Source organism: Cuculus canorus, chromosome 14 (assembly GCF_017976375.1).
Source record: "Cuculus canorus isolate bCucCan1 chromosome 14, bCucCan1.pri, whole genome shotgun sequence".
Lineage (NCBI taxonomy): Eukaryota > Metazoa > Chordata > Aves > Cuculiformes > Cuculidae > Cuculus > Cuculus canorus.
The window spans coordinates 16,162,291-16,222,591 of NC_071414.1; the positions used below are offsets into that span (position 1 = coordinate 16,162,291).

Here is a 60,301-nt window from a genome sequence, read left to right on the forward strand (position 1 = left end):
CAAATCAACATCTTATTGAGAGCCAAAAGTCGGGGAAGTCACAGCAAATCCTTAGTTAAAGGAGTAAAGAGGGAAAACGTGGTAGAGTTAACACGTCCTGTTATATAGGGTCAAGTGTGCAAGGAGAAAAAATATTGATGGTGTCTCACTGACATCTTTTAGTGTTAGGAAGCATCAGCATCTGGTTTATGGTATCATTTATTTATTTATAGCTATCAGAAGAGAAGTAATGGAGGGAGCCAGCAGGGGAGGAGAGCAGTGGCAGACTGAGCAGGGTAAGAATCCCCCCGTACCAGGCTGCAGCTGATGCCTGATATCCACAGCTGCTTTTAACGGATCAAGGAAGAGTCACAGCCCATGTTGGATATTTAAGATTTTATTTGCCTCTAATTTATTCTCATAAAACCACTCTAGTCTATTTGGGTTTATTATTCAGACAGTACAGACTTCTGGTATTATCAAGAGTGATATTAGAGAAGCAGTACAAACCAATCTACTTTCGCACGTAACCAAGCACAGGAGGAACTAACACCGCCCACACCTGTAAAAACTAATTGCCTTGCTTTCTTAGGCTTTAGAGTTAAAACGCAATACTCAGTAACTGGTTATATTCACCAACCCATATAAATAAAATCTAACATGGTAAAATGGGAACAGCTGAATGTGCAAGAGTCAAAGTAAAAATACGTAGATAGGTATTCTGCTAATTAGAGCAAGCGCCAGTTAACTGCATCTATGTTGTGATTGTCTCTTATAGGTGAGTTGTCTTCTTCATTTCCAGTTAAAGTTCATCACTCTCATACAGTCCAGACTGCTCAGCCAAACGCTGAAACTCTCCTTCTGGTGAGAAAGCTTGTTTCACATCCAGTCCTCTTCCATTAAGTGCCAAATACTTGCTAAATGTTGGTCGAACCCGTAACTGCTTTGGGGCTGGAATTGGCTTGTTTGCATGTGCTGGAAGAGAAAAAAAAAAAAGCCTCTTTCAGTGTGTTCCCAGACTGTGGAAAGACCCACGATAGGGCAACCCAATTGCTTTTCATTTGCAGCATAAACCAGCAAACTCTTAGAAAAAACTGAACAGACAAGCCCGTATCTCAGACACCAGAGACTTACATTCACCTTCCTTCTGGGTATCAATCAAATTGTAGTCTTGAAGTAGATGCAGACAATGTGCAAAGGACACATCACAGTGTCAGTGGTACTAAACAGATAGTTACTTTTTGCCTAGTTTGGTATCTTCAGGAAGAAATCAATCTTCCCAGCGGTCTAAGCTTCATTAGGTTAATTAGGTGTGTTCCGAATACAAGTGCCGGTGGCAGTTTGGTCGGTGGTTGTGGCACTGTGATGCGGTACTTACTTGCAACCTCCAGCCTGGCATGGCATGTGGCCACACCTGCTCCGTTGACCGCAGACACGGTGTACCAACCAGCATCTTTCTTGTTTGCATTGTGAATCAGGAGGCAAATCCTTCCAGTATTGTCATGTAACAAGCTGAAAAAATGAACGCGGTTATGTATAAGTTCTCAGAGAGGGAGGGAGAGAAGACATTGAAATCAGAGTCGGTTTACATGCTGAGGAATCCCTTGGACAGTTCTTGCAGGACACTGCAAATCGCTTAGACATAAACGCTGCATTTGTGTTATAAGCCAACAGTCATTCACACTGTGATACCATTCAGGTGCCATCAAGGCCCTTCAGGAGCCCCACGGCCTCACGGCATGATGCGTGTTTCAGTCCTAAAGTCACGCTTCTCCGTGAGCTTTGTAACGGCTGCCACATCCCAGAGTGGCATCTGGTTGTACATTTTTCTCTCTGTGCCCTCAAAACAAGACTGTGAGCATCTTGCCTGTCCAGCACATGGGCCTGGTCACCACGTGTCATAAACAGGGGGTAGATGTGGTTTTCCATCTTGCCAATTTAAAAACCAGCCAATTGAAGTTTGACTTAACTGGTCATTAAGTCAAATGGTTAAATGACAAACTGTTCATAAAATCCTGGTTATTGTTTTTTAACACAACAATGGCCAACTCATTAATAGAATACCTTATTCGGTCTGTATTATATTGTACCATTTCATTGTTTCTTTTCCAGTAAATCCGGGGTGTTGGGATAGCAGAGATCTGGCATTCAAGTCTGGCTGTATCTCCTTCAAAAACCTTTTTGCTTTGTGGCTTGAAGATGAAAGTTGGAGGTGTGTGATGTTCTTTTGCTAAAGAGGAGAGATAAGGAGTTACTGTAAGTATTGACTGCAACTCCTTAACCCTCAGGCAATTCCCATGAGTATAAGGGAGTAGTACAAACAATTCACGTCGGGTGGAGAGTCAACATGTATTATCAATTCTGGGAGATTAACGACTGCCAAATTCTGGGTATCCCACTGCATCTAAACATTGTGCTAGAAGTGCTTTGAAGAAATATGGCATCCCAGATTGCATGTATTAAAATAGTCTGGGAAAAGGTAAGGTGTTTATTATAGTTTGAGCCTCAATATTTGGAGATCTACCTCTGCTTGTTAACTGGTTTATGTTCCAGACACAAAGAGGAAGGCATTAGATTACTGAGGTTTTTCCACATGTGGCCAGGTAATTAGCATTGCTCTCAGTCTTACCAATTACTTCCACTTTTACTGCAAAGGAAGCTTCTCCTGCACGATTGACAGCTACACACTCATATGTTCCTGCATCAGTTGATTTGACCGCTTCGAAAATAAATGAGTGGAATCCCTTTTCTGACACTATCATTTTATGGAACTGATCTTGATGAACCATCCTTCCGTTCTGATACCACATCACGTCTGGAGTTGGCAGCCCACTAACCTGTGAAGGAGAGGAAAACAGTGATGAGTTAAACAGCTTTAAGATAATGAAGAGCCTTTCACTGCTACAGGCAGTCTGATGCCTATAGATGACCAAATCATGATCCTACTGCAAAATTTTAGTCCTGCCTAGTTTTGAATATTAATGTAGTGCTGCACAGGGAAGAAAGCTTGTGAAGTGCCATGGAGAGATGAGTTTTCGCTACAAGATAGTGGATGCTGTCTCTGCAAACCCTTGTTCCCATCTTGTGAGGCAGTTGCATAAGGCCACAGACACTCAGTTTGGGTTTATGGTGGGGGACGCTTCTCCCTTTAAATCCCTCAGGTAGTGCTGTAGTACTAGCTAGTAGTGTAGTACTGTAGTACTAGTAGTGCTGGCATCTGCACTGCTTTGACAGTGTATGTAAATAAACCGTCCTTGCAGACGAGTTCCAGGTTGTCCGTGACATCCAAAAGCTAAGCAATTTGCAGCAAAATGGCTAAAGGCCGTGCTAAGGTTATTGGCAGTGGTTAGGGGAAAAAACAAGCCAAAGCACAATTGGCAAATAGCCTTTGCAGCACCGCTGCACGCGCGGCAGACCTGGGTTCTTCCTTACCCTGGGACTGGAACCATCGCCATGCAGCTTCAGAAGGCTATTCTGGTGTTTTGTTTGTTTGTAATTATGGCATTTCCTTGCCAGGCTATCTGCTCCAGCAAAGGCACAGCTACCTCAGACAGGACTGATTAAAGGTAAGGAAACAGGCTTTGCTGAATGTGTGTCCAGGATGGAATCGGTGGGGTCCCAGTGCAAAGCACAAGGTCATCTTCCAAAAATGCTTTCTTTCATCAGAGCCCTAATATTCATTCTTCCCAATGAGGTCTAGAAGGTGTTCTGTTGTGGTCCATCTTTATCACTGTTTAGTTTCAACCATATTATTATGCACTTAATTCTATTTACATTTTCCTAGGGAAAAATACTGAAACATTTAGCAATCTCCTATTTTTTTTGCTTTACATTGCCTGGAGAGACCCCATCCCATCTGCCATTAGTGCTCTGGCTTATTAAAGTGCAAAATCACTGTGGTTCAGAGATCTGTCTTCATGCCACACACCCCACAGAGCTAATGGAACAGAAAGGGAAAGGCTGGTATTACTTTGAAGTCAAGCCTGCAGAATCGCCCCTCCTCGATAATTACGTCTTCAGGCACTTGTGTAAAACGTGGCTGAAAAAATTTTTCCTGGATTGAGTCATGTCCACGTTCGTCTCCTCTTGAGGATGGTCTGCTCCTAAAAAGTGGACAGAAATAATGAAATGTGTAAAAGTTACCATAGCACAAATGACATTGAAGCACCAATTGCAGCTGGAGTCCCTCAACACACTCAAGAATCCAACACCAACACTCTGGTTTGTTTTCAGGTGTACGGCATGGGTTTTGGTCAACCACTTATCTTGCTCAAGTTGTTCAGTTCAAAACAGAAGTATAATCTTTGGCTGAATATCCAAGAGAATTTATGAGAGCAATGTAGCCTGTGTTTCATTACACTATGTTTCATCATTTACACTGTTGGCTCTTGCTTTGGCTAGGGATTAATATTCTGGGATACGAAGCATATTTTCCCTAGGTACATGGAACCTTTAAACTTCTTATATTATGCTTAGAATTGACTGGGTTAAGATTAAAAGCATGATCAACCATCCACAAATGGTTTCAGTTGAAAGGAAGTGAATGAATTTTGTAATTACTACTTTAGAAAACGTGATAAGTAGCAAAGCAAAACTAACATTGTCTGGAAACACTTCAAATACGGTGTTGAAGAGTAGCACAGCACCTGTTTATACGTTACCTTACATGTGTTGTAGGAACCTGCAGCCTGATGTTTTCTGCGTTCTGGTGCTTGGAAAGAGAAAGAGGAGATGAGAGTTAATTTAGAGAGAAAGGTTTATCTATAAACTGAACGAGAAACCATTTTATGTTTGTGTCCTGGCTGCTGCCTAAAAGCAAACTGAATACTTCAGGAGAGATTGGGAAAAGAGGTGAAGGAATCTGCATCAGGAGTTAATACACTCTCTTTTCTTCCTCAGCTTTGCCACGACAGTAACAACTACTATTAATAGAATGGCACAACTTCTCATCACGCTGCACAGGTGATAGGTGCAACAGTTTTGTTTGGCACACAAGGCTTTTGGCCAACCAATAACCTTTGTTAGAAGGGAGTAATACCGCTGGCAGTATCTAAAATGAGAGCTAAGTACAGAGTGTCCTTCTCTATAGCAGGAATAGAAGTGGAATTGCTGGCAAGAACACTGTATTGTGCCCACTTAAATATGGTACCAACAGCAATGGACACATGCTGAGCTGGAAAATATTTTTCTTTCTAGATCACAGCACCAACTAAGCTCACTGACAACTCCACAATCACATGAGTAAATCTGCTACAGTTCCCAGGATTGATTCCTGCTATAAACTTCAGTGTCTGGAAAATGCAATCAGAGTTTATTACCAGGGTCTCATTTTAGCAGTGGAGTCAGAGGAAACACTGCGTGGAAGTTTCTGGGGTGTCTGAATTATGACGTTTGGCTCTGTGCTTTGTAGCTAAGTCTTGTGGAACATTTACCTCTAGGTTTAAACTTCAAGCACAGAACCAGTCTTCAGTTCAGGAGAATCATTACATGAATGATGGTTTCGCTATACTGAGCTCAATGCTGAGTTCAAAGGTGATAGCTTCTATCTGCTCGTTTACAGAACTTCTGCACAATTATTTACTTGTCTTGTGAAATGATGCTGTAGAGATGAAGTTGCTGGCAATTCTAATGCTCTATTATATGGACTGAATCCGTAGTTAGTTCCTGAGGAATCAAGAGGCTAAATGAATCGGTGACTACGATATTTAAAAATAAGACTGAACAATGGAAGAAATTTGTTACTGCGAGGGTGGGGAGGCCCTGGCACAGCTTGTCCAGAGAAAGCGTGGATGTTCCATCCCTGGAGGTGTTCAAGGCCAGGCTGGGTTGGGCGTTGAGTAACATGGTCCAGCGGGAGGTGTCCCTGCCCATGGCTGTGGGGATGGAACTGGATGGTCTTTAAGGTCCCTTCCAACCCAAACCATTCTATGATTCTATAGGGGGAATAATTCCTCCCAACCCTAAGTCAGTCTATCCTTCCAGTACTCCTTTTTATGCAGTATTTCGCACACCCTGAAATGTTGTCAGTCATCTTGTTTTGACTGAATGTTTTCCCGTTCTCTGCAAAAGATGAGGCTTCCCTCGCTCTCTGACATCCACGGTATTCGTTTCTTGCCTGCTGTTGTCAGGTGATTGTGGAGAAACAGCTCAAACTGTGTATTCCCCCCTTGCTGTGATCTTAAGTGGCTCTTGCATCGAAGAGTTTTGCTAACTGCACTTGGGAAGCCTGCTGGGTCTCTGTGTGCAGGCAGTAAAAAGGATGTTTTCTTTGGCTGCACAGGTACCCAGTGCCACGCCACAGACATTTTCACTAACTTTGATCACAGAAGTGCCAAAGAGAGCTTTTAACTGGCCTGAACAACCAACGAATGATGCAACTCTCCACCTAAAATGCTTTTGAAAATGCCGCTACCAATAGATTCTTGTCTATCAGCTTGTGGGCTGCTAAAATAGGTGTTCTGCATTCTCTAGATGACTGCAAGTCGCTGGAAGGGCTAAAACGCAGCCGATCCCACCTCAAGTTCCTGACCTCCTGTAGTCAATGTCATTTATTCCAAACAGCGACAGGTGTAACTCCTGCTGCCTGGCCGAGTCTGTTAGAGAGCGGGTACCTGCATCCCTCTCCGTGCTGTGTCCTGCCTGTCACAGGCAGGGTGTAATATGCTGTGCAGCAGCTGTTGTAATTCCTCCCTGGAGAGGTCATTCCTACAGATCAGGCCCAGCAAGGGGATGGTGCTTAAATTCCACCTCCTCTGCCACCACCACCACCCCAAAAAAGCCTTTAAATCCCTACTCTGCAGAGCTCTGCCAGTGAGGGCTGACCCTTCCCTCCCTTGTGCTGGTAAAAAACAAACCCCATCTCTCTGCCCTGTTCAGGTACGCGCGAGTCACAGCACGATCAGCAGGAACCACTGCTCTAGGATGGGTCCCCAGTTACCTGTGCGTTCTGCATGCTGTCTTCACTTTGCGTTTCCAACACAGACGCGGCGTTTACTGGTCCGAGCAGCCTGCGAGCCATTCTTTCTTCATAAGTTAATCGCTTAAAGTGGAGCAGAGAGGAACTCTGGTCAGAAGTCCATTTACCGTTTCAGATCAGCTTGTCAGAGCACACTGATTTGCTACCAATTCAGGGTATTGTCAATGAAAGTAGCGGCTGAATAGAAACACCGCGTCTGTTCCAGAGGGTTTGCAGTGATGCCTACTGAAGTCAGCCTCAATATATACAGCACTCAAATGCATAAAAGATTAAACTGCCTGTTCATCAAAGCCTCTCTAATGCCATCTGTGGCCTTCCACTCCTCCTCTTTCCCCACTGGGATTATTTATAGGTAACTGATGGCATTATCTCAGAAGCCAGAGTAAGTCCCAGGGTACCTTTCTGTTAGCACTGGGAAAACTTTCCAAGTCATTCAGCTGTGGATTTACTTCAGAAGCTAAAGGCACCATGGATGCTGCTCCCAAAAAAAGCAAGAGCCACACCAGAAACAGACACAGCCGGAGAGGAGCACCACTGCCCCTGAAAGCACAAGGGAAGTCTATGCCAGCACAACAGCCGCCTTATGGAATGCTGTGTGCTGTCTTGAGAGGAGGCAAGAAAGCACTTGAGTCACGTAACTGTAAGTTCCTACAGCATGGATGTAGCACACAGGGATAAATACGAGCACAGTTAAATTCAAGTTCTGTCAGCTGGGTTACTTTAGAAGAGTATCTTAGTCCCCTGAGCACCAGAACACCTGAAACTTTGCTTCCCATAGATTTTACCTTGGGTTTGGATTTTGTGATGTGAGGACAGGCTCTGTCTGAATTTCTACTGTGCACAGGATTTGTCTGCCCCTACTCTGGGTTAGGGGTTTTGGAAGGCTTGTGAGACTTCTTTAAAAGAGAGCAAGACTTTTTGCAGATCCTGCGAGAGCTTAATACCCCGTAGGTCGTTATGGCTGTAGCAAATGTGGCTGAGATTCGTCAGTTGTTTCAGATGTTGTTGGAGGACAAGGGGAGGACGACAGAGTGTGATTGCATAACCCTTATTTTTAGCCTGGCTTCCTATGGGAAGAGAAGCTGGCTTGTAATGGCAAGCTTTCTTACAGCAGATAGGACACTCCTGTTATGGACACATTAAGTCAGATTTGACCTGATGTATATTTTTCTTCCAATATTTAAAATTATGACACTAACCTGTTCCCACCGACAGCGATGGAAAAGCTCCTTTGTACTTCAGGGGAAAGAAGATGGGAACTACAAATCCTGGTCTTTTACCAGTCCGCCTCAAGCCAGCAGGAAGGTTCCCACACTAGAGACCTGCTCGCTCAGGCTTGCTGTAATGCGCTTCCCTACTGGTAAGCAAATTTTTCTCCCAGATTTGGGTTCCTTCTTAAAGGAGATTGTATTTTGTCCCTTTACAGAATAAATAAGTAGGTTTTGAGACTAAGACACCTTCTTATAGGAGACAGACTTTATGATAAAAGCCCAAGTAATTTCTTTGATTTGTTGTTGTTCGTATAAAAAGAAATCAAAGATATTAACTTCATGTGTTAAGGGTTTCTAGTAGAAGCTTTCAAGTTTTGGTGCTTCTTCAAGTTTCTAATGATTTGGGGCGGTTTATTAACCTCAGCATTGAAAGCCAGGGTGAACTCGTTTCTGGAGAACTGAGGGATTCTCCCTGAGTTTCTAGTCATCTGTGGAGGCGATGTTCGGCAGGATGCCCAGCAGAGAGTTCAAGCTTGTGCAACAGCTCTAAACATGGACCTTTCTTCTGATCCTACCTTTATTCATTTGATTGCACAAATTCAAAGACAGCTCGAATAGCGTGTGCTGGCCAAGAAGGTTAGGATAACGGATAGCAAGGTAGGATAACAAGCCATTGTGCTGCATCAAATGGCTTTCAGTAGTCAATGCGTCTGTCACTGAAGTCACAGGAGGTGCAGGCATTCAGTTGACACAGTAGATGCTCACAGACAGACTTACAGCAGCCATCTCTCTTGCCAAACATTCAGGCCAGCTTTCATCATGCGCGAACCATGTGCTACTCCTCTGCAGGGAAGGACTTGCTCAGGGCTGAGCAGGATCTGGCCCACCAGTACTGCTATTTGCATTCTAATACCAAAAATAACTGTGAAGAGGGTGTTGGGAAATGAAGATGTAAATCTTCCAGAACCGCACCTTTTACACCAGCCCTGAGCCATGTTTAAAAATGGAGTCGCTGTTGGAAGAGGGTTTTTTTTTAACATTTCTAATGGAAAAATTCAGCCACTTCACACTGAAAGAATATTTGGGTTATAAATGGCTCAAAGAACCCTTGCTGGGATCGTGGAGTTTCTGAGTAGAGGTATTAGGGCAGTGTCACTCCTACATTTTCTCCTGCTTTCAGCTCACTTTGGAAGCTCCAACCTGGAGAGGTCTCTGCATCCCTGCTTGCACTACCAAAAGTCAGAGCAAACTGGTTCTTTAATCAGCAGGTTTCCCTTACCTGGTTGCCATTCTGGAGAAGGTTGTCTTTGCATCGGAGTTTCTTTTCCAAGTCCTGAATGAGGGCCTCTTTTGTTCCTCGCATTTCTTGGTCTGTTGCCTTCTGCATAGAGTTGACGCTAGCTTGTTTGTTATACATTGGTTGTGAGTAACTGATTGTGCAGGAAGAGAAAACAAAGTTATTCCTGTAGGCTCTTTGCTACAGCTTCATAGAACACACACAAAAACTTGAACCTGCTACCTAGAAACTGTGGTTCAAATGAACTGGCAGAAAGATAGCCTAGGTGGCATAATTGAGCTTCAAAATCTTAAGGGGAAGCATCATGGTTCAGCCAAGTGATTGGGTGTCCTTCCACAACACTGGCAGCATTCTGCTGTGGGTCACTGTTCAGCATCCCTCCTGCGGCCCCTGCCCTGTCTCAGATCAGGGCAGGAAGGCTAGCAGGGTTTTGAGGGAGCCAACAACCCCACTGAGCAGAGTGAGTCTGTCCAGCAGCGAGTTCTCCCTCAAAAACTGCATTCCTATCCAATTCTGTTTGTTAAAATGTCCCTGGGTGGTGCACATCCACAGCAAGGTTACAAACTAGTCGATTAGGTATGAACCAATAGCTGATTAGTTATCCTTTTCTTCTTGGCCCCAGAAAGTTACTGCATATAGCATTTCTGCCCAGATGTCCGATAGCCAAGTTTACCCCAACCCAGGCTGGGTCTACAGGAGCCTTTGTGCGACACCCCCTCCAGCCTGAGCCTGTAATCCGTAATCAAGAGACACAATCAACTCTCCAAGTTAAGTAGTCAACTTGGTTCCGAAAGGTGCTAGGAAAAGAGTAGCATCCCTCAAAACGGGTTGTGAAGCTCTACTAGAGGTCACAGCACTCTGTGCTGGCAGGATCTAACCCAGTTCGTTACATGCAGTGAGGCCTCAGATGCTGCAGGTGGGCTCGGCAATTATTTCTGTTCAAAAATCCTCTTCCTCCAGTCACTTGGGAATTCGTTCTGCTGATTAGAATAGTGCAGAAGGGTAATAATTCTGGTACATTTCCCTAGCACCGCTTGGATTTATCTTGCCCGAGTGATAATTGAAAACCTTTAATATTTTGCCCAACAGAGTAATAATGTCTCATCTCTCAGTTTGCCCGTTTGTAGGACGATAAAGAGAACAATTCCTCTGCTCACAGGGTGTTGCATTTAAGAGCAGCTTATATGAAAATCATAGTGAGGCACCCCAGCCCTTTGCTAGGAGACAAACCAGCCCACCCGACATGCACAGAACGCAGCAGTCACTCCAGGTCCTTCCCTAGCCCCCACACTTCTGCCGTACTTTAACACCCCTGAGTGTCCCAGCTTCCCTCCTGTCTTACCTTTCTGCTTCCCACAGTGCCGTAATTCAAAGGAAACCCCGAAACATCCAGATTTCCTCAATGCAAACTGACGCTTAAACCTGAATTTATATCCAAGGCAGCAGGACCCCCCTGCCCCTGTCACCTTTCCAATGTCCTCGGCTGAGGGTTTGTTGCATATTCTACACTGACTTTCCCCAGGACCTCCAGCTGATATTGGCAGGAACACAAGTTGGTGAGAAGACAAGACCCAGCCCACTTAGAGATCTCACTGACCTTGGGAGATATTTGGATTGCAGCCCAAAGGCAAAATGATATAATACATATTCAGGAAAGAATTTAGTCTTTGGTCTGAAGGGGTAACATTTTCTTGGGGCTGCCTTTCGGTTAGCACCTATGATTATTTAAAAGTCACATTGTAGGTGAGCACAGAGTCCTGTCGTGAGGTGGAACATGGAAATACTGCTGAGAATTCTTAGGAATCTTGAAGCTGTTTATATATGGGAAAGAGTAGTGGCTTCCCCTCGCCTCCCCCTTCATAAGGCACATTTGTTGAGAGAAATTAATTTGAGATGGGTCTCTACCTTCTGTTCTGAATGACGTTAAATAAGAGATTTCTATCAAATCAAACTGTTCAAATGGGCTCCGGAAAACCTGCACGGCACCCCTTGATGTGACTGCTGTGCAGTTTAATTCCTGGTGGATACCCATCTCTCCCACACAAACAGACACCAAGGGCAAACCTCCTAACCCAGTTCACGCAGACTCCTGCCTCAAACGTCAGAAGGCAATGGGATCTGCACCATTGGCTTCAGCAGAGCCGCGTTTCACCAGATGGTTGGGTTTGGGATGGTCAGTGCACGGGAGAGGCCAGGCCAGAGGAAAGCAAGGGCAGGTTAGAAGCCTGTATAATACTTACTGAGGTTCCATAGGAGAAGGAGTTTGGGAGTTATAGTCGGGCTGCGAGGGTAAGACTGAGCACAAGAATGCTGCGGGGGGTTGGTTAGGCATGGATATAAGCCGTTGGCCAGATGATGAGCTAGCAGGAGACTGCACAGATGCAGGTGTGACGGGATATGTGGATTCCTTAGGGGCACTACAGGAAGGCGAGGAGAGCGTGATTGAAGAGCTCAGCGATGACGAGGAGGAGAATTTCTGCCCACTTGGGTTACAAGGCTGTATTAGGATGGAGGACTGTTTGAGTTGTCTGCTTGACTCTGTAGAGGCTGCGGGTCCCGGAGGCTGCTGTTGCCCTTGGCACACATTCTTAGACTGGATAAAGTGTTTTGGACGTTCGTAGTTAAACATGGTTGGTTGGCACATAGAGGAAACGGATGGGAAACTAGGGACACTCATAGGAGAGGTTTCGCGGCTGTCCTGGGTTTTTGTTGGTGATAACTGGCTTTGCCTAGGTGGCTGGTAAAAACTAGGTGGTAGGCCACAAAAGCTTTCTTGGCTGGGCTCCTGGATAGAATGGAACCCTTGCCTTGCAGAATAGAGGCTTTCTTGGTGTGGATTTTCCCTTAGGGAAGACAACACAGATAAAATAAATTGTAAATCACCATCTGAATCACAAAAATACCACGTTGTGAGCAGTCATAAGCAATACAAAGAGCGTGACGTTCAGGAAACAGACAATTAAAGGTTGAGCTTAAAATAACGAGATTTAGGATTGATTAGAATTATTCCAGAAGGGTATAAACATTTTGGATTACAATAACATGTCACACACTGTGTCGGCTCAGGTGCAGTGCTCACCCTGGCTATCTTATCTGCAAGAGCCCAGTAAATCCTAAAAAGAATAGCAACTGGTTTATTTAGACGACCCACCAACTCCATAGCTCTACAGATAACCACAGATACTGCTGCTAAGCAAGGTAATTTGCCACATATCATCTTAATTTAAGATCTCCGGATCCTGCAGTTTTGTGCCCTGTCAAAATACTAAGTGGACTATTACTCAGAGAATTGGCTACTTGTGCCGAGAAATTGCTTACAATGGAAGCATGAAACGGGTTCCAATCCTTTTAAGCCTAAAACTAAATCTTTGAAACCAAGTGTCTTGATTTCTTCTCTAGTGGCTTTTGAATTTAGAGCTTTTTATATCCAATTGAGATTTGGGATCGAATTGAAATGACATCCCAGATTTGCTGTTAGGGCTGACAGTCGCCAGAAGGACAGAGCTGCTCAGAGGTCCTGCGTTTATTTTGCACGTCCTTGATATCTAAACCTGGCTTTCCACCCACTCAGAAACCAGGAAAGTTTCATTTGAGTGAATCGAGCAAAGTTTGTTAAAACCGACAAACAACTTCAGCTCTCGGATAAATAAATAACCTCCTAAAATAAATGTAAAGCTACTCATAAACAATGAGAATATAAATCCACAGTTACATGTGCTGGAAAAAATGGTAATCTTGCCTCACTGCGATCAGCTGTTTCGCTGCTATATATACACCGTATATTGTATTCCTCTCATCGGAGAGCCCAGAGAAGGGCTCCACGAGGTCACAAATTCCCATGGGGGGAGATAAGCTGAAGACAGCGCTCTCATTTTAAAGAGTCAAACCTTTAATTTCCTAAAGGTAATTATCCATATTAGTTGTGAATTCACTGTGAGTAAACAGAGGTTTTATAGCAAAAATTCCCTGGTTTTCCCCTTGCTGCGCTCTTGGAAGACGGTTCAAATTTTTGAAGCACGTTCACATAATGTTCTCATTCATTGGTGCAGAAAACTTGTTGAATGTTGGATTTTATACCATTTTTATATCACTGTCTGACTACAGATGAATTCGTTTTACCTACAGGCTACGCAGAACACAGCATTTCCTTTGCTTTATAGAATACAGCACTTAAACAAGATGCGATGCAGACTCACAGCAATGGATAAATTACATTTTCCTCAGATCACGACCGAGAAAAAAACATTAAAGAGACTTTTGACCTTGCGAGATGAAAACAATAAGCAATAATAGAGACACTAAAAAAAGATAATTCCCTCCCCTTTGGTGCCTCCCACGTTACCTTTGACACCGCTGTACCTTAAAAAGGTACATTTTCATCACACATTTAAGCTTCCAAAGGGGAAGGTGATGCGGAACCGCCCCGGAGCATCTTACCTAGAGTTGGGGGGTTGTCCCCCGGGCTGTGGCCGCCCTTGGGGAGGGCGCTGGGCTCTCCTCGCAGCCCCCTGCGGGGCGGTGTGAAGCGGGAGCGGCGGCAGCGCTGAGCCGCGGGTGCGCAGGAGCTGCGCCTCCGACTCCCAACGCCAGCGGAGGCTCCGAGCTGCCGCTCCCCTCCCCTCCTCCCAACGGCAGAAGGGCAAGAACTGCCCAAAGCCGACAGCGATTGAACAGAAAAGCGTTTTGTTTCTTTTTTTTTCCTTTTTGCCCACAGCAGCCTGGAGCAGGATTGCTGCAAGATGCTTAAACATCCCTAAAACCCACCGAAAACACCGGCAAATAAAAGAATTTTCAGAAACTACGATGACTGAGATGAAACTTAACTCTACTTTAGCTTAAATTAAAAAAAAAAAATCCACTTTTTATAATAGCAACTACTTCTTGTAGCACCACTTCGTGGGATTTCATTTATCAATGAAATTCCTTTGTTTTATTTCATTTATCAATGATATTCCTTTTTTTTTATTTCATTTATCAATGATATTCCTTTTTTTTTCCTACTTCATCCACCAGTTGTCGGCAGCTGATTGCCTCTGTAGTGATAACGCCCTGTTACTGCTTTTAAGGCTGTGCGTTTAAAGGTCTTATATGATGATTAGATGACTTATATGATATTTAGGTGACCCAGCAGCATCCCTTTTTTGTTCTTCATTCACCAATTGTCAGCAGCTGTTTGCCTCTGTAGTGATAACGCCCTCTTACTGCTTTTAAGGCTGTTCGTTTAAAGGTCTAATATGATGATTAGATGACTTATTTAGGTGACCCAGCAGCATCCCGTGGTACCCAGGGATGCTGCCTTCCCTCTCATTCCAAGCTTCATCGACGCGGATGTGTCTGGAGTCATAGACTGAACAACACAACATAGATCTGATGGGAAAACAGCCTTTGATGATGTTTTGCTGTTTGCGTGAATCGCTACAGATATTTACTTGGATTAAAAGCCGTTTGCACCAGAACAGCAACAGATCCTGCTGGCAGATTAATTTGTATTCATCTAATTAAAGGCTTCAATGCTTAATTACGTCTTAATTTAACATGATGGTGTTTTAAGTCTCTTAACTATTCTCTGGGTCCTCTTGCCTAGCATACATGCTGTTATTAAAAAAAAAGCATCCCCACGAGCGCTGCAACTCGGCTGCCTGTGGGCTCCTCTGCCTCTTCTCTCCCTTCACTGCACCTCAGTCTGTCAGCACAGAGACCTTCAGAAGTTAATCCACGTTTAGTGTTTGTATTTAAACATCTGCCCCTAAATCTAAGTAGCAGGTGTTAATGGAATGCTAATTTATTTAAATGCCTCGTGATGAAAGTGGGTAAAGGAGAAAGTGTGATGATTAAGGGATGAAAGTGTGTTCCTGGTTGTTGGAGAGCTTATTTGCCTTAATATTAATAATATTAATAACAATTATAATAACAATAACAACAACAACAGCAACAATACTACTACTACTGCTACTACTACTACTACTAATAGTAATAATCTGTAGTTTGCGTAGAAAGAGTTGAGTACTCAGAAAAGGTAACTTCAGCCTGATATTTGCCTGGTAGGAAGCTGTGAGCATGTTAGAAGTCAGAGCCTGTGCTCACACAGGCTTCCTATCTTCCCATCCTGGCTTACTCCCGTGAGTGAGCACTCCACTTGTTTCAGAACTGAAGCTGGCTGCAAGGATGGTTTCATGCACTTACAGGGCTGGACACAACCGGAACGACTTGTATGAAAGAGAAGGAACAGGAGAAGATGAGATCAGAAGGTAGGAAAGAATCTGAAAGAACTGGAAGCTGATAAAGGCAGAGGGATAAATCTCACAGCTTGTGCTTGAGTAACTTAATAGTACCCTGCCCGGCACTGCGAGGTGTTAGAGAGCAGCTTTTCTGTACTGATTCAGTTTACTTTCTATGAATGATGACCTGTTGGTATCTGATCTGGTTCTCTCAGTTGCTTGAGTCATAGAGTAAAAAATATCTAGGAAAGAAGTTGACAATCCTTTACGTATTTATTAAGGACTCTTAAAAGCTACCTGGCAGTATACTTAGTGCCTGAAGCCTCTTCTTTTTCTTGGATTAAGTTCATTTAATAAAGTTAATAGTCAGTATAGATTTTGTTCTGCTTCTTTAAGGCTGTTGAGAAGGACACTTTTAGCTGCAGATATAAAGGGCTCAGAAAGGAGTCGCTGGTAGTGACATTCTTCTAGAATTACATTTTCTAGCTTTTGTAGAGTGATTGTTGCTAAGCAATAATTGGGAGAATTATGAGTACAGGGACTTCATTCATTTTATAGCTATTCCCTGTAATAGCTTTGTTCTGCCATCACCGTCTTTGTCAGTGTTTCTTTTTGTCTTTGGTAATGCGATTGCAACCACGTATGCTACATGGGAGAGTTAGGTGGTTAAGTCTAACGACAGTTATTGTACGCTAGTTATTGTGCAACACTAGTCATTAGAGATGATTGCTTAGTTTGAGATAACAGCAACATTTACGACGTTGAGTCCCCTTCACGGTGATGCTTCAAAGCACTTGGCAATAAGGCTGTGGGCTTTACAGATCTTTAAATGCTCATAGATGGGTACATCTAGAAACTTTAATAGTTTTCTGTCTGTGTCTCAAGACGTGTAAATGCTTTCCAAAATCTATTTCAGCAGCGCTGTCAATCAAAAGCACTTTGCAGCTCTATATGCCTGTTAATGTTTTGTATAAACCCAACATTTAAAATCAGCTATTACATAGCTGATTTTGGTGGTATGTCATACCCCTTCATGCAGGACATCAGGTACTATGTTTCAAACTAATCAGGACTTTAAAAATGAAACACAGCCATAGCTAACCTGTTTTTACTCAGTAATTTAGTAAAAAAAACCTTGAGCATGAAGAAATCTATATTGAAATATGATCTCTCCTGCAGCGAGTTTGGAGGGGGGTGTTTGGAATCGTTAAAATAACTAGTTTAGTTAAAGTGGCTGAGTACATCCAAAAATAATCTGTAACAGAGAGCGTGTTTTCCATCCCGGGCATCGTTACACACGTAACAGTCCCACCATAATGCAGCGCTGGCGTTTGGCTGAGAGAAGGGGCACACGTCTACCTCCTAGTTCTCCCCTTCACAAACAAGACTGAGGAAACTCGTCTGCAGTGCTGGGCTTGGACCTCTCAACTGCCACCATGTGAGATCTTCATTATACCTCTAAAGATCCGAGAAACACTAAAAAACCCTGAGACGGAGTTGTTAAGATGCACATTCTAATGTGTTTTGTTCCTGTGGAACAATTAAAGAGGATAACTAAGAATGTGATAAGTCTCAGTCATTTGAGAGCTGTGTTTAGGACAAAAACTGGATTGAGTCTTGTTATAAGTGGGAACACTTTATTCTTGGGGCAAATCTCTGTCTCCTGAGCTGCAGCCTGCCATGGTGCAGGGCAGATTGCTTTCTACCCAGTGGGTTACTGGTTTGGTACCTTTCCTCCACAGAGAGCTTTGCAGGTTCTACCTGCATGATGCTTACAGGATCTCGGGTTTTATCGCTGTCTTTCAGAATCGGAAACAGAAAGATGAGGTGATGCCACTTGGCCAAGGCTGCAAAGGAAGGCGGCGTCAGCACAATTGTACCTCGAAATTTCCTGGGTGTGATCTTTGCCTCACGCTCTGCTGTGGAGCCAAAGGTCTTCTAAAGGCTAATTATTTGGGAAGATGCTTTGAAAGTTATTTAGGCACTTCTGGAAATGCCATTAGGAACTTACCTGAGCCGTTAGGTGTTTACATACTTTGCCACATCAAGCCTGGGGTTACACATTCCCATTGTCATTTAGACAAACAGCTCAGGTTACTGCACGTGCACATTTTCCTGTTAGGGTATGGGAGCTTTGCAGTTGTATTTTTCGGGGTTATGAGAAAGTTCATCCCTTAAATATTGCATAAAACTAACCCAGGGATGTGATTTTTCTCTTTGTCTTACCGCAGAGGTGAAGCTGGAGGCAAATTCTCATAAGCTCCATGAAAATCCCCATCTTCGCTCGTGGAGTTCATCTGGCTTAAGGTTGTGGCTTCTGCTCGACAGCCCATCCCCGGGGTCTCGGTGCTGTAGGATGGCAAACCAGCTGTGTCCCGGTCCTTGGCTCCGGTTTGGCTGTTCCTAGGGAAGGTGGGTTTCTTCATGGGGACTTGCACAGCAGGTCTGTGGGCAGCACCTGCAAAGCTTTCTGGCTCTTTTGCTCCTGGAAGTAGAATTGCCCGCAAGTCAGGTAGAAAACAGTGGTGGTTCACCAGTACAGCATGCTGTGGTAACAGGAAGGGAAACCGGTACGGCTGTGCGGGTGGATGGGAGTTCAGCTTGTCTGGGGTCTGCATAGATCAAAACCTGCACGGCTGCATTGGCCAAACTTGATTCCTCACCAGGGCTGGTGAGCATCAGTTTACCTGCAGGGTGCTGTTGTTTGGAGGGGGCGCTCGGCACGAGCCAGCCAAGCCACGTGTTGTGATAAATGAAATATAGATACAACCAGTGTGCTGAGCTAATATAGGATCCCTCAAGGAGTGAAGCTCAGGGATAAGACTCTTCGGTGAGAGAAAACATCATCTCCAGCTTGTCATCCTTGACCCAGGAGGAAGAGAGGGCCAAAAGCAGAAAAGCAGAACAACTTGCATCCAGCTTTGAGAAGCATTTTGGAGGCATTTCTCTTTTCCTGAGCTTACAAAAGTGTTTGGGTCTGGCAAATACCTGTGATGCTGCCTGAGGCTGAGCAGCAGCAAATTCTCTTGTGCTTAGTTGCTCAGCTCAGAGATCCATGTGCTTACCTGGGGAAACAGAGAGACGTGCACTGGATGCTGCAGATCCAAATTCATTTTCAGCAACACATTTAAATAACCCAGAGTCTTCTGGAAAAGCTTCTGTAATAACCAGGGTGCAGACTTCCTCTGAAATGACAAATTCAGGCATGCTGTTGTACTATAAAACCCAAATGTTGACTTGCAGGAGTTGGTCTGTGCAGAAGGACAGTGATGGGGATTGGCAATGGGAAAGTGCACAAAGGGCATAGGAAGTCAATGGGTTCAGAAGAAGCAAAGGTGAAGGAAGGCTCTTACTTCCTGTGACCTTAAAGAATTAAGGCATATTTTTTTTTTCATTGGGTTGTGAAATAAATTGGTGCCTTTCAGCTGCTTGTGTCAAACCCAAGAACTTTTAAGCTTTTAGAGTGATTCTGAATGCTATGTTCTGGCTCCCTTTTGAAAGTTATAGTTTTATATTGGATGAAGTGGGGAAAAAACTAAGCTTGGTGTAGTTAACTGATGTCTAACAAAAACATGTGAAATGTACTCACCAGGAACAGCTGATGAACAAGCTTCTGCTTAAAATTAGAAAGAAAACAATTAAATGGTTATGATGCTGGAATAGAAGAAAGATCTTCAGCCCTCACCGCTTCTCCCACCTCAAATGAGAACCCCGTTACAAAAAAGAATGTATTTCTTTCTGTCCATGAAGAGAAATACCATCTGCATAGGGGAAGCGCAGGTTTGGCTGGAGCCTGATGGTACAAACACCTCTCCACTGAGCTGACATAGAAAGAGCTCCACTGGTTTGGAGTTAACTGCTGTGCGTTTGACCCATTGGGGGTCCTACCTCATGCCTGGGAGTGTGATATATTGTTTAAAATGTGCTTTTATTGCAAAGGCTTTTCCTGAGTCATGATATACAGTGACAATGCCTCCGTGGCTCTGTAGCATTAATAACTATCAGCACGGCGATCTCCTCCCTGTTGTGCGCTGCCAGAGGCAGCACGGGCTCTGTACGGCCGTCTCTCACTGCAGGTCATTTGCTGCTTTTAAAATTTATCTCTGTGAGCAGGTATCATCTCCTAATTTTTACAGCAATTCTTGCTCCTGACTTTCCGCTGTCCCAATAAAATTGCTGTACATCAGGGCAGATGCAGTAATACCTACTTTTTCGTAGTATTCGGAAATCGGCAGAATCTATTATCTGATCATATTCTCTGTACCAGTGAACCTGTAAGGTGGGTGTAGCGTGAATGCGACATTCAAATACCACCAACTGACCCTTTGTAGCTCTTATGTTTTGTAGACCCTGGAGGAGAAAAAAACAGTGTTAAATGTCTGACGTGTTTCCCTATTGAAGCAGTTATTATGGAATGATACACCCTTCAGTGAAGATAACCTCATGCCCATGTTTTTATTTTACTGACAATAGTTGATTTCATTCTAAATGTTTTTGCAGTGGGTTCTGAGGGGATTTTTTTTTCACCTGGGGACTAGTTCTCATTAAAATGTTTTATCCTGCTTACGCATTTAAATAAAGACACAAATGCAGGAAAATCATCTGTTCCAGTGGATACAACATAATAAGGGAAGTTACTATGAGAGGTTCCCGTTCAGTCTCCTCTGTAGGAAATAATTGAGATGAATTCATTTAAGTGGTTCTGTCTGTCTGGATCATTTACCAATTAAGATGTTAGTTTGATAGCATCACTAATGAAGCATGTTGGCTTTTTTGAATTGTAAATGAACCAGTGTTCCAGCCTCAAAATACCATCTGATGGAGCAAGAAAACTCAAAATCTGATGCTAGTAGTTGCAGAACAAGTTATGTTGTTCAGACAACTTGTGCTTCTTACCTTTGTAAACACGGGTGTGCTTCTGTAGGCAGATGCAGTTAAGTTGGCTGAGGGACTCTGCATCTATATAGCAAAGGAAAAAGTGATTTTTATTATTTCTCATATGCGCAAACCCGGTTGTGTCACTGTTACTTTGAAACAGAAGAAGATGCCAGAGTGTTTTACCTGTTGTTCACGTGCCAGCCTAAAAGGTACCCCATGGAGAGTCTCCATTCAAGTGCTCCAAGAGAAAATGCCTCCCTGCACTGTGAACACCAAGTTAGTGGAAAGAAGAGCTGATAACCAGTAAGTACTTCTGATTTTATGATCAGTGTTTGTTGCCAGTAGTTGTCCCCTTCTACAGAGATCCCAGCTCGGTTTGTTGTTCCCAAGTCTAGCTCTTCTTGGCCTTTGTGGTGTGTGTGGTAACTACAACGAGCCTGAATGCAGAAAAGTGAGAAGGAACTTTGGTACTCTGACATTCTCCTTAAAGCTCAGCTGGTGTGGAAGTTACGATAAGGTCTCTGATTAAGGAAGAAAGGCAATTTTAAGGTGACTGAATACTTGAAGTGCAAGAGATGGTGGACTGTTGATGTGCACTGATCCATCTCGTTCAGCTTTTGAACGTGTGTCTTGCATATCAATGTGCAATGGAAGTGCTTGGGTTTGTTTTGCTCTGGCATTGGTCTTTTCTATAATCTGTCTTCTCTCTGAAATAACCCAAGTTATCCGCTCTTTCCCTCCCAGCCTGAGTTAAAGTGCGAGTCTGTCTTGAGACACTCAAAGTTCCCCAGCTCTTGACCAAATATGTGCTCTAAACCAACTATCTGTTCTGAAGTGCATCTTCGAAGCTGACAAATGGCTAAGCTGCGTGGCAGCTCCCTGAGCATTTCCAGCCCTGTAACTTCCTCCATCAATTCTCTTAGTAATTCCCTTTTACAGAGTTTAGGGTCCAGATATTGATATTCATGATGGCCCTTGCCTCTTAGTCACTTGCTGAAGATGTGCTTGAATCAGTCCTTGCAAAATATTCCTATAATACTATAAATAATAAGCTAAAGAAAAAAAAGTGTAACCTGCTCTTTGAGGGTCAATAGATAACAGCTGAATTAAAGTGTTGTAACTCTGGTAGACTGCTAGAGACTTGATTGGCTGAGGAACCAAAGGTCAGCAAAACACTGGTGGCTTTCCACTTTTTCCTAGTGTGTGTATAAAAATAAAGAGAACGGGATGGAAGCAGAGACTTTAAAATGCTGAGCATACTTGACCCAACAATGTCTTTACTTACTGTGACATTCCTCTGGCCCTGCCAGGATGCTGAGACTCCAAGGAGATTTAGCCTTCAGATTTATTCTATGAACCTGGGGAGACAAACATTGAGAAGTGTGTTAAGAAGTAACTCCTTTTCCTTGAAACACAGTGATGGCTCTGTTTTGTGAACTGAGCATATCCCGGCTGGAGAGCAAGTACTATGTGCCAGAGAAAATAGCAGCATCCTTAGTATTTGAGAATAAGTTCGGAACACGTCTAGAGCACACGCTTCGGAACTCTTCAGAGGCTTTGCAGAGCTGTTTGTTCCAAATGATTTATGAGATCTGTTACGTCTCCTGCTTTCTGTTGCTCTCCAAAGCAGTCATAACTGCTTACAGTGAAGGATATTTTGCAATCTAGTTGGATTTGACCGATGTCGTCCTGTGACAACTGCAGGCAGCCACGGGGGACAATGGGCTGCAGCAAGGCACTCCGACATCTCTGACTGAACTGTCAGTGTGTGTCTCATCCAAACCTGCACTATGTTATCATTGGCTCTGATCCAGCAAAGCGGTTACACGTGTACTTGGACCACCCATGGCCTTCATATTTCTATCTGTTGCTCTTGGGTTATAAGTATCTCTCAAGCAGTTGAAGGATGGCTCCTGTCCAAGGTTACGCCGTGTGGCCATCAACAGGGCTGGGCTGTGATGCAAGGACTGCTGAATAATCCCAAACCCTTGGATGTGGGAGGAGGGCCTGGGAAGCCAATGTTATTGAGTCACCCGGGTGCTGTTTCTGTTGCCTCCTTGCAGTCTATCAGGTAATGGTAAGTATGTCTGGTTTTCAGGACCTGTGAAACGGGCTGATCCCCCTCCTCCTTCCCCAGCCCCCGGGTTTTGTACCAGAGAAATAGAGTGGTGGAAAATCGGACACTTGCTGATTGTGACAGGAGTTCCTGGGCTGGCATAGCTGCTTTAAAGATCACCTTGCACAACTGAAATAGCATCAACAAAACTGCAGCGCAGGAGCTATGTCCACCTTTTCTTCTGTACAATAGAACACTTAATTCTCCTGTAGATATGCCGTCATTCTTGGTTGTTCCACTCTGTCTCCCAGTCCGTGATCAGTCTGGACGAGGCTTTCACAGGAAGAGAAGGCACAGATGTGCCCCTTAGTGAGAGTAAGCGAAGTCAGAGATGAGACTGTTGAGGGCTGTGGTTTAACATTGAAGCACAGCGAGGCACTCCAGGAAGGTTACTCAGAAAGGCTGGACACGCTTCATCTAGAGTGAGACACAAGATCTTGGAGAGAGTTTGGTCTACTGAACTGAATAAGAGCAACTTCTGACAAGTTTCCAGCCATAACAGAACAAGACTCAAACTTTAACACTAAACAGGAGTAGCTTACAAATTTGTGCTCAAGACACTCGCCCGTTTGCATAGCATTGGTTCCTCAATGTGAAGATTACTGCTAAGAGGTTCTGACATGGCAGAGACCATGGCCAAAGATCATGGCTGTCAAAGTTGCAATTGAAATTGAGCTGGTGCCACGTAACATGCCAAGCAGATAGTAAATAGAGGAAGCTGTATATGTGATGCTGCAGCTGCCAGTGCTTGAGAGGAAGGCGAGGCTAATCTCTTGCCAAAGCAGATCTCACTAGTTCATTGCAGAGGAGATCCCATCATTGGGAAGCCCGTTTGTGCTTGGCTGCTGTAAGTGCCTGCTGTTAAAGCAGAAGCCATCCTTAAATCCGCAATGCTTGCAGCACCCTGGTTTGTAGACAAGTTTGTCCTTCACATACACGCCTTATTTTAGATGCTCTGTTCTCATCTCCTGTTCTGTTGTCTTTACGTTTCACAGTTTGCTTCTTGTGAGTGTGTTGGATGCTTTCACTGTTAATAGTGGATCTGGAAAAGGAGAGTTCGTGGGAATAGATAAAAGGCCTATAATATTCATCACCAGAGCAGTCATTGTTTAAGCTGAACTTCCTGGTTTTGATTGAGACCTCATGACACTGAGGATCAGGAGGTTTAGTAAACCAGGAGACTTTCAATTGTGCTGAATGTGGTGGCCGGTGTTGCTTTAAAGGGCAGAGAGAATCTGGGAGAGTGAGTGTTGAGAGCATTTGGACTCTGGCTGCAGTGCGGACTCGCGCTGCTACTACTGATTGGTTTCACATGGCTGAAATAATGGGCATTTGTGTGAGGGCAAAGCTGTCTCACGCATGAGGCTGTCCAACGCAGGAGTAAAAATGAAAGGACGTCATTCAGGTTCCAAGAAAACACCGGAAGGTCACTCTGAGAGAGCTTCTCTCTGACATGTCTCCTTTTCTGTAAGTCATGAGTGATGCTCCAGGCGTCTTTAACTGCCTGTTTTCAGTCTCTTAGGATCCTGATCCCCAAGTCCTGCTGAGCTCCACTCATGATGTGTCCCTCTGTCTGTGTTTGCCTTGCTAAGCACAGGGGCTTTCTCCAGCAGGTCAGCGGAAATGTAGGCACTATATAACTTACAACCTTGACAGAATATATAGCCAAGGTTTTACCTTGGTGAGTCATTCTAGCAGTCCTGGTGTCTCATGTAAATGTCAGCCTTTACTTAGCGTAACTCTAGATCTTTGTGAAGAGGATGGAATTAGACTCGGCCAACTGAAGAATCCAGGGACCTTTGCAATCCAACACCAGAATGATTACAAGGTACATGCAGATCACGCTGTTGACACAAGCCATAATGACGACATTCTGGCATTACCTGAATAGTTGACATGGCTGCAGAATTATGCTATATGCAACACGAGGACAATTTTAACACAGGGTTAGGAAAGTATTAAAGCTCCATGGAGCCCTTTTGCCAGGTGTTTAGATCATGGAAAACCCATTAAATCTGTTTTAGGAACAAAATGGGCATCTGCTGGATCTGAAATATCCTGCATTGTAAAGTCCGTGTGTGTGGGGAAGGGGCGCGTTTTAAAATGTACGCTTAGAAGTGAGGCAGACCTAGGCTGCATCCTCCCGTTAATGTACCAGCATGTCTTTTATTTAAAAACCGGGCTAAAATAGATATACAGGATAACAACCTTCAATCAATTTGAAAGTGATGCACTTTGCAAGCCATCATTTTGTAACCTGGTGGTGTTACTCATTTTTATAGAGATATTCAGGCTCTGGGAGTGTATGCTAGACACTCGAGCATCTTGTGGTGCTACCCTGTACAGCTTAACAGTGGCATCAACACAGGACCGCAAAGAATGAGGCTTTCCCAAAGGCAGTGGGCTGGAGAAAGCTCTGCCTGGAGCTGTGTTTCTTCATTGCCATATAGTTAAAACGGAGGAATTGTCGCCACTGCAGCACTGAGCTTTCTAGTTTTGAGTTACTTTCGTGACATGAATATGCGATTTGAAAGTGGCTTCTCTGTTGCTCCTGGGGTGTGAATAACGAGACTTCCGCAGGAGCGAGAAAAAAAATTGATTTTCTTTGTTTCTCTTCCCATGCACCAAGGATCCCGCAGATTGCAGAGACATTTGTGATAGTTTCAAATTGTGGAATGATTTCTTAAAGTGACTGCTCTTCAGGTGGGGAGAAGGGCCGTTTTGCATCAGCTAAGATATTCTGAAAATAAGCAAATAGCTGAAAGAAGTTATTGTAGCCATTGATAAAGTATTTGACAGAATCCTGATTGGATTTGAAGCTTGCTGAGAGTCTTTCTGAATTGTAGAAATGCAGCCGACCATTAAGTACATTTCAAAGACATATTTTTTCCTAGCATATTTTCAGAATATGTAGCGCTGAAGTGCATTATTTCAAAGGCTCGTTTTCAGTGCATTAGGGTTTTAGTGCCTCCCACCGAGCAAGATATTAGATTTGCATCTCAAAAACTGTGTACGGTGCTCCTGTGGGCACTTCCATACACTGCTCAAGAAGGGCGGAGAGGTGTGCTGGCTTTCAAGGACAGGCTCCCTCTGGGATTAGCAAAGACTTTCAAGCATGGAGAGCAGCACGGCTGCTGAAATGCCTGTGTTGTGCTCCATGCTTGAAAGTCTTTGCTAAGACAAATTTGTCCATTGTACAGAGCAGAATGTCACAAGGAAAAGAGCCTGGTGTTTGGGCAACAGGAGCCTTAGAGTAGGAAAAAGCACAGTAGAGAGCTTTGATATTGGAATTAGTTAAGGCGTGTCCCTGATGAGATGGTGAGCATTTGTAAACACACCCTGTGTATGGCTCACGTGCCCAAGAAGTCCTTGGGCTGTTGGTGTCCACAGGCAGCGTGCAGGGCTGCACGTCTTCAGGGTGCCATTGCTCATGGTACACATCCCTTTCCAAGTGCGGTTTGAAGGCATGGGCCCTCAGCACTTCTCCCTGCAAATTGCCTTTTGATTGCCTTGAGGATCCCCTCATCCAGCCCTTAGGTGACAGCATAGGTCCCTCCTGGCACGGCTCTGGGGCCGCCTAGCGGGATGTGCTCCATGCAGCCTGCTGGGACAGTTGGGTTTTTCATCCAGGGGCTCAGAACGGCTCACAGACTAGGGCTGCAAGAGAATTTATTTTATCCCTTCTGTTACATGCCTCTTCCGGGTACAGCTGTTTCTCAGGGCTGGAAAATCCTGGCTTTCCCTCCCCTTATTTGGATAACAGCTGAACTGCCAACAGATATTGGACACTTGAGTCAAACTGGAGTTCCTAGAACCGAGTGACTAAATCCCCTTTTAAGCACCGATATTAAAAGATGCCTAGAGCTTATTTTAAGAGATGCTAAGCTTCCACTTGAAATCATGAGGCTCCATACTTGTTAAATAGATTCATGTCAAACAGAGCGCTTGGTCATTTGCTTTCTTTCTTCCCTATTAAATAAATCCCAACCCTGCCCCACTTCTTTGCATGCCAGAGCATTACAGGAACGTGGAAGGATTTTGAGCCCAGACTGCCTGACACACAAAGACCGCAGATCCTGGAGACAGGAGTGCGTGGAGCCTGGTGCCCCTGGCTGTACCCTGCAGAGCACGTGCAGATGGGAGTACAGGCAGAGGGATGTGTGGAGTCTCTGGGTGTTCCAACACAGCCGCCGGCTGTGCTGTCTGTGCCTTTGGCACTCACCTTGCACAGGCACATCCCAGGGGCTGCGGAATGAGGACAAGTGTTCTGGGTCACGGAAAGAACGGTATTTCAAGAACCTGGAAACTGCTATTGTATTTCTGCAGTTAGGATGCTGTATAGTGACACAGCTAGGCCAAATTATTTCCCAAAAGCTTTGGGGATACAGCCACAGGCCCACTTTCTCTGCTTTCTAAGAGCCCTGTGTCGTTCATGCTTGGATTGAGAGCTGCTGCTCTGGTCTGGTGCAAACCTAAGAGCAAACTGATGCCTTGATTCCCCTCTTTGTAGCTACAGCGTGCCAGGAGCCAGCAGCTCCTCCTGCCTACGCACGCCCTGCTGTGGGGCGAGGAGGGGATGAATTAAATTCCAGCACTCCCTTGGGTGACTTAAATTCCAGCACTCTCTTGGGGAGGCTTTCCCCATTCCCCTATGGATACCTGGAGTAAATAATGAAGCAGAGCCTCAGCCTTAATACATAAGACAACCCACAGTCTTTTTTTTTAAGTAGAAAATATCACAGTATGCTCTTCAGCCAACAGGTTAACCTCTCCACCCTAGCGTACAATGATGACACTCCTGTAAGTCAAAAGGAGGATTGAGTTAATGGTGCCAAAGAAGCCAGACGGATCAGTCCAGCCAGCTTGATAGCTCATGTGGGGCACACCTTCCGAGGAGGTGGATATGTAATTCCAGCAGGCTTAAAAGAAGATCAGAATTGTGTGGTCAGTTCATGTAACTGTGTGTGAGTCACGGCTTTGCTATCCAGTGCTCCAAGGATGACTTGCTGTTTCTGCTGCCTGGCGGCTGTACTGTTACATTGGCACTTTCTGCAGAACGCAGCATGTTCTGATCTCCACTGTCCCCAAACCAGACTCGTTACTTGTGTCCCTCCTTCTTTGTGAAGAGGGAATTTTTGTGAACAGCATCGTATGAATTGCGACTGCTGTAGCATCCAGTGTAGCAGACAATGTCATTGCTGGGTTAGTTATTACCAAAGTGGAAAAAGAGACTTCTCTGTGCCAGAGCCTCTTACTTTTACCTGGCTGATTTAAATTGTTTTGGATAGGAATTAAAAGAAATTATTTCCTTAAGTGGGACCACATTCAAATTGGACATACAGACTGTGCTATGTAACTTGCACTTAGAAGTAAATAGGAAGCTGGGGTAGCTGTTCCAGAGCCTGCATAATAGTTTTCTCCAGTGCTACGCAGAGCAGCATGTGCCTGCTGTAGCTTCTGTCATCTCCTGTCACATAGGTGTGTCTTGGATGGTTATCCCACAGCAGATCTGATACTTCTGCCATATAAACCCGATGTCATCAAAGCTGCTGGATCCAGAGATGAGCTAGAGCTCCTGAACCTGACTGCCTTCTTACCCTCCTCACTGCACACGAAGCCCCTGAACTCCTCTTGCTGTGCCATAGAGAACGCCACAGTGAAAACAGAGGTGAGTGGCTGAGTTTCACGCACCGCATCTGATCTCTGGAGCCACAAGAGCTGTGTCCAGCCTGTGTCCCAGGCAGGGGAGCCCACGCCCAGGAATAGCAGCACATAATGCTCCAGGCTACTCATCACTGCACTTGATCATCTCTTGTTTGTACCCATAGTGAATTCTGGCCTAAAAAATTCTTGTCCTGGTTCAGCTCCACCAGCACCACTCACGCTGGGCTCGTGTTCCTCTGGAGCCACTGCTGGGGGCTCTGCCACTGCCCTGTCTGTCCCGCTCCAGCGACACCCAGGTGGGCAGCGCCAGCTCTTCCGTGAGCAGAGCAAAGGCAGGGAGGGAGATTTAAACCCAGGATCCCCCTGGAGACAGTTTGCTTGAGGGGAGCTTATTTCAAGCTCTCTCATCTCAGGTTTCACTAGCGTGCCAGGAGATGTTTTTAGCACTCTCATCTCCTGCCAGAGGATCGTCTGTCTGTGCCGCTGAGGAGACAGCCGCGTGTCCCCACGTTGGTGGTGCAAGGGTCTGACCAGAGGCAGACCACGCTGTTCCCTGGGAGCTGAGGGGTTTGTGGTGGGCACAGGAACCACAGGGACAGCTGCTGACCATCAGAGCTTGGTGAAAGCAGCTCCTTCTGCACCACTGCCTGCAATGCTCTGGGGTGGGACTCGAAAACAAACACCAGGACAGGGTCTTTGGCCATGCTCTGCTCTTGCTGGGGCAGGGCTCGTCCCCCCGCTGCCACCTGAGCAGCACAGTTGTCTCAAGTGGCTTATTCTAAATTGATGCTAGAGTAGGATCATAGAATCATAGGATCATAGAATCACCAGGTTGGAAAGGACCCACTGGATCATCGAGTCCAACCATTCCTAACACTCCCTAAACCATGTCCCTAAGCATTTCATCCACCTGTTCCTTAAACACCTCCAGGAAAGGCAACTCGACCCCCTCCCTGGGCAGATGTTCCAGTGCCCCATGACTCTGAGCCTCCCCTGGCGGAGCTCAAGGCCATTCCCCCTTGTCCTGTCCCCTGTCCCTTGGGAGAACAGCCCAGATTCCTCCTCTCCACAACCTCCTTTCAGGTAGTTGTAGAGAGCAATAAGGTCTCCCCTCAGCCTCCTCTTCTCCAGGCTAAACAACCCCAGCTCTCTCGGACGCTCCTCGTAAGACTTGTTCTCCAGCCCCTCACCAGCATCGTTGCTCTTCCCTGGACACGCTCCAGATGTTAGTGCCACGCAGTGGAAGGGGAGCAGGGAATGAAGCTGGCTCTGATGCCAACACAAGGTGGGAACTTTCAGTCATTTTGACCTTGTGTGGCTCTTGAGAAGGCTGGAGGGCTACTGTGTGATGGGGCAGAGCTGGGGTCTCGTAAGTATTCATTCTCAGTCCTATGTTTAGGCAGGTCCTGTCTCATCTCTTTACCAGAGAAGCTGGGGCAGCTATTGGCATCTGAAAGAGAATCTGAGTCCATCCCAACAGCTCTGGCTTCACCAGCGGGGCTCATGATACTTCTTCAAAACTGCTGGAACGCAGAGAGCATCGTACAGCCAAGTCTGGAAGACCTCCAGGGGTCATCCCATTGTACAGGCTCCAATATCACCACAAAGCTCAAAAATCGTAAAACTATTCCAGCCCGAGAGCTTTTGCACAGAGCATAAATCATGCATCCAAACTGCAAATAATGAGAATATCCCTAAACACTGTAGTTTAGAGGCACGTTTGTAGAATTAAGGCACGGACCTTAAAACAGTAAAATGTGCCGGTTCCCAACTCCATCATTATTCGAGTTGTCTAAATTAAGTCATAATGGTACACTCAAAGGAAACTTTTTATAGGGAAATAATTTTACAAAACCTAAGACATTTCATAGAAGATTGAGCTGGCATGAAGAGTTGCAGAATATTAATAACTCGCACAGCTATTTCTTGAATGAAAAATAAACCTATCTCTGGTCTAATGGTTATTTTCTGTCTCTAGGAAGCATAAAGCCTGGATTGTTTAAGCTCTCACAGACACCTCTTCTGACAGTGACACGTATCATACCCTGCGTCCAAGGAGGAGAAAAGGTTAGTTTAAATGAGTAGCAATGGCATTTGGGCTTCCATAAAGTACTGTGTGTCTGGTTTATGCTGAGCAGTGGAGTCTTCGTGGATGGGGAGCTGATGCGCAGGCTGACAGTGGGCTGTACAGCCGAACCCCCTCCAGGAAACATGATCCGTCTAATTTTAACTACATAGACAGCATTTGCTGTGGAAGCAGCTGGTGTCATACAACTCTCAGGCCTGTCAAACAACCCCAGCGCATTGCTAAAGCAAATATGTTCATTTCCACACAAAGGCAAGCTAGAAGGCCAGGTCTAGTTTTACTTTACACTTGACTCAATATAAATCAGAGCTGTAGCTTTGTAACCAGAAATGTGCCGTGCCCCAACTCCTAGATTTTAATGCCATTTCCTTAGAAAAGTGAGTCATGAATATCTACTTTCCTCTCCCTGTATTTCGTTTCACACTAGTACGTACCTGTTTCTGTTTACAGCTGGTGGAAAGGTTTTCTGGTCATTCTCCATCTGTTCCCCTCTTGTGCAAAGGTTTACTACAGTAAATAGTTTACCTAATGAAAGCCAGCAATGATCTGAGCCTAAGCTGCTGGTGGTCTCTTGAGCTACTGGATATCATGCTAATTGCTCAAGAGTATATCCAGGCAGTGATCTCAGTGGGTGCTGATACACAAACTTCCTAGGTAGAAAAGCCCTGAAAATACAGCAGGGCTTAAATTTTCTGTCTACTACAGAGTGACAGAGAGAGCATGTCTGCTAAACTCCAGAGCAGGTGTCCTGTAAGCAAGCTATGGATCTCAAGTCTCAGGATAACAAAAATGCCCAATCTAGTGCGTACTCAGCTGCTCTGAAAACACCTCCTCTGCCAGAATTCAGCGCCGAATGCAGCAGTGTCTGAATGGCTGTGAACTGCAGTTAGTGCTGCAACCAGAGCCTGCCAGCAGCCCTGGCAGCCACCGAGGGGTTGTCCCCTGACAGCCGTAGCCTTTGGAAATTAGGAAATGATAATATGAAGGCATGTGCGCAGCGCAAGGCACGGGAGAGCCAGGGCTTTGTCTCTGCCTGCCCTCTCTGCCAAAAAGAAGTTTGTTTCTGTTTGGAGAGTTGGTCAGCAAAGGCTTTTAAAATTTTATAGGTTATATGAGCAAGAGGTGAGTTACAGCTACCACAAATACTATTAATAAGAACTGTACCAACTCCTCTCAGAGGCAGTGGAGACCCATCACTGAATTTTCTTACTATGTTTTGCCATGACAGGTAGGAATTTCTCTAGGAGATAACACAGTGTCATGGATAAAGATCTTGAATGACCCAAATCTACTAAATAATACAACTGAAAAGCAAAATATGAAAAGCTGATATGCAGACAGCAGAGGGAATAAAGTTCCTTTCAACAAGCAGGTCCTGCCCTCAGGTTTGCCTTAGCTCCTGGTATGCTGAGGAAATGCTTGAACCTCAACTGTTTTGTTGTTTGGAGCTGAGAGACGGCCAAATCCCACTCACACCTGGCCCTCATTTTCGCTACACCGCATTAAGCCCCCCGGCAATGTGCAAGATGTTTATTGTACCATAGGGCCAAGGCTGTGGTCCTGCACTTCTGGAGAGGAGGTCACTGCCCCAGCTGCCCACTCTGTCCATTCCCTGGGGTTCCTTTCTGCCGCTGCCTTTCTGCAGAGGGCAGAGACAGGGTGTCGTGTCTCCTTGGCTGCTGCAGAGGAATATCCAGGTAATGTGTTTTCCTGGCATATGATGATAGCTTCAGGTTAGTTTACTGGAGTGTGAAGTTTTGTAGCTGCAAATGATTGGTGTTAGAAGGTCAGTCTGCTGCTGCTGAAAGGTGGAGACAAGGGGGAAAGAACAAACCCAAACCCCACGCCTGTGGTTCTGGTTAACTCTGTCACGTACAGTTCTCAGTGCTATGAAAAGTCTGGCACTGAGAAGATGCGTTATATTTTCTGGCCCTTTCTTCCCTGAAGCATCTCTATCCCTTCTGTTTCCTTTCTAAGCTGCCCATGAGCCACGTTTAGGAGGAGGCTGTGGAACCCAGACGATGCTCTGCTGTACAACTGAGCTTGCAGCCCAGCTTAGTGTCTTGTGGAACATTTGCCTCTTCTCTCAGCCCAAAACACTAAATGAAGTACCGGTGCATTGGCTGCTTGCAAAGTACCTCATTAGTGAAGTGAGATATTCATGGAGGCAGAGTCCGTCACGGCTTCATCTCCGGTACATGTGCCGTGGAGTGCTTTTTGTTTAGCAGTGGAGTCCTCTCTTGCTTTGGAAATCACAGCCTTCCTGGATTTCTTGGGTGGGACAGTAAGAGAAGCTCATGCAGGCAGGATGACTGAGCCACGCTTGCCGTGGGATTGGAGCTCCTGGTTTGCCAGAATGCTCAAATGACCACCCCAATGAGCCTAAAGGTGAGAGCAGAGCTCAGTGTGCCAAAAAGGGGAACACTGCTGTCTAAAATTGAAAATCATATCCCTGCCTCTCCTCCCATCTCCTGAAAGGCTCTCACGTAACCTGAGAATATGATTAGTATGCTAGAAATTAAAGTCTTACTCACCTCTCTAAGCCATGAGTTTGGTTTTGGGGCTCTTGTGCCAGCAGCTTGAGTCAGCACTGAGTCCTGAAGTGGAAAGTCTCCTCTCCACCAACTCCCCTCTGAGGACTGAAGGCTGTCTAGGGTAGTGGGTTACATTTCTAACGTTCACATCCCTGCTTGTGAGTGATGGCATGGTGGGAATGTCAGCTGGATGGGAATAAACTGCAGCAATTTATTCTCCCAAGCCTGTTTGACAGTCAGTGGAGCACCACTATTAGCTGGAACAAAGCAGGTTCACCGTTGCGAGATAGAGCAGTGGCCAGATTTGTAGTTGCTTATAATTTATCATGCTGGTAGTCCTGAGCACTGGAAAGACGCCAGCTCAGGTCAATTGTAACTCTGCACTGAAAGAGGGCCAAGAAAGAGAAGTGTAGCAAAACTTCATTAGAAGCAGGACTTTCTTATATAGATCTGGAATGTAAGGAATCTCCTATTCACTTGGGATATAAAGAAAACCTGAACTACTGCCCCCTCCCCAAATGCTGAGGAATGCAGGGGGATATCTGGGGTTCTATGAAGCCAATGTATGTCTTGCTGGCTTGAATGGTTTCACATTAGCATCCTTCAGACTTGTTAGAAGAGCTGTGTAAAGCTGAAGAGCTGAAGTAATGTCCTGATGACTGCAGAAGCAGGTGCCGTCCTGCACTTAAATTTCAAGCAAGGTGCATTATTCAGTGAGGTACGGCGTAGCGGAGGAGCTGGAACAAGGGCATTTCTGAAGCGCAGGGCTGTCTGTGGCCAGTATTAGTGCAGCAAGTTCAGGTGGGAATTCCCGTGCTCCAAACTGCCAGTTAACAGTCCATCCGGATGAATTGCTTTGTGTAGGTGCATAAAAGGCAGAAGGAGCGATCCCCAAGCAAAGCTGCCCATCGCTAAGCGTCTATAAACAAATTGGATCTTGTCTTCTACCATAGCAGTGCACTTCCACAGCTGAAGGCTGAAGGGATATTGCGTTGGTCAGTCTTGCAATCGCCAACCTTCATCAGTTTTGTGACTGTGAAAGTAACCCGGCTGCTTTGCACAGCCCTGCCCGGCAATCTAAATTATGCTGAATTAGTTACCTTTTGTGGGCGCCTGGAGATCTTCCCCAGATTCTCAGCCTGAAAATATGACTTGCAGCTGGGTTTCCTGCAAGCCCAACCTCCTACAAGCCCAGGCTCCTAATTTTTTTCAGCTACCTGCCTGCTTCATTCATGCTGAGCCCCAGAAACTATGCAAAAAGGCATCAATTCCGTTTGACTAAAGCATGTTTCCTGGCACTGTTATTAGTGTCCCTATAATTTTTTTGCATCGCTGCAAATTGTATCAAGGCCACCTGGGCTGTAGGGTGAGTGGATCCTCCCCTCCAGCATGGATTATGCTGTAGGGATGCTCTGGGTACTGCACCTGCCTCCTCTGGCTGTATTTTGCCTCTCTGGTTCTCATCTGTGCTTGAAGGCTTCTGAGGAAGGGGTCTTGAGCTCCAGGAGCACTGCTTTCCCACTCCTGTGGACAAGCAACTCTGCCACAAGTCAATGGGATTTACTTGGATCCTCCAGATATACAGTCTAACCCAAGGAATTTAGACTATTATTCACCTCCTGATCATGTAATTATCAGACAAACTTTTGACGCAGGCTTGAATGCAGGAGTGCTGGGAAGGGACTGGCTATTCCAGCCACCTTAAACCCTTCCCAAACTGGAAAAGCAGCTGGCACAAAGGCCACAAATGTTGAGGCTTTTCTTCCTGAAGTGCTTTGTCAGGGGCCTCTGAAGTGACGTTTCAATTTATACCACATCAGACTCTGAGACTGATGAGTCCTGCTTTATTTATTATTTTTTTTTAAATTCCAAAGAGGGGGTTTCTGAATGGAGGAAGTCAGGGAACAAACGATCTTGGTGTGAAACTGCATAGACCTGCCCTGTGGAGAACCTGGGCATCTTCACTGGCGAGTTGGTGTCTAGGATTGTTCTGATAGTAAGAATTAAATGAATTCTTCTCACTTCTACTAGGAAATCCAGCATACTTTCCTGCTCTTGCATGAAGGAGCTGAGTATGAGCTGGTACTCATGTCACAACAGAGCCAGGGATAGGGAGGAAGCTTGGAAGAGCTATGAATTTTGGGAGAGAGAGGAGTTCCAAGTAGCCTGGCAAGGCCACAGCTGGTCTTTCCCAAAGAACAAGTTACCTCTGGTAGGCTGAGGCTGGTTGAGGTCATCTGCTGGAAGAGAGGACACTGAGCGGATAGGTGGGCAAGGGCAGTCTCCGCATCAGTCAGTGGAACATATTCGAAGGAGATGGTGCCCATCGTTGGTGGTAGCCAAGGCTCTTCCTCCAAGAGATCTTCAGCAAAGTTCAATGAAGGCGGTTGTGAGTTAAAAGCAATCATCTGCCAACAGAGGAGAGACTTGGGGAGTTTTAGTCACAAAGAAGTCTTTGCCAAAAGGTGTCACAGCCTGTCTGTGGTCCAAAGGCAGTGGAGGGCTGTGAGTGCAGGTGCTGGGAGGCTCCCCAAGCCCTCACCACTGAGGTCTCCAGCTGGGTGGTAAACACTGATAGACTCAGCCAAGTTTGGCTGATTACACTTAGTCAAACCTGTCTGAAACTGGACTCACCAGTAGACTGAGCCAAGCCTGGCTGATAAATCTTAACTGAGACTGAGGCCAGCAACTGTTGGGATGCCTCCATCTTTGATAGTACACTGCTCCAAACCCAGTTTTGGATTGGTATGGTTCCTCTGGCTTCAGAGGAGCAATGCAAATTTACATGAGGGCTCCGTTTGGTAAACGGGACATATTTGACCTTTCTGCTGCTATTTACTAGTTGTTCCACCGAAGGTCTGATGTTCTCCCTGAGAAAGACAGTTCAATAGTTTTTGTCTAGATGCTTATCGTGGGTATATTTGTGTAAATTCAGATTATCTCTGATGATGTCACCATCAGGCAAGTACTCTTCTAAATTTTGCTGGCCCACTTGTAGACTTCAAGGCACTTGAAGCAACTGTGCTGGAAAAGGATAGCAAATGAGAGGGAATAATTCAGAACCGTGTTATTACATAAAAAAAGTGGCATAGCTGGAAGATGTCCTCAATCATCTGTTGGTATCAACTTCTAAAAGCAACTTAACAGAGGTGCCTGCTTGCTCTTCATGTGCTGAATCCCAGGAACAGTGTTTTAATGGGGAGTATGACTAGCGTGAAATTAAAGTTCACTCACAGTGTTGCAATAGAGACGTTACTATACGATGCCTTGAGGCACCCGCCTATTGGATGATCTTACAGCGATGCATTCTGGCAGCATTCCATCGGGTTTAACTTCAGACATTTTGACATATCTAATATATTTTCCACTGTAACTTAACCCTGTGCCACTGTAGGCTATATAGACTTATCTATAGGCAATTTGAGGAGCTGGAAGTTTGCCAGTCCTGGGCAAACCCTGATATCTATAGGGGCGGTGTATCAATGTGCCCCTAAACTGGGTCCTAACAAACCCCTGCAGGCTGCATCGTGATACAGCCCTAAACCACATCGAAATTTTATGTGAGTTTCCTGCCTGGATGAGAGTCTAGGTTTTATGCAGCTAAAGCCAAGATATTTGCAGAGTGGAATGTTTTATTCTGGCCTTTCCCTAAGCAATCTACTTGCTAGAGCAGAGAGGATTGCATTCATCGTGATGTCTCATTCCATTCTCTATTATAACAGTGGTTCTTACAATTGGCTTTTCTTTTTGGTGCTTAGGAAACAGGGTTAATTTATTGACGTAGAGAAAATTGCTACAAGCAGAAACTTTTCCTTCTGGCACGCCTCCGGCAGAGATGGTCTGAACAAATGCAAGATGCGGATCACTTGCACTTTGCTCGTGCTGCCCAGGCTTTCTGTTTTTAGCTCTGGCAGAAGCTCCCTCTGCATATTCAGAATGCCATCCCAACAGCTGCGGCTCTCTTGGTGGCCACATAAGCACCTCTGGTCCTCAAGTTTGCAGGTTTCTATGCTCGTAAGAGAGGACATTTAAAAATCATATTGCCTGTGCTCTGCCAGAAATGCTCTACTTGCCTTCCTTCTTTGTACCTCCTATCAGCATTTAGTGACTTGTATGGGTGGGAAGAGGTATGGCATCTGGTGTGAAACCTGTTTTCTGGCTGGAGAGCAAACATAGGTGCTTAAGATAGAGCACAATTGTCAGTATAATTAACTCTTGGAAGGATAGTGGAAAAGATTCTTATACAAAGCAGCTGAATTGGACCCCAGCTATATAACAGCCTCTCTTGTCAAACTCAAACCAGTATCTTGGGAGCTGCTGCCCCTGTGTCAGGTCTGGATGCAAACTGCGCATCTTGGAAAGGCAGATGGGCGAGTGGTTGTGTTTCCAGTCCCTCAAGTCACTGGCTGCAATGGTTTAATCTCTGGCATGGTGGGAGCAGGTCCCCTGTCCCTAGGCTGGACAGACGTGTCCCGGCGCTCTGCCTTGCTGCTGGCTGGCCAGGTTGTCTTAGGGCATCACCTTCCCTGCCAGGGCAGCCGGGACCTGCTCACCTGGGGATGCTTGGCTCCTCGTGGTGGCCGAGGAACGCTCCTGAGGAGGTGAGAAGGTGGCTCTCAACAGCAGGAAATGTTGGGTTGTGAGCTTCGGCAGTGCCTTCAGTTGAGGAGCTGGATGAGAGCAGGCTGGGTTTCGGTCAGGGTTTTACATATGCAGCTGATAATATGTGTCCTAAACAGCAGATGGGCTTTTAGAGAAAGAGCTCAGTCCGTTCTCCTCGGGACTGTTGGGTTTATGAGCCTCCTGTCTGAGGAGCTAAAGGTAACTAATTAAGCTAAGGCTAAAAGTAACTTCAGCCTTAAACTAAGTGTCTGTCTCTGTTTTTATCCTGCTCTTTGCTTCTAGAAGGTCGTTATTTCTAATTTCATGGGGCATTGAAGATTCTGTCAGCAAGGATTTGCTTGTTCCTAAACTGCCACAGGAGACCCCCGGCATCTGAAGGATTTTTATGCATGCCAGGTATAAATTTATCAAGTAATTTTTCTTTCTATGCTATTATTTGGTTTCCTGTGCTTGCCGGCCAGTGCCCAGCAAACAGCAGATGGCACCAGCACTCTGCGCCTCTTCAGGCAAACCCCAAATGCCTTCAGCAGAACATCTTGCAACTCGTGAAGGAGCAGGGAAAATACTACTGAGCATTCAAGCTGTAAAATTAAGGCTGTAGCAGAGGTGTGGGGTTTTTTTCTTCTTCTTGTTTGTTTGTTTGGGGTTTTTTATAAATTCTTTTTTAATATCAAAGTCTCTGGCGTCAGCCTGCAGTTCCCAAACCTGCACTTGCACGTGTCCTGGCTGAGCTGTCAGTGTGCAGCGATCGTTGCTGTCCCCCTAATCACAATTCACATGGGGGAAGGTTTTGTGTTTAATTCCAAATCGCGTGGCTAAATCTAACAGAACAAGCGTGCAGGTAAAGACTAAGATTGGGCTCCTTTCAGAAAGCTCTATAGCATAGGCCGAGTAAACGTTGCCCGTGCTGCCAAGAGGGAGAGCAGAGCCCTTGGGTGTCCTTCTCGTGAAGCTCTGGGGGTTCGGAGGAAAGCTGAGAAGTTTCAAGGCTTCACTGGTGGCAGTTTCATGCTTTTTTTATCTTTGCTAATCACTAAAACGTTATGAATTAGTACAAGTGCCTAGCAAACTACTTCATAGGCTGTAATTCCTCCTGTAATTCTCCTTCCCATCTTGGGTGCCTTACTGCAGGAATTTGTAGCCAAACAAACAAACAAATGCGATTTCTGCTTGGTGGCTGCCGGGTAGGACAGAGCTCCTCATTGCACAGGGGCTGGGACAGACCAGCTTGGGGGAACCCCAGGGAGGGACGAGCTGCTTTGTCATCTCCCATGGCCAGGACCGTGTGTGGGTGTGTGATGGTGATGATTGGGAATTTCAGCCCCTATTTCAACCTGGCCTACAGCCCATCCTTCTGGGCGACTTGGTTTTGAATGTGATTGTGGCACCAACTTTTACATCACCGCAACCCTGTGTTCAGCAAACCCCTCATCCCCACCTGCTGTAAATGGGATTGCTTCTTAATTATTTGTGTGGCTTGGAGGTGGTGGAAACAGAGAGAAAATTTGGGAGACATTCTGTTAGAAAGATGTAAGCTATGATTACATGAGCAAGCAGAAGAAACTGTAGTTAAAGACCTCACCAAGTCATGACTGCCATGACGTGCCTTTAGTTTTCTGGCAGCTCAAACCATATAGATGGTTCCTTGTGTCTGTCCTGTATTTTAGGAGGATTCTCATCCCTGCTTATTTCCTCTGTTTAAGTGGCATTAGGCTGATGCACAGAGTCTGTTAGTTTGCTTCATCATCGCCAATTTGCTTTGTTTACGTGCTGTCCATGTGTTGTAGAAAATAATAAACATACATTAAAAAGTAATGATGCTCTTTAAAATATGTTGATGTTATTTTTTAAATGTTGTATGTAAAATTAAAATGGGGAAAAAAAACCAGGGTCGGTCTTGGGTTTTTCACTTGGCAAAGATACGAGCTGTGGCTCAAAGATATCCTTTGTGTAAGTGCCACAGACAAATACTGGGATTATTTTGGGGGAACATCCTTCCTGTCAGTCATTTCTTTGCCACGGCTGTAGCCTAACAGGATTTGATATCATGTTATGTTTTGCTGCACATATTAGCATGCGTCATATTAACAGTCAGTATCATAATGCAATAAGATCTTGATATTGAGAGTCTCAATTTAATTCGGTTGCGGATGAGTGGAAAATCTTTTGTTGATTTAAAAATGAGAGATTTAATTTAGCTCCAAGCCTCCTGGTGGGATAGACTAATAGAAACATGTGCACATGAAAAATAAGACTGTGAGTTCTGATGTATTAATTTATTGGTGTCTAAGCAAAGAATTAGGCAATTTTTATTTTGCATAGAGCAGCTATGTGAAGTAACTCTGTATCTGGAGAGAACGGATCCGGATCCTGCAACACTGGTGTAAATTAACCATGCAGAATTGTCTTCGGTTCATACGTGAAGCAGGAGCGATGCAGGCTGTTTGATTCATTAGTGCACAGCTGGTCAGCTTAGTGCTCCATTGACACCGGTTTGGGGTGGAGAACAACTCCAAAAGCCGTGGTTTGCACTCAGCAAGTCGCTGCCTGTTGCTGTGTGCTGAAAATAGCCAGTTTTCCGTCTGCTGGAGTGTCTGGTACCACCTTGGCATCCCGACTCCCTTGCATCATTCAGTGTGTGGAGGAGAAGGAAAGGGAGAGGCGTTGGGGTGAAGGCTGTTCCTCGCTTCAGCCCAGCTGAGCGGGGAGGAGAACAGGGACCCTTTCCTCCCTGGCTTAGATGTGTAGCTGATGTGCGGGAGCGCCAGTGTCCTCTGGGACAGGGTTGTACCGGTGGTGCAGTGTGATACCCAAGTCCACCCGGCACAGAGCAGCGTTGCTTTCTGTGCAAACTCAGTTGGGGGGACTGTGAGCTGGTGGAAAGCTCTGATTTTGGTTCCCATTCTGACCTTCATAAGCTGATTGCATCTCCTTGCACGCTGCTTTCTGCCTGCCAGACACAGCGAAGCATTTGGAACAGGGAAAAAAACAAACCTTGAGGGTTTTCACCCCTTTCACACCAGTTTCTTTTCTGAGGCTGTTTTTTTGGGTCTTGCAACAGTCAGGGTTTGAACCTGCTGATTATTTCAGCATCCTTTGTCTTACTAAGTAGTTAGAGAGCTCTGGGCTGGCTGTGGGGAGGGAGGGCGAGCGCTTCCAGATAACGTGGACGCTGACAGCTTGGTTTGGGTAATTGTTTCCTTTGAATCGCTTACTGAGGAAGGGTTCACGAAAAAAACAGCGCTGCTGCTTCAAGAGCTAATGGGAACTTAAATCTTTACAATGGTGATGCATGCCTTTTCTGTTAAGATTATTGCCAGTAGCTCTGCAATCGGGGGAGCCAAAGGCTCACTGAAAGCGCAATTAGACTGACACTTGCGAAGATGGCACGGCATAATTTCCTAGTACAGTACAGATAATTTGGTGTATTTTCTCTCCAGAACGTGATGCATGAGCCTTAGCTAACGTGTAAGAGCAGGTTGCTGCTGTCAGGAGCTGTTGCTACCTAGGGAAACACGGGGAAGAAATCTGCTGTTGTTGCTTTCCAGCTCCTCGGGCACTTGTGTATGCATTGCACTCCAACACTCGGTGTCCCTGCTGAGAATGTGGGTCTGCCTCATGCTAAGAAGTTCTCAGTTCTTCGCCTAAGAAGCACCAGTACTGGCCTTTCTCCATTGCAGAGCCCAGACATGAAATTAAACATTCCAGAGGTATAGCAAGGGAAGGGACTTGAAAACAAAGTCGGGAGATGGAAGATAGAAGGAAAGGACAGAAGAAATCACATTCATTAATTGGGGTGATGTTGAATTGCTCTTCTTCGCTTGTCTCTTGGTTACAGGAGAGTGCAAAAACTCTTAGCATAGCTCTTATTCGCTATTTAATAAGCATATTGGTATGTACATATGCTTTACCTTGGGCAAGCTTACGGAACTAGTAGTAAAAGATTTTAAGTTGTTGGGTCAAATCTGCCCAATCTGGCAGTGAGTAAAGGTGCTGTGGTTCTTGGCCTGGCTTCGTAGCCGGTCACTGCCTCTCCCTGTCTTTGTCAAAGAAACAGACACTATCTAAGTTTCTGCTCCGTCTTTCCACCTATCTCTCATTCTGACTTCAAGTTTGTGACCTTCCCCAGGGCTTTGCTCCTGAACTATGTAAGTACCTGAGATGCAGATGCTGTGGGCTGCTGCCTCGCACGGAGGCAGGGATTGCTCCTCCCGTAGGCTGTGGGCATCGTCCTGGATCCAAGAGGGGCAGTTCTGAGTGTGTGGGGCAAGGAGAGTGTTTGCAGCAGCACAGGGCAAAGGAGATTGATCTTCAGAGGGATTTGAGTGCTCAAGTCCATTAGAGTTTCCTGGGGAATATCAGCTCAGATTCATGCTGGCATACTTCAGAAATCTTTTAAAATTAAGTACCAAAAATCAATGCATCGCAAGACTCCCAGCATGTAATTCTGAGCCCATTAGGAGATTTGTGCTAATTCTGAAAATAATCTTTCTTTTTTAAATATTACTTTGAAAGTATTTTAAACTTGTATATCTGGCAGAAGGAGAAAAATTAGACTAAAGGAAAGATTACATTGTGTTACTTTAATTGTGATGGATTGAATAATTTGCTGAAGGAAAATATCCACAAAGCCTATCTAAGTGCAGAAGCTAAAATGAAAATTGGTCTCAACTGTTCCACTCCCTGTGATAAATATATATTTATGTAATGCATTCCTTCCCATATCTTGATAACACTGTGTGCACGCAGTGCATGAATTAATTCCACCGAGAACTGCAGTGAGATTATCTCAGAGCCTGTGTAAGCACGAGGAATCAACATTTACTCTCGGGTCCCGTATGTATTCATTAGTACTTTTATGAGTTTAAGGCTGCATAAGGAAGAGGAGAAACATCCCTGACTGCATTGCACTAATGTCTGGTGTGATTCAGGGTCTAAAAAGCTATCACGTGGCTATTGCCAGTGCTTGCTTCCCCTGTCAATGCCGCAGGGCAGAAAGTGGAGGTTTTGGGGCTCATGGGATTTTGTGACAGCTTGAAATTAGGCATTGGATTTCTCTTCAAGAGAGGCAATTCTTAGGAAGCAACTTTGGGTGGTTTTCCAGCTGCTGTGCACTGGGCAAAACCTCTCTTGGGAGGAAATTTTGGTCTAAGAGCTTCCTGTGCAGGCAATTTGGAGAGCAAAACCAAACCTGGCATTGAGACTGGAAAGAATTCACTGATCACTACAAGATTATCTCATCCTGGGTGTGTGGGAAGATGACTTGGGAGCCCCAGATCTCGAGTAGGGACAAACCTATAGAGTCATATTCTGTCCTGGTTTAATCACTGTGCAGGACTGGATGAAAAGCAGTGCAATGAAAAGCCTGGGTTTGTAGATATAGCATGAAATGTCTTGTTGAAGAATAGTTTATGTGCCCCATGCCTGGAGGCATTCAAGGCCAGGTTAGATGGGCCTTGGGCAGCCTGATCCAGTGGCATGTCCCTGCCCATGGCAGGGGGGTTGGAACTGGATGATCTTTAAGGTCTCTTCCAACCCAAACTATTCTATGATTCGACAATTTGTGTGATGTGTAGACAGTGCCTTAATCCATCCTTCTCTTGTCACCACCAGTTAATTGTAATTGTTAACTGCAGGTTCAGTAATGGTGTCCTGCACATCGTAAATTATGGCATTTCACTAAAGGAAAAATCACTCTGTTTGCAGAAACGCTGCGATGGTCCAGTCCTTGGTGTAAGTGAATACCCCGTGGTGCTCTGTAATGAGCGCAGTGGGTGAAAGTGGGAGGGCTGTAACAACTCATATGACAACAGTGCCCCTAATTCAGGGTCCTCTCTCTTCCCTGGGGCATTAATGTTGCATCTTGGAATCTGTAAGAGACTGAAGGAATGGAGTCTAAAACCTGCCCCAAGAATCATACATGCAAAGATTCAGGAGCAGATTTTGCTTTTAATTAAAGCTGCAAATGGAACCTATGGAGCTACTGAGACCATGAAAACAAAGCTACAAAATAGGTTTTAAAATCCGTGTGCTGTGGTAATAAAGCTGTTAGTATTTGAGGCAGGTATTGGCTGTTAACTGACCCTCTCTGATCCTTTCTTGGTTAATGAAAATAGCTGTTGGATGAAAATGCAAAGATTTTGAGTTGGCAAAATTTGTGTTTGCACCACTAATCACTTGAAAAATCAGTCTCTAGAACTTCACTTGTTAGGAGCCGCTGATTAGCTGCTCTCTATGCCTTTTCCCTTTCAATAAAACCCCCGAGTCGAACCACAGAAGGACTATAATTAAGGAGCGCTTTTTTTCCCTTTCCCTGTGACATTCTGGCAAATGTTAGCCAGCAGGTAGCCTGGCATAAAGAGGACAGAAATGCCTTCGCGCTGTTTGCATAAGCCCAGGCTTCACTTGTGCAGAAGGGAGATAGGTGCTTAGCTCCTTTCTGCACCTCCCCTGGGAAACGCAGAGTGGGACTGCAGTCATGCTGGATTCAGCCACGCTCTCCGTCCCTTGCTCAGCAATCCTGGTCTCTCTTCCTATGTCAGTAAGCAAATTGTACCTTGAAGGTGATAACAAGAGCCACAGCAGACCCTGTTTCCTTCCTTCTCAATGGCCCCAGGTTTGATCATGATGATGATGACAACCCAAAGATCTTTTGACCTGGGTTAATATCGTGTGCTCCTGTGTTTTACCCTGGAGAATAATGGCTTGAATGGGAAAGAATAATTCTGAAGGCTGGAGAGATTGCATTAAAATCATAAAGATTCATACTTCTCTTAAATATCTTCCCTATTCCATGGTGTTTAATACAATTTGACTAGCAAGGTCCAAAAGGGGTCAGGGAACAAAGCTAAGAGCATTGTTTTTTCTCTAGCTGATGCCTTTTGGTTTCTAAATGGCCACATATAGGCCGTCTGGCACTAAGAAGGTTTTTAGTATGAAAAATTAATTAGATACAATCTAAGCATGATACCGCCTTGATTTTCTGCAGTGCAAAAAAAATAGTTTGCTCCTATAAAACACCAGCAGGAAACATGCCAATAAAACAACAGCTCCTCTTAAAAACTGTATTGATTTGGATCTCTTTTAATAAGGTGAACAATACGCCGAGCTAAAGGTATGCCTTGTGCAGGTAGTTACTGTGTTATCTAAGGTGCCCAACCCAGCCTGTGCCTCAGGTGTGACCAATACGACCTGCTGCCTTGGCCAAACAGCAATGGCTAATAGTGACAGATTGTGCAATAATAGTTTTACGATGGGGACAGTTATTAGGGACTGAAGCAATTCCATCAAGCCCTGTGACTGAGTTGGAACTTTAACCTTGGTCTACAGAGATAAAAAGAGAAAATATCAATACAATAAAGGAGCGGGATGGGGAAAGGATTTTGGTTATTTTTTTTTCTTTTTTTTTTTCCAAAACTGAACAAAGAAAAAAAAAGATTTTCATAAATTCAAGCTCTGCATATTTACATGGAGGCCAGCAGGAGAAAAATATGTGGAAATTGTCGATTCATGAGCAGAATGGTGAGCATGACAGTGGAACTTGGCAGACAGCTCAGGCAGTTCACGCATGAAGCTCCACAGGTTTGAGTTCTCTCAAGGTTTTGTTTAATTGCAGCTGTATAAATTCATTGGTAATATGGTGTCCGGATGTTTTCACTATAGTTTCTATTACTGTCAGTGTAAGGTGTGGTAAATTGGCAGACTGAGAGCTCTGGGTTGCTCGGGAAGAAGAGTTGATGCGGTGGTTATGCAGGAAGCGTTGCAGGCTCTCCCAGTTCTGTGCGGGAAGGGACTGCTGCTCCTCCCAGGACCTGACCCAGCACCTGCTGCTGCTTCGTGACAGCCAAAGCAGAAGGTGTAGACCTGGGCAGGATTCTGAACTGAGTTTGTCTCGACCTTTCATGACATTTAAAATGAGGCTGTTGTTCTGCAAATGTCTATTCTTTATGATATTCAACAAGTTCATATTTCAGAAGTGATTGAAAGTAGTTTCCTGGAAAAAATCATCTATCACATTGGAAATACACTGATTTCTCTGAGAAGGTTCCTGACAGTTTTTAACAAGGGTGCTACTGTACCTGTATCTTCTGACAGTTTGGGGAGTAATGTATTTTAATTTTTTTCACTTCTTTTTTCTCTAGAGGACCTGAAGATGTTTGACCAGATGTGGATATAGTCTATGTAACGAAGCATGACAAATGGCTTTAGTCTGGCCATGAGCTCCACATCAGATCAATTGTCATCTGGCTTGGGAAACTGGCATCACCTCAATTACCAAAGTGTACGTATCCCTTTGGGCACTGCAGTATAGCTGCTGAGCGCTTTGAGCCTTCTCCTGATGCAGAACATCTCTGAAGAGTTCCCCTCTTCACTCTTCACTCCCGTGTCCTTCACAGCGGCTCGCTGACCAGTCCCGACACAAGGCAGACACCAATCAATAGCGTATTTTTAAATGTTAGTGAGATGGAACTTCAGGGAGCCTTCACGTTAATGTCATTTGGCGCTTATGTGGAGTAAAGAGCAGACAAAGAAAAGCAGTGCTGAGTTTGGCTCCAAGAGAACGATATGAACATGGGCCCTGTGACTGTTTAACTGCCAGGAGGGTGGTTGGGGGATGGTGGGAGCAGAACTGGCCAGTCCTTGGGAAGTCTGTTTGTGCTGCAGGAGTGGCACCTTGTGCTGGTGGTGCATGTCAGGTAAACGGTGGAATGAGCTTTTCAAGAAGTGGAAGACTCATTTAATTACCTAGGGTATAAGTTTGCTTTCTTTCCAGCTGGATAAACAATGTCAGATTCCATGCACATTCCAGTCCAGGCATATGGGTTTGTGAGAAGAGCAGGAGAGAAAGCAATGAAGGAAAAAGTGGGTCTAAGGAATCAGGTGTGAAAGAGCAAAGTGTGTGAACTTGTATTATGGAGGGACTGAAGGGTGCATGGCACAATGCGGGTTTGTCGACCAGCAAAAAAAGGTCGATGGCGTGATCAGCAGGCATCCTGGCAGGATCAAAGCCTTATTTTTAGATCTGTCCATTTCGATTCCAGTGTTTGAAGCTAAAAATGGCACAGGCATAGCAGGAGCACCATATGGTGAGCACGGTCCTCTCCAAGATGGGGCTGGAAGTGGGGGCCAGGCTCTGTGCTCTGTTCAGGGGATCTCATTTCAATGCTGAGCATCTGGTTTGCCGTCACATCAAGGCTTCAGCTTTTAGAGTAAATACAGTACTAATCTGATTGTGTTAAAGGTGGCATGCGAGTAATACCTGCCTGGGGACCAGTTTGATCGCTCTTAAGGTTAAACAAATAAAGTCAGTATAAAAGGTTGACACATATTGATGAAGATCAGATTTGACAAGCTCCTCCAGACATATTTAACGTAAGATGCAGGTGGCAGCAATCTGCAGGATCTTTGGGTTCTGGTCATCTAAGGCAGTTCTGCTGGTCTCTTTTTCTATATCGAACAATGTACTCAAACATTAACTTCCAAACTCGTCAGGATCCCACAAATGAAGTGGTCAGCAAGCTTATTTCTACTGACTTCAGCTCTGGCTGGGTCTGTTGGATGAAAAAGAATGAAAAAATAAAAATATCACTTTTTGCCTTGCACGTCTGCCCAGACCTGCCATGCTCCTGCCTGCTTCGGCAGCAGCTCCACATGGCACCTGCTCACTGCTGCCTTCCCAACAGCCGCCTCCGTGCTGCTGGCTGGAGTGACCTCCACCAGTGGATTTTGATTTTTCTGAGAAAATTAAGGTCCTGCAACATCAACTGGGATGGAAGGAAAGAGATGAATCCTTCAAGGTGGTGAAATACTGAACTGGAGCCTGCACTAAGCTTCCCATGGAGATCATTGGTGGTTAAGCGACGCCCCGTGGCAGGAACGTGGGCACTGCTGGCCACACACCCACGCGCAGCTCCTCCATGGCCTGCTCTCCCAGGAGCAGTTTTCTGTTGAAGTTTTAATGAGGTAAATTTATGATTACGCTTGACAAAAAGGATTACATCTTTATGAGCATGAGAGGTTAGAGTAGACGATCTCAAGAGGTCCCTTCTCATCCTCAATGATTCTGTCATTCTGTACGCTTTTAAAGCCTTCCTAATTAGCAGTTGATGTTTTTCTGAGCTTTTACAAGAATACAAGCAGCAGCTATTATTTCTTGCAGCAGATGTTCTCTGACTCTTGATTACAATAATTGAACTGTTCAGAATCTTTGTTTGTAATTTGGTTTTGCTTATAACTTGCTGTTGTTCTTCTCAAATGGTTTTTGCACATCTGTCGCAGATCTCTTTCATGCAAAACCATACTGAAAGTACTTTCTCTTAACACTAGTCCCATGCACACTTTTAACACAGCTTTGGGTACTCCTAGAATCTTAGTGCACTTTATTTTCCTTTTGGAAAAAGGCAAGGACTGAAAGCTGTGTAACCAAACCTACTCAGCTCAGTAAATTGATTAGTCAGAAAAGTAAATGATAATAATGAAAAGAAAGTTAGTTTTCTCTTGAAATATTTGATTTGTCCTGTGTTTGAATGGATAAGGATGTGAGGTTGAACAGGATGCTCAGGCTCACGGGATTGTTGAGGTTTTCTTGCATAATGCCCTCAGTATCTCCCTGCCTGGGCTGTTTGTGTGACGAGGGTGAGAAGAAAGAAACTTTTTGTTATTGTTCATCAAAGGCTTCCAGCATGCATGCCTTTTTTTTTTTTTTTTCCCAAAAAAGTTTAGTGTCAGAGCTCGGGGTTCCTGGAACATCAAGCAGTAATTATCTCCCTGTGTCTGATGACCTTTCAGTCAACTCAGATTTTGCTTTTGGATGCAATACTAATTCTGCGGCCAATTTTTAAAGGAATCTCAACTTCATCTTTAATTAGAAGCCAGCAATTTTTTCTTCCCAGTCAGTCACAGGGCTTTAGTTACTGCAGGTTTTGATTAAGTGCAGTATGTCCATGGTTTTGTACACCTAAACACAGGCAAAAGGTTTAGCTGGTTTTAGCTGATGAAGAGCACTTTAAAACACAGCTCTATCCTCATACGCCTTAGGTTTTGGGGTTTCTGCCTGACAAGTGTGGGGTCTGACATGAGTTGGCAGGAGGTTCTGCGGTGCTGCGGATGCCCCTGGAGATTGCGCTCTTCGGATGGTGTTTACGGTCACTAGCCTGGATGGCCACATTCGAAACCACTGGAGTGTGACATTTTCCACAGTTCTGCTCTGCTCTGGCCTGAGTGCCATGACCCAGAGCTTCCCTCCGACAAAGAGCTGCAGACAGACGGTGCCTGCGGGGATCGCCCTGTCGAGAGCCAATTTCAGGAGAAAGCCTAGGCTGTTTTACGTGCATATTTGGTGGTGGTAGAAATGAATGATCCAGGTCCTGAGGAGGAGATCTTTAAGTCTGATGTCTAACCAGAGCAGGATTGCATGGTGCATTTGCTGTAAGTAAGAACTTGACCTGCTCACGCTGTTAGGAAGCTCTGTGAATAAAAAGCTGGAAGCAATAAGACACGTAAAGCCATTTGTTATGCAAAAATGTAAATGTGTGCTGGATAGGATATCATGTCATGCTGACAGCCATGCTAAGGTGACTGATAAAGCTGTTCTTTACAAACGGTGGAATATTAGGCCTGGAAACCTCAAAAGAGAGTATTTGCTGACCAATTATCCTCCCAATGTATGTTCTGCGGGTGCAATGAATTCCTTCTGACCTTCACTTTGGAGTTCCTCCAAAGAGAATAAATTTACAGCCACACAGTGAGGATGTAAAGTGTCCATCCTACAGCAAAGCCCCAGGTGCAATGTACTCTCAGAGCAGACCACACTCTTGGGCTCCTTCATGCTCTTTGCTCTAAGACCTAAGTCTTACACGAGGAGACTTGAGGTCCATTGATAATATCTTAAATACTTGATGACCTTGTGTTCCTGCAAGGAGAACCCATATTTCTTACCTTTCCAGACACAGCTGCAGTGTATATGTGGATTTCCCTCCTGTGCAAGTTAAATACGAAATAGTTCCTGTCCGGTGCCTTTTTATCTTTAAGGAAAAGTCCTATATGATGCTCAAATAGATGTTTCTTCCTCTGAAAGCTCAGATAGTTGCCACAATGTATTGAGAAATACACAAATGTGTATTTTCAGGCTGTTACAATCGACTCTAAAGTTTGTAAAGGGTATCTTTATTTTCTTGCAGAATCTTCCTGAGTCTCTTCTGGGGTCTGAGCTCCTGTGAGCGTTCAGCGTGGCTCTGTCCTACTCCATTAAGCTCGGTTCTTTCACTGCCACTTCAGGGTCAAACTACTTCCCCAAAATCCAGGCTGTTTGGCATTCATTTCTGCAGCTGAAGAGAGCTCCTTTAGGAGTGGAATCCATCCGAGAGGCAACAGGAATGGGTGAGGACTGCAAGTCAATGGTTGCTGTTTAGGTCCTGCAGAGTTACTTAAAAAAAGGAGGGGATGGCACTTAGATAATTTTGTTGATGAAAATTCTAGAAGAATGGGTCAGACCATTACAGTTGGCTCTGGAGAGATGTAAGAGAGTATGAGGACTGTTCTGGGATCTAATGTGGATTAAATGGCTTCCGTTGGCCATTACTTGAGAAAATATGGGAATATAATCAGACTGTGGTCATAGGGTGGTTTTTAGCAGTGGTAATGGCAAATCAGTGGCAGATCCTGAGGTGTCATCCATGCAGAAATTAAAACACAGACTCCTCTGACACAACTATACCATCCAATGATTTTAGCCCTAAAAGCGGTAATTTTATTGCTTGTTAATGCACAAATCTGTTGGCCTGTATTAAGGACCAGAGAGAGAGATTTGAATGTGCTGGGGAATGGTGGGTGTCGCCTAGGAGTCTGTGGATGTGGATGCTGTGGAGCACTCCCTGCAGAAGTTGTGCCTGGGAAATCTGTGCTGCTCCGAGCCTCCTCCAGGATTGCAGTTCCGGCTTCATTAAGTAAGAACTGCTGAAGTCTCCAACCTAAAAAAGGAGCAGCAAGAGGGTACAAGTGACTCTCTTTAAAAGGACCCCAAACTTTGAGAGCTGCTTCTGACTCTAGTAGCCGTTCTTGGTTGGAAGAACTAATTCTTGTAGCTATTATAGCCCTGTCATCTACATGAATTAACAAGTTCTCCTCACGGAGTATGAGGGTGAAGTGAATTCTGCACAGGGAACAGCTCCACACAGGTGTCACTTCCATCACATTATGTAAATAGGCTGTGAGTAATAGAAAAGGTGATGAAATGAAATAAAAGACGTCAGTCAATGCATTTGCATGGAAACCACACTATATGCCAAAGGAACCTTGCTCAAAAATGAGTGATAGCAGACAAGATAATTCTAAGGTTGTCATTGTGGAACATTTTAAAGCATCTTATTAGAACAGAATTGAAAGGACAGTGCTGGTTTATGTTTATGAGGTCTGTGAAGTTCCACTAAGCACATCTGCAGTCCATCTGACCCTTCATTGTAAGGTTAATCAAAGCTTTGATATAGATTTTCTTTCCTCTTGGAGTACTATTCAAAACAACAAGGAAGAAAAATATTTACGTGATGAAATAAACTCAATGTATATCTAATAGCCTGGTTTATCATCCATGTACTGCGATGGGCCTGGGCGAAGTGGGGCATCAGGTGAAAATTAAAAGAAGGTATATGAATATGAAGGATGATTTTTCTCCTGAAAGCCAAATCCTATTTTATTTCCATTAAATAACATCCAGAGCTGCAAGTGAGGAGATGACTCTATTGTGTTGGCTGCTGTGTAACTTATAAACCAGCCCCTACCCGGCACAATCTGTGCACGGGAAACAGGAGGAAGGAATTGGGAGAGGAGGTGCTGGCCTTACATAGGTTGTGATAGTTTGTGAGTCCCAAGAGAATATTTTGGTTAAAAGACCTCTCTGTCAGTGATGATGGTTTGTTGCCTTCTTTTTACTGTTTTCACTCTGTCCCATAGGTCATTTCAACCTGGAAAAAGTGTTATGAATCTTTCAGAATGCCATTCATGCCTATGGGAATGCAAAGGTTTTCGTGCAATTACAACAAAATTGAAATTGAATTGACTCCTCCCAGTTTTATGATTCTTTCCTTCTCTAGCTCGTTTTGTAATAAGTCCTTCTCTCTTCTGGAAACAGTGAATATCTAATCCTTCACTAACGTCTATGTAATAAGTGAACATGTGAAATGCTAAACCAGTTTTCAGAAGTATTTGTGTGAGCACTGTACCATCAAGATTAGAGGCAGTAAAATTTACCAGCTGGGCAACTTAACAGTTTTATACAGGGTAATATTTATTTTGCAGTAAGCTGCAGGAATCAAAGTATTAAAATAACACACAGCAATGGCACCACTTTTGTCCATGTACATAACTACATTTAAGAATCAATTGAGCTTTCTGTTCAATGGAATAATTTTCATAATTAATGCCATTTTCCAAGTATCTAACTCTAGTGATTTGTGCTTATAGTTAAACCAATCAACAATTAAATACAAATACATGTAAAGATATGTTAGTTTACAAAGATGTTTATATATATATATTGGTCTGGTCTATCTGACTGAACCACTTGAACAAAGCTCTGATGCACCTTTTTTTAGCAGTGATTTTTTTTTAAGACTTTATTTTCACATTTGAACAGCATTCTGGAGTTCAGGTTCTCCCTCTAGCTTTCTGTAATTAATTACGTGTTTCTACTTCCCCGAGGAAACAGTCTTCCACCTACTGCATCAAGTGACAACAGTCTGGTGAGCAAGGCTGTTTTGTCTACTTGCTATACCGATAAAATAAGAGAAACTAAAGTTAGCAGCATTACCTAACACAGGGCAACATCAGTCAGTTTAATATTATGACTTAAGCAAGGTTTAAATATTGCACATTGCACAGTTACACAGTTACATACATCACCATCACACACCGTGTTGGAGTCCATGATGCTTCTGATTTTAAAATAAATAACTTCTCTCTATTCCTTTTCTTATCAGAGTCAATTCAGTCTTATTGACTTGGCTGGAAATTAGATACCAGTCTGCATATAAAGCCAGTGGATATAATGAGAGCAGCTTGAAGAGCGACGTCGTCAAGGCAGTGATGATACTCTGATCAGTTAGCAATGATTTCTAAAAGTGCAGCATTAAGAAAAGAGATACTTGATAACTGAATGTTCAGCACAGAATTGGAGCATCAGCACTTGAGTCAAGGGAGAAAGTGCAAGGAAGAAATGACTAGAAGAAATCAAGGCACAGTTATTATATTCATATTTGATTCTGAAGCAGTCTCGCTGCTCAGAGAGCTTCCACCTGGTAACGAAGAACCCTCTTAAGCCAAGATTCAGACTGGAAAAATTGATTGCTTAACTCTGATCAGGATATCAGGAGTAGACAATTGGTGTTATAAAAAGCAATTGCAACCTTTTTTCTTTTCGGCTGTTCACTGCCATAGAAATGTACTGCCCGAGGACTTTAAGGGAGAGACAGTGAAGGGAGGTCATCCGTCACAGTCACTGGCCTTCTCATTAAGATCATGAGAGTTCCTGCCAGCCCTCTGAACACCTAATTTGGAGTAGCATTTGTTTTGTGGCTGTGTTTAATCACTCTGGGCCTGATGCTGAAAACACCTCTGCTGTAAAGCTAAGCACACTTGGGCACGCCTGTGGGATGGGAATTCTGGTATGGGAGCTACTCAGGACAAGTTCACACATGGGAATCTCAGCTGGGCCTAAATACTGCCCGAGATGTTTTCAGTGAGAACTGAGAGTAATCAGAATGATTGTGTCTGATAATCTAGAGTACATCGTGAATGTTGTGCTTGTAAATTGCTCTGACCTGGCCTCTGCAGCTGTAAACAGTGTGCTTAAACAGGAGGAGGATGGTGGTAGAGATTTGTGTTCCAAACTCAGAGAAATCCAGCTGAGAACCCAGCCTCTAGCAGGTATACCACTGTAACTTGTTAAAGTGCTCTATTCAGTGAAGGATTTTCTGACAATGTTGGATGGTTTTCTCTACGGGTACTGGAATCTCCAAGAAAAGTGAAAATCAGAGTTCCTCTGAGTTAATCAAGTTAAATGGCACTAATCACTTTATTACCCTGAATTCTCACTGGTGGAACAGAGAACAAGCTCCACCACTTCCCGTTCACCAAAGCATTCACCAGCCACTCTGATTACACATTATATGTCACAGGTATCGTTGGCTATAAGTTACTGCTTTCTATTTGGTTAAATGCCTGTTGTGCTGATCAAGGGGGTGGTTTGTATCAGCAATAAAGGGAGCCTAGTGACTGGGGGTTGGAGTTAATGGAAATAATTAATACTAATGTACTCTCAACAGTCTGACCATTAGCCTTTATTAGGTATTTAGCTGTATCCTGTTTTTCCTCCTGTGATGCTCAGGGTAGGTGTTCAAGTTGTGGTTATTTATGCACTCTACATGCATTATATTTGATCTAATTAGAAAAAAATACTAAACTATGCCAAAACTAATCCATATCTGTCACTCAAGTACTTGATTACCATGTCACTAATTCTGCCATCCTTACTCCTGTGAGTGGTGCTGCCCTTATGCCTTCAACGGAATCTGGCCCCAATAGATTTCCGCGAGATCTTTTTGTTCAGTGTGAATCAGAAAGCACATAACAACCCAGCACACTCGCAAGAGCTCGTGAGGATTGTTTCATGGAGCTCCTCTGGTGAGTAGAGTAATGCAGACAGTTTGGCCTAATGCTCTCCAGCAGTGGAGCAAGAGAACTATGACCTGATGGAATCCTTTCAGAGCTGTGTGCCTACAGAAAATGAAGGTCCCTATTCAAGCGAATTTTATAGCCTTAAGGTAAGTTTCAACATAGGTGAGTCATCAAGAACCTGATTGTAGTCTGAACGTTAATTCTCTTTTCTTAATGTGTTTTAGTCTGGGGGAAGATGCATTCAATATTATACCTCTGAGCTTCTCCTGTGCTGCATTACAGAAGAAACTATTTGCAAACATGGTACATCAGAAATGACTACATTCACCTCAAGTGTGGCCTCTTGCTAGTGCAGAAATGTGGAGAAAGTGATTTCTGAAATTAAAACACAGATGTAATTTTCTACTCAAAGAGAAACCTATAATCTGGATAAGTAGCTAAAAAAAAATTTACTTTGATTTAATAGTGTGCTTGTTTGATAATGGAGGTTCCAAAAGGTCTGTTTTAAGGACCAGTGATGATAATAACAGAGAAAGCAATGATCTCTGCTAGTGGTTTGGAGTTGAATACAATAATTTTAGGAGAAACGATAAGTATGTATTCTATCTTGAACAGCCACAGTCTGAGAGGAATTTGCAGAATATCAAACGAGGCCTCTATTAGTGCCTAAAAAAAAAAAAGCCTTGTCCCTCGTTAAAATACAATTTCAAGGTTGAACTGGTACTAAACCAAAGCAAACCGCGTGTTGGAGCTAAAAGGAAGATGGTAGAGGCTTAGGATAACTTGAGGGGCCCTCCTTACAGTGTGAATTGCCTATAAAGTGTTGTGCAGATTAACCAGGTGGCTGAGGTGTGAACGGTGGAGGGCTGGAATATTGAAAGGCCAGAAAACAGTTTGTGAAAAGGCTGATGAAGTTAGGAATGCCATAGGAGTCATGGTTTACTTGGATGAAGCCAGGTGTTTAGGAAGAAAAACTACATCAGTGGCTGAAGTGGAACTATTTTGATTGGTGTTAAGGTAATATTCCAGTGAGTTGGAAATCGTGTATTAAAAAAGTAAGATGTTAATACTGCTTATCAATCTTTATCACCTTTACAAGTGGTTTATTAGCATTAATACCATAATAATGCACCTTTTTTTTAGAGGATGCCTATGGGATGATAATCCTGGTTTTGTTGAACTAAACGGCAAAGGCTTCCTCTAAACTCAGCAGTAACACAACCAAGACCTACAGAGAGATGTCATCTGCAACAAATTACAAAATATTGGTGAATCCTGTTGGATTATTTTAAGTATCTACAGGGGGATTATTTAATTTCAGAGACCCCTTAGATGCATCAGTCTGCAGATTTGAAAGGGCAATGTTTTCATATTCCTCTTGTGATGCTGAGCATCTGCAGTTGTGAACTAATACTATCAAATCCTTCTGAAAATTTTTGTTGAGAAATCCATAAAAGATAGGATTGATACATGTTGAGATCATGGCCACAAGGTGGCATATTGTAAAGGCTAGATTATGATTACAGCTCATTAGTGCCTCATAGTTCCAGTCAAAAACAACGTTGAATATATTGAGAGGCAACCAGCAAGCTGCAAAAGTCACAACGATTGATATCAACATCATATTAATCCTTTTGTTTTCACTCATTCTGCTCTCATTCTCCCTCATCCTATCTATTTTACCATGTCTCCTTCGAAGACATACAAATATCCTGAGATAGCAGATAAAAATAAACCCCAGCGGGAAGCAGTACTGGAAAACCAGCAGACTAGTGGTAAAAATCAGTCGTTCTGTAATGGATGGCCATGTTTCGATGCAAGCAACCTTGTTCTTGTAGAAATCATTATGGAAAGACAGATGTTTGAAGGGTTCATCTGTTAATTGGTGAAATATTAAGAAAGGAATGGATATTATGAGGGAAAATACCCAGATGAAAAGAATTCCCCAGTAAGCATGTGAAATACTAGGCTTCCAGCCACGTGGGTTCACAATTAGCTGGTATCTCTCAATGGCAATCAATACGAGCGAGAAAATGGAGACTGTGACAGACAGACTTTGTATGCAAGAACTTATTTTACACATAGCTTCCCCAAATATCCAGTAGTCCATTAAGGTATACGCAACTGTGACAGGAATACACATGATACAAATCAAGACATCTGATAAAGAGAGGTTGGCAATCAAAATGTTCGTAACATTTTGAGCTTCTTTCCTTCTCTTTATTATTATAATCAGGCAAAGATTTCCAAAAAGCCCCACTATTGTAACTAATGTGTAGGCTGTAATAAGCAAAAATTCTGCAAAGAAGGAAGGTTGGCATGCGTCAAAGTTCAAAAACTGAGAATAGCTAATGTTTGAGATAGTTTGATTAGACAGAATCTCACTGAGATGTGGAACGGCTTTATCCATCATGAAGTCTCTGGCAACCTATGGAAAGGAAAACAGTATTATTTAGAATATACTTTGTATGGAGCTTTCTGAGGTCATGATTACAATGAGTCTGTCTTTGTAGTCGGTGTCCTTGAAGTTCTGAGCAAATCTAATGTAATAATTATGGCACTGAGAAATCCAGATGGGAGAAGCCACTGGTTGGGTATTAATGGTTCTTTGTGTGTGTGTGTATATCTATCTATCTATCTATCTATCTATGAAGGTCGAGGCTCCTTTTCTGAAGTTCTATACTGACAGTGTTACAGAACTGTAACCTGTTGTGATGTATAAGAAACAACAGCGATATCTCTGTTCAAAATTATATGACCATTTTCATGCAAATCCTCCTTTACCAACAGTGGATAAACTTTTCTTTTTGAAATAAAATACTTTAAGTTTTCTCTCAGCCAAAGATTTAGCAAGGTTTAAAGAATTTCAATAAGGATAATTTGTTCCTTTTTTATTATCAGAAAAATGAAGAATGGGGTCCTGCCATCATATTGCTAGCTTAGACATCACACTTAGATTTTCTCTAGAAGGACAAAGCAGTGTGAGCTAATACACCAAATCCTTCTGAGGTGTGCTTGAGCTTAAATGATATTCAACACCTCTATGAATGACGTCTTTAAGGGAGCCTCCAGTTCTGCTTGTGTATTAGAGACAGCATGTCCTTTTTCCTCAATCTGAGAAAAATGCAAACCAAACAAACATCACATCATAGTTATACATACAATATTGCCACGTTGGTAGTTGTCAGAAGTTGTCTCATTTCCCTATACACCATTTGCTGCTGTACAAGATTGACAAATAATAACCCCAATTTTTCTGTGGTTGAATACAGCATGTACTCAAGAGACACAGAGGTGATTCTTCTTACAGTTCTAACTTAAACGGTTGTCAGACAAAAATCTGATATTAGTATAGCTTTGTTGTTATAAAATTAATATTAATGGGAAGAATTATGTTCAGTAAAGTATCTTGATGGGCTTGAATTTATCATTGAGTTGAATTTAATCTTAAACCAAAGGCTCATCAGCTTTCTGACCAGAATAAGGCTATATTTCCAGTCTGGGAAAGGAAAAGAGAAGAATGTAAGAGTTTCTTTAAAAGATGGATAAATATGTTCTACATATATACCTTTCAAAACTCAACTCACCTTACTTCCTTTTTGAAGTAGGAATTACTGAAAGACTAGCTGGAAGGAGGTCGTTCTTCACCCCAAGTAATAAATACCATGGTGTTGGGAGCCTGTGGGAAAAGGAGGATGAAGAAGCAGTAGAAACTTAAAGAGGATGCACAAAAAGAAGGGATAGGTGGACATTTTATTATTGACTATAAATAATCTGTTTATATGCACAAGATCTGTCAACATTTTAATAGAAATTGTTGCCATTATTTAGTCACAAAGGAATAAAAAATGTTTGGTTGATTGCATTAGGTCAAACACCAAACCCAGGGTTAAACTGGGGACTATGATTCTGCAACTGTTTGCCCCCAGGCATCTAAAGAATATTCCAACTAGAGTTATATCCTCAACTGCTTTATCGTGATACTTCTGCATGTTAGTGTGTGTCCTTCAAATTAAGCTTCTGGAAAAAAACCAAACGCCAACCATCTTTGGAGCATCTCTTACCACTCTCATCCTGATTAAAATATACATTTCAACTAGTGTGCTGGAGTGAGAAGTGGCTGTAGATTTATGTGATTAGATGTGGTGCTGATACTCCAAATACGACCTAATTTGTGGTCAGGGGCTAACGTTAAGCACCATAGTCTCCCAAAGTAATATAGCTGGCTCAGTTACAGCAATATGGAAAGAATGGCATAGAAACCTTTCAGTCATGCTGCAAAAGCTGTTGAAGTCTGGTGGCCCAGATTGCCTTTGTAGTCCCTTACAGGTGTCCCTACTCCAGCAGAGCAAGAACAAGAGCTGTGGACCCTACTGTGCGTGCATGGGCTTGGAAAAACTCTTCTCCTGATACGTCCCAGAGAAAGGGAAGGCATTCAAAAAGCTAGCACAGTCAGACCCTGCAGAAACCGATGATGTGGCGGGGCAGCAGCACCTTCAGGCAACATCTTTCCTGGAATGCACTGTAACTACTTCTCCCTGAAGCAGCACTAATTGCCTGGCTGGATTTATCACATAGAAGGATGCATGTGCTGGAAGGACAAGAGGCCAACCAGTGCCAAATGTTGCCCTGATGAGCTTTACTGCCAGCTTAGATGTGTAAGGGTCTACAGCCTGGCTACTTTATCGCAAGAGAGATCTTTCTTTTTGCGCCGTATGTGGTATTCGCCTGACTCACACAGATCTGAGCCCTGCCCTTGAAGAAAGAGACCAGGTATTAGCAGGGGGTCTGGCTTGGAAGCAAGATACCTTCAAAGACAAGCTATGCTCTTCCCTGCTTTTTATGTGAGAAGGAGAAGCTGTGGGGACTCAAAGGACAGGAGGCTGAGCCAGGTTTGTAATATTTTATGCACTATTTGCTATGCTTGCTTATTTATCCATGGTTGCACAACACAGTTTGATAGCAAGTGCTGAATGTGATCTCCCAAGAATTCAGTGTGGGTCATAGGGCTTCTTTGGCACTTTCTACCATTAAGGAAAATTCTCTGTCTTGACCGTCTGATCAATTCACTGACTATGTTAGCTTTAGGCACACTGATCATCTGCATTGTCCTTTTTTTCAGGAATAACATTAATTTCTTTTCACTATTTGGCTTGTACTGTGAGTTCAAAAGTGTAGTTTTTAGCACATGTCATTCTGCAAGGCATTTTAAACATTTCCTTGGCAATAAAACAATTACACCTGTCTTGTTTAAACATCTGGAGTACTCGTAGCATTAGGAAAATAAGTTATGCTAGTACTTGCTGCAGCTTGTTCAACTATATTTTGATACATGCTGGCATTTTTTAAGCTAATAACTATTAGCAGAATCAGCATCCTTGAACTGCAACTACGGCTGATGTCAGAATTGGATTGAAGTGTTTAAAAAGAGAACTAATTATTTCAATCCCCAATCCATGCATTTTGAAAAAGATTCTCTACTACAGTGAGAGTTTAACACCGCAAGAAATGAAAACCCACTTAGCCTAGTTGTTTCATTCCTCTAGATGCAGAAACATTATTGAAATGTACATAAGCAGCAGAAAGTTAAAAGCATAGTCTAAAATAAAATTATTTTAAAAAGGCTTTTTTTCCTAAGTATTTTCTTACCTATGTTACAGATGCACAGTCCCATCTCTTCAAAGTGACCAGTAAATGTTTCAGTTGCAAACATCGTCTGGTTTTTCATTCCCAAAGTATTGCACAGGTAAAACTTCCCATTCAGTTTTAAATACAGGATGTGCAGAATACAAGAATCCTTAAAAAATATATTTCAGTAACTTTTGCCACAGTTTCATGTATTTTCTGATGTCTTGCCTGGTGAAAAATTCAAGTCAAATCCACACTGCCTTTAACAATTTTTCTGTTCCCTTTTTGAGTTAATTACAAAACCAGCAAACGCATCTCCTTAGTGTATAAAAGAATCCAAAGCAAAGCCATCTGCTGCTAAAGTGATAATTGAACTCTCCTTTCTTCTCTTTCTGAAACAAACCACAGTTCCATCATTCCCAA

The 60,301-nt window shown here is 44.0% G+C and overlaps 3 protein-coding genes across 5 annotated transcripts; all 3 read right to left on the minus strand.

Moving 5' to 3' along the window:
* Positions 1-358: 358 nt before the first annotated feature.
* MYOT (myotilin) lies at positions 359-14,054 on the minus strand. 3 transcript variants are annotated; one of them, XM_054079924.1, is made up of 10 exons: positions 13,901-14,054; positions 11,704-12,306; positions 9,446-9,596; positions 6,917-7,018; positions 4,641-4,690; positions 3,950-4,082; positions 2,609-2,816; positions 2,044-2,209; positions 1,358-1,491; positions 359-954 (listed from the first exon to the last, which is right to left on the minus strand). In XM_054079924.1, exons 2-10 carry the CDS (start codon positions 12,138-12,140, stop codon positions 782-784), a joined length of 1,554 nt encoding a protein of 517 aa, XP_053935899.1. In that variant the 5' UTR covers positions 12,141-12,306; positions 13,901-14,054; the 3' UTR covers positions 359-781. The 3 variants fall into 3 exon arrangements, with proteins under 3 accessions (XP_053935899.1, XP_053935898.1, XP_053935900.1); XM_054079923.1 differs by lacking the exon at positions 13,901-14,054 and adding an exon at positions 13,806-13,820; XM_054079925.1 differs by lacking the exons at positions 11,704-12,306; positions 13,901-14,054 and adding an exon at positions 10,806-11,014 and having other exon boundaries at positions 361-954.
* Positions 14,055-17,903: 3,849 nt separating this feature from the next.
* LOC128853621 (palladin-like) lies at positions 17,904-33,045 on the minus strand. Its single transcript, XM_054079721.1, has 7 exons — positions 32,960-33,045; positions 21,845-21,917; positions 20,578-20,640; positions 19,890-20,031; positions 19,271-19,297; positions 18,747-18,866; positions 17,904-18,166 (listed from the first exon to the last, which is right to left on the minus strand). The coding sequence occupies exons 3-7, from the start codon at positions 20,638-20,640 to the stop codon at positions 17,904-17,906; spliced, it is 615 nt and encodes a 204-aa protein (XP_053935696.1). The 5' UTR covers positions 21,845-21,917; positions 32,960-33,045.
* Positions 33,046-51,864: 18,819 nt separating this feature from the next.
* LOC104059823 (neuropeptide Y receptor type 6) lies at positions 51,865-60,038 on the minus strand. Its single transcript, XM_054080011.1, has 3 exons — positions 59,900-60,038; positions 57,838-57,929; positions 51,865-56,678 (listed from the first exon to the last, which is right to left on the minus strand). The coding sequence occupies exon 3, from the start codon at positions 56,661-56,663 to the stop codon at positions 55,539-55,541; it is 1,125 nt and encodes a 374-aa protein (XP_053935986.1). The 5' UTR covers positions 56,664-56,678; positions 57,838-57,929; positions 59,900-60,038; the 3' UTR covers positions 51,865-55,538.
* Between the last annotated feature and the right edge of the window lie 263 nt (positions 60,039-60,301).

Bases quoted from the DNA above. Each gene is read 5' to 3' on its own strand.
- LOC104059823 (XM_054080011.1), bottom strand. From the start codon at position 56,663: ATGATGGATAAAGCCGTTCCACATCTCAGTGAGATTCTGTCTAATCAA.
- MYOT (XM_054079924.1), bottom strand. From the start codon at position 12,140: ATGAGTGTCCCTAGTTTCCCATCCGTTTCCTCTATGTGCCAACCAACC. The intron at 9,597-11,703 runs GTAAGTATTATA...CTGCACAATCAG, and splicing joins CCTTCTCCTATGGAACCTCA to TTACTCACAACCAATGTATA. The intron at 1,492-2,043 runs GTATTCTATTAA...TCATTTTTTCAG, and splicing joins TATAATACAGACCGAATAAG to CTTGTTACATGACAATACTG.
- LOC128853621 (XM_054079721.1), bottom strand. From the start codon at position 20,640: ATGCAGAGTCCCTCAGCCAACTTAACTGCATCTGCCTACAGAAGCACA. The intron at 20,032-20,577 runs GTAAGAAGCACA...TTTCTCCTCCAG, and splicing joins GCACACCCGTGTTTACAAAG to GGTCTACAAAACATAAGAGC. The intron at 18,867-19,270 runs GTGAGTACATTT...TTGTCATTTCAG, and splicing joins TTGTTCATCAGCTGTTCCTG to AGGAAGTCTGCACCCTGGTT.